General features: G+C 45.1%; 3 protein-coding genes across 5 annotated transcripts; 1 reads left to right on the top strand and 2 right to left on the bottom strand.

The window, feature by feature from the left end:
• Positions 1 to 569: 569 nt before the first annotated feature.
• hoga1 (4-hydroxy-2-oxoglutarate aldolase 1) lies at positions 570 to 10,785 on the bottom strand. Its single transcript, XM_041839021.2, has 7 exons — positions 10,070 to 10,785; positions 9,138 to 9,266; positions 8,171 to 8,298; positions 4,116 to 4,250; positions 3,221 to 3,317; positions 2,069 to 2,202; positions 570 to 1,558 (listed from the first exon to the last, which is right to left on the bottom strand). Exons 1-7 carry the CDS (start codon positions 10,302 to 10,304, stop codon positions 1,409 to 1,411), a joined length of 1,008 nt encoding a protein of 335 aa, XP_041694955.1. The 5' UTR covers positions 10,305 to 10,785; the 3' UTR covers positions 570 to 1,408.
• Positions 10,786 to 12,711: 1,926 nt separating this feature from the next.
• On the top strand, positions 12,712 to 34,409 carry LOC121533210 (metal transporter CNNM1). Of its 2 annotated transcripts, none has more exons than XM_041839024.2 (10): positions 12,712 to 14,864; positions 20,003 to 20,146; positions 23,273 to 23,413; positions 23,726 to 23,895; positions 24,727 to 24,817; positions 25,077 to 25,222; positions 25,662 to 25,902; positions 26,237 to 26,341; positions 26,853 to 26,960; positions 33,108 to 34,409. In XM_041839024.2, the coding sequence occupies exons 1-10, from the start codon at positions 13,445 to 13,447 to the stop codon at positions 33,185 to 33,187; spliced, it is 2,646 nt and encodes an 881-aa protein (XP_041694958.2). In that variant the 5' UTR covers positions 12,712 to 13,444; the 3' UTR covers positions 33,188 to 34,409. The 2 variants fall into 2 exon arrangements, with proteins under 2 accessions (XP_041694958.2, XP_041694957.2); XM_041839023.2 differs by having other exon boundaries at positions 12,712 to 14,888.
• Positions 34,410 to 35,490: 1,081 nt separating this feature from the next.
• On the bottom strand, positions 35,491 to 44,332 carry LOC121533211 (aspartate aminotransferase, cytoplasmic). Of its 2 annotated transcripts, XM_041839025.2 has the most exons (9): positions 44,096 to 44,330; positions 41,684 to 41,865; positions 40,813 to 40,936; positions 40,400 to 40,512; positions 39,842 to 39,946; positions 38,962 to 39,112; positions 37,901 to 38,066; positions 37,228 to 37,370; positions 35,491 to 36,541 (listed from the first exon to the last, which is right to left on the bottom strand). In XM_041839025.2, the coding sequence occupies exons 1-9, from the start codon at positions 44,202 to 44,204 to the stop codon at positions 36,402 to 36,404; spliced, it is 1,233 nt and encodes a 410-aa protein (XP_041694959.1). In that variant the 5' UTR covers positions 44,205 to 44,330; the 3' UTR covers positions 35,491 to 36,401. The 2 variants fall into 2 exon arrangements, with proteins under 2 accessions (XP_041694959.1, XP_041694960.2); XM_041839026.2 differs by lacking the exon at positions 35,491 to 36,541 and having other exon boundaries at positions 37,327 to 37,496; positions 44,096 to 44,332.
• Between the last annotated feature and the right edge of the window lie 16,616 nt (positions 44,333 to 60,948).

The following is a 60,948-nucleotide window of genomic DNA, read 5'->3' as shown; positions in this document are numbered from 1 at the left end:
TGCACCTACATCAATGTGACATGAGAACTTAATGACAGAGTCTGCATCCCAAATGGCACCCTGTGCCCTGGTCAAAAGTAGCACACTACAGGGAATAGGGTGACATTTGGGACCCAGACAGGGTGATTTGGAATAACGTCCCAGTCGCCCTCCCTCTGTTTTTTGTTGCTAGGAGACAGGAAGGTCGATCTAGGCTAGTCCAGGACAGTGGTGTTACACCTGGCTCTGTGGAATGTTACCTATAGATCTAGGCTAGTCCAGGACAGTGGTATTACACCTGGCTCTGTGGAATGTTACCTATAGATCTAGGCTAGTCCAGGACAGTGGTATTACACCTGGCTCTGTGGAATGTTACCTATAGATCTAGGCTAGTCCAGGACAGTGGTATTACACCTGGCTCTGTGGAATGTTACCTATAGAATGGAACGGCCTCATCTTGTTTAAACAGAAATAGCAGGACAGAGGTAAGTGACTGTTGCTGGGCAGGTTATCTTTCTCTTTATTTCTCCGTCTCTATCTGTAAGAAACAGATTGAAACACGTCCTTAGAGTAGAGAAACAAAAACAATCTTATTCTTCACATTCATTTTTTATTTCCCGCTGTATTTAATTCATATCAAAGGTGTAGCAAAGAGTACATCCCAAATTGCACCCTATTCCCTATAATGGGCCCTGGTCAAAAGTAGTGCACTATGTAGGGAATAGGGTGTCATTTAGGATGCAATAAAAACCCCTATGGCCATTACAGGTGGGAGGCCTTGTGGTAGTCCTATAGTGTTGACATGTCTCTAACACACAATCCCCTCAGAAAGGCCTCCTCACATAGCTAGAGCAACCCACCTTAGACACGTCTTTAGACACACAGGAACAGAGCAACAGAGAAGGTCTCATCACATGGAGCCACAGTATTTTCCCTTCTTTACAACAATCAGTTTAGTTTTATTTATTTATTTCTGTATTTTATTTGTACAGGTGATCCAATTGAGATGAAAGGTTTGTTGAGGAGAGATCTGTCCCAAGAATATAGCAAGGCAGCATGACGACTGATAGGTGAAAGGACTGGATAGGTTATTGCTTTCAACTATCAAGTCCTCTTAGGTTTAAGGCCAGGAAGGAAAGGAAGTTATGTATGTATGAAACAGCCACAGTAAGTTGATGTTGCCCCTAACAACTGATACAGGGTCACATCTTTTCTCAACTCCCTAATTGTTAAGGTTAGGATTGGGTGTAGAGTAACCTGATCCTAGATCTGTGGTTAGAGCCAACCATATAATTAGAATGTGTAGAAAGGAAATCCACAATCAAGTCAATGATGCCATAATGTTCTACGCATTCTATTCTAGATGCCAACTTCTACCTGGAGCAGGCCCAGTCCCTTGTCTTCTACTCAGTTCTGCCCCGTGTCCCCTTCAGAGCCAGCCATTGGTGGAGAAGTCCAGTCTGAGCTGCTGTGATTCGGCCTCTGAGAGCGGTTGAAGAGGAGAGCGACAGGCGCCGCCGTGGTAACCAAACCACTCCATCGCCTGCTTGAGGGCGGGAACGCCAAACTTTCTGGTCACCTAGCAACAACAGAGAGAGGAGGGGATGTTATGCCAAGAACTTAACCCTGTTCCTATGTCACATTTACTGTTCGTAGGGCAGTGTAGCTTTCTGTTCAGACACTACCGGACCTGTCAAGTTCACTATTGTAGGGTAATGTCGCTTGACTCACAGCTCTGTGACAACATTATGCAGGGTTATTTAGGGCTATGTAGGTTCACTCAAAGCTGTGCTGGTCTCTATGTCACACCTATGTAGGGGTATGTAGGGTTATGTCACTGATATGTAGGGTTATGTCACTTTTATGTAGGATTATGTAGCGCTATGCAGCTTGATTTACGGCAGTGTTTGGCTCTGTCACTGTTACATAGAGCTATGTAGGGTTATGAAGCTTCACTCACATTAGTGTTGAGCTCTATGTCTTTGCCTTCTCTATGTCACTCTTGTGCTACTTAGGGCTATGTAGTGGTCATGAAGTCACTATTCCAACTCTTATGTAGGGTTACATGGGGTTATGTAGCTTGACTTACAGCAGTGTTGGGCTCTATGAGGCGCTGCTGCAGAGCTCTGGCTTCTTCCCAACGTCCCGACACACACAGCTGCTCCAGCTCACACACCTCACGACCCAGCACGTTGGCCAGCGCACACACACCGCCCACACAACCTGCAACACACACACACACACACACACACACAGTATTAGCTGGGTCCTTTTAAAGGGACTACTTGACAGTATTATTGATCTGAAACATAGCTTTAACACTCACACGTGACATGCTCCTTCATATTCCTACAATGTGTGTGTGTGTGGTGTGTGTGACTGACAGCCCATATGATTTCCTCAAATATGCATTTTGATTGACAGCCATAAGGCACGCCCCCTCCCTCAGGGAGATGGAGCTCTGGAGCTCAACATCGCAGGCACACACAAGCACACACACGCACAGACACACACCAGATAACACATGCATGCACAAAACGTACACACACACACACACACACACACACACAGTACAGACACACCCACCAGATCCCAGTCACATTATATTAGTCATCCTGTACTTGAACTCCTCCTCTCTGCAGATCATCTATATTACTGCTGCAGCTGCAGCACACACACCATCAGACTATTATGATCATATTTCACCTATGTACATGTGAGACGAGTCCTGTCAGAGCAGAGAGAGAGAAAGAGAGAGAGGAGAGAGAACGAGAGAGATGAGAGAGAGAGAACGAGAGAGAGAAAAAAGAGAGAGGAGAGAGAGAGAGAGAGAGAGAGAGAGAGAGAGAGAGAGAGAGAGAGAAAAAAAGAGCGAAAGAGAGAGAGAAGAGAGAGGGAAGAGAGAGAGAAGAGAGCTCTTTAGGACAGAGACAGTATAATCTGACAGAGAGAACGACTCATTAGTCTGAGCTTCATACTCTATATATCTCTATCCCCTAAGGTTTTCACATATTCATACAATACAAAGTTGGTTGGTACTAGCTAGCATAGGAGAGAAGTGATGTTTTTGTACCCTACACCCTGTGATATACAGCTAAGTGATTACCAGAGAGGGAATTGAGATGGTCAATGTCAGTTGTCAATTCTAGGTTCTGGGTTCTAAGTTTGTAATTCTACATTCTATGTTATAGGTTCCAGATGCTAATCTATAGGGTCTGTGTGCTAGGTTCTAAGTTCTTACCCACGGAATACGCCGCCATAAGGAACCCAGCGGAACCCGCCAGAACCTGGAAATCCTGCGGCTTCGTTTTGTGAACGATCAGAGCGATCCTTGTGATCTGAGGAACGACAGGAGAAAATCACAAACAGAGAAGTAAAAGGAGAGAAACAAAGTGGCATGCGTCCCTTTGGGCTCTGGTCTAAAGTAGTGCACTATATAGGGAATAGGGTGGCATTTGGGATGCCGACAGCGTGTTCTCCCCTTCACTCCTTCCTGCTGTCAGGATGAGGACTGTTGTCAGGAGGAGCTGTCACAGCCAGCAGTAGACCAGCAGTACCAAACAACTCATCACTAACTAACTACTGAAAAATAGACTGAGAGAGAGAGAGAGAGAGAGAGAGAGAGAGAGAGAGAGAGAGAGAGAGAGAGAGAGAGAGAGAGAGAGAGAGAGAGAGAGAGAGAGAGAGAGACACAGAGAGAGAGACACAGAGAGAGAGAGAGAGAGAGAGAGAGAGAGAGAGAGAGAGAGACAGAGAGAGACAGAGAGAGAAAGAGAGGTGGAACAAGAGTTTTGACAGGTGAGAAGAAGAGATACTCCAGAAGAGGAGATGAAGGGAGTTTCCTGCAACATTCATCCCTCTCTATTTAGTCCTCTTTTTGATTCTCTTGTCAGTCAAGACATGAACAACCGTTTCCAAATCAACTTGAAATGCTGCAATGTTCAAAGGATACAAGAAACACACACAGCGGGAAAACCCACAGGGAAAACCTGGAAACGTACATTTTTGGCAACCATCAGTCAGTCAGTCAAGTCACTTGCAACTTGAAACAAGACAGCACGGTCAGTAATTGATCCATCATTCAATCAAATAAATAGATAACGTGTGTGTGTGTGTGTAAGTGTGTGAGGACTCACGTCTCCTCCGCTGTCCTTGAGCCCCAATATGTTAGGGTGTTGGGCCAGTCTCACCACAGCATCAACAGGAAGGTCCAGACCTGTGTTAGCCGGGACACTGTATAGAACTACTGGTACTGGACTACTGTCTGCCACCTGCAGGGGGAGACAGAGAGACAACACCGGGACCACACCCACCCCCGGGTCCAGGCCATAGAATTAGAATAATTATGTTTCTATTGCATTCTATTTCTATGGTCCAGACAGGGTTCAGAACAGAACAGAATAGAACTATGACATATGGTATATATTATGACATATGGTATATACTATGACATATGGTATATATTATGACATATGGTATATATTATGACATATGGTATATATTATGACATATGGTATATACTATGACATAAAGTATATATTATGACATATGGTATATATTATGACATATGGTATATACTATGACATATGGTATATACTATGACATATGGTATATATTATGACATATGGTATATACTATGACATATTGTATATAATATGACATATGGTATATATTATGACATATGGTATATATTATGACATATGGTATATACTATGACATATGGTATATAATATGACATATGGTATATATTATGACATATGGTATATATTATGACATATGGTACATATTATGACATATGGTATATATTATGACATATGGTATATATTATGACATATGGTACATATTATGACATATGGTACATATTATGACATATGGTATATATTATGACATATGGTATATAATATGACATATGGTATATATTATGACATATGGTATATATTATGACATATGGTATATATTATGACATATGGTATATACTATGACATATGGTATATATTATGACATATGGTATATATTATGACATATGGTATACATTATGACATATGGTATATACTATGACATATGGTATATATTATGACATACAGTGGGGGAAAAAAGTATTTAGTCAGCCACCAATTGTGCAAGTTCTCCCACTTAAAAAGATGAGAGAGGCCTGTAATTTTCATCATAGGTACACGTCAACTATGACAGACAAATTGAGGAAAAAAAATCAAGAAAATCACATTGTATGATTTTTAATGAATTTATTTGCAAATTATGGTGGAAAATAAGTATTTGGTCACCTACAAACAAGCAAGATTTCTGGCTCTCACAGACCTGTAACTTCTTCTTTAAGAGGCTCCTCTGTCCTCCACTCGTTACCTGTATTAATGGCACCTGTTTGAACTTGTTATCAGTATAAAAAGACACCTGTCCACAACCTCAAACAGTCACACTCCAAACTCCACTATGGCCAAGACCAAAGAGCTGTCAAAGGACACCAGAAACAAAATTGTAGACCTGCACCAGGCTGGGAAGACTGAATCTGCAATAGGTAAGCAGCTTGGTTTGAAGAAATCAACCGTGGGAGCAATTATTAGGAAATGGAAGACATACAAGACCACTGATAATCTCCCTCGATCTGGGGCTCCACGCAAGATCTCACCCCGTGGGGTCAAAATGATCACAAGAACGGTGAGCAAAAATCCCAGAACCACACGGGGGGACCTAGTGAATGACCTGCAGAGAGCTGGGACCAAAGTAACAAAGCCTACCATCAGTAACACACTACGCCGCCAGGGACTCAAATCCTGCAGTGCCAGACGTTTCCCCCCTGCTTAAGCCAGTACATGTCCAGGCCCGTCTGAAGTTTGCTAGAGTGCATTTGGATGATCCAGAAGAGGATTGGGAGAATGTCATATGGTCAGATGAAACCAAAATATAACTTTTTTGGTAAAAACTCAACTCGTCGTGTTTGGAGGACAAAGAATGCTGAGTTGCATCCAAAGAACACCATACCTACTGTGAAGCATGGGGGTGGAAACATCATGCTTTGGGGCTGTTTTTCTGCAAAGGGACCAGGACGACTGATCCGTGTAAAGGAAAGAATGAATGGGGCCATGTATCGTGAGATTTTGAGTGAAAACCTCCTTCCATCAGCAAGGGCATTGAAGATGAAACGTGGCTGAGTCTTTCAGCATGACAATGATCCCAAACACACCGCCCGGGCAACGAAGGAGTGGCTTCGTAAGAAGCATTTCAAGGTCCTGGAGTGGCCTAGCCAGTCTCCAGATCTCAACCCCATAGAAAATCTTTGGAGGGAGTTGAAAGTCTGTGTTGCCCAGTGTCACGGTTTCGGCCGAAGCTGCTCCTCCTCCTGGTTCGGGCAGGCTTCGGCGGTCGTCGTCCCCGGAGTACTAGCTGCCACCGATCTATGTTTCATGTTCGTTTGGTTTTGTCTTGATGTTGTACACCTGTGTCTTGTTAGTCCTCGCTAGTGTCCTATTTAGTTCTCGTTGTGTGTGTTTGTCTTTGTGTGTGATTGCTCTTCTGTTTTGTGTTGGAGCTACGTACTTCCCTCCAGTGTTTTGGAGAGGTTTTTCGCACATGTTAGTGCTCCGTTTGATTGACGCCTGTGTGCGCCGTTATTTCGCCTTCGGGCTTATTGTGCTTATTTTCTACGTGAATATTGCACTAAAGTCTTTTGGACTGAGCTTCTGCGTCCTGCGCTTGATTCATGCACCACACCCACCTTCAGCACCCCTTGACACCCAGCAACAGCCCCAAAACATCACTGCTCTAGAGGAGATCTGCATGGAGGAATGGGCCAAAATACCAGCAACAGTGTGTGAAAACCTTGTGAAGACTTACAGAAAACGTTTGACCTGTGTCATTGCCAACAAAGGGTATATAACAAAGTATTGAGAAACTTTTGTTATTGACCAAATACTTATTTTCCACCATAATTTGCAAATAAATTCATTAAAAATCCTACAATGTGATTTTCTGGATTTCTTTTTCTCATTTTGTCTGTCATAGTTGACGTGTACCTATGATGAAAATTACAGGCCTCTCTCATCTTTTTAAGTGGGAGAACTTGCACAATTGGTGGCTGACTAAATACTTTTTTCCCCCACTGTATGGTATATATTATGACATATGGTATATCTTATGACATATGGTATATACTATGACATATGGTATATATATTTTTTACATTTTAGTCATTTAGCAGACGCTCTTATCCAGAGCGACTTACAGTTAGGGAGTGCATATATTTTCATACTGGCCCCCCGTGGGAAACGAACCCACAACCCTGGCGTTGCAAGCGCCATGCTCTACCAACTGAGCTACAGGGGACGATATACCACTATGACATATGGTATATAATATGACATATGGTATATACTATGACATATGGTATATATTATGACATATGGTATATACTATGACATATGGTATATATTATGACATATGGTATATATTATGACATATGGTATATAATATGACATATGGTATATATTATGACATATGGTATATACTATGACATATGGTATATAATATGACATATGGTATATATTATGACATATGGTATATACTATGACATATGGTATATATTATGACATATGGTATATATTATGACATATGGTATATATTATGACATATGGTATATACTATGACATATGGTATATATTATGACATATGGTATATATTATGACATATGCAAATGGTTTATATTATATATTATTATATTAACTAATCATGTCGAGTACCAGGAGGCAGACACCCAAACCAGACTGTTCTGTGATTCTGGTCAATCAATCATGAAATCTGTCAATGTTAAAATAATAATAATAAATTGTTGTAATAAAACAATAATTTAGTGTAATAATGATAAAGTCTCTGTAAAGCCTCTCTAGGTCAGTGATTGTCATAGAGAGGATAGCTGTTCTGTGTGAAGACAAGAAGAAGAAGAAGTAGAAGAAGTAGTAGAAGAAGAAGAAGTACTAGAAGAAGGAGTAGAAGAAGAAGAAGTAGTAGTAGAAGATGTAGTAGAAGAAGTAGAAGAAGTAGCAGAAGTAGTAGAAGAAGGAGTAGAAGAAGAAGAAGTAGTAGTAGAAGATGTAGTAGAAGAAGTAGAAGAAGTAGCAGAAGTAGTAGAAGAAGAAGGAGTAGAAGAAGAAGAAGAAGTAGTAGTAGAAGATGAACTGACCTGTGTGAAGTGGTGAACCAGTGCTCTGCTGTCCATCTTGCCCTTGTAGAAGCATGGCGTTACCACGAGAACCAGGTCTGCCCCTGCCCCCGACATCCTCTCTGTCATCACTACTGTAGCTTTGGTAGCTGAGGGGGGAGAGATGGGGAGAGGGGAGAGAGGGAGGAAGAGATAGGATCAGAAGGAGTGAGGGACAGAAGGAGAAAAAGAGAGGTGGGAGAGAAAGGAAGGGAGAGATGGATTTATTTAAATCCATGTTTACAACACTATTCAATTCAATTCAAAGGGCTTTACTGGCATGGGAAACATATTTACCAAAGGAAATGAAATAGATAATAAACAAGGGAAACATTACGCTCACAAAAGTTTAAAAAGAATATAGACATATTATTGGCTATGTACAGTGTTGTAACATCTCTAGGTAGGCTAAGTGCACCATGTTAATGTAATGTTGTAACCTATCAAATATAGGAAAGTAGCCATCCTTATTCAGTAGTTAACACTGGGGCATTACAGGGGCATGATGTGGTAGGAATTACTATACAGCCCAATAAAAGATTGTGTTATTGAGTCCTCTGTAGCTCAGCTGGTAGAGCACGGCGCTTGTAACGCCAAGGTAGTGGGTTCGATCCCCGGGACCACCCATACACAAAAAAAAATGTATGCACGCATGACTGTAAGTCGCTTTGGATAAAAGTGTCTGCTAAATGGCATATTATTATTATTTATTAGACAACCATTATCAGCCAATAAAACCGCATGATATTAAAACTCTATAGCTGGGCTGAGATGTAAAGTGTCTCCTGAAATAGTAAAAATTACAGTATTCACACTTGGCACATTAACAGATTTTTGCTGTAAAATACGGTAGCCATTTTTCTAATGGTTTCTTTATGTGGTCATCGGTCAGTTACATTAATGAGAGTCAAATGGTCTCTGTCACACTGATACACACACAGGGCCTTACATTCACATCCGGACCCTGCCATGACCAGTTTGTCTGTGGGCAGGGCCAGTCTGACCCTCCTCACCACCTCTACCCGCTCCTCATCCGTCAGGTACGGGTACTCTCCATTAGAGCCCTGCACCACCAGACCTGGAACACAGAACAACATCTTCATCATCATCATCATCATCACTGTCAGGTACGGGTAGTCTCCATTAGAGCCCTGCACCACCAGACCTGGAACACAGAAAAACATCTTCATCATCATCATCACTGTCAGGTACGGGTACTCTCCATTAAAGCCTTGCACCACCAGACCTGGAACACAGAGCAACATCTTCATTATCATCATCATCATCATCACTGTCAGGTACGGGTACTCTCCATTAAAGCCCTGCACCACCAGACCTGGAACACAGAACATCATCTTCATCATCATCATTATGTTTGCACCAATCAAGTCGGGAAAGAACAGCACCTCGCCCTGAAACGTCAGTATCCAGGAAAACGCGACAGATGACCGTGGGAATCCGCCAGAGGTCGCCAAACACCGTCCACTGGGGACTATATCAATCTACTGTACATTGCCTGCAAACGTGCACCGCTGCGCTTGAGACAGACCTTGCCCCTGGGCCTGGCCCCAAACCAAATGAACTGGCTGACAAGTCTATATGACAAACACGAGGCCACCGACACTACCTCCTCAACACAATATATAGGTTTAACTGTCACAATTAGGCTACAGGCTACTGTTAGGACACTTTCATTGGCAATTGCAAGATCTTTAGGCTACATGGTCTACTATGCATACAAAATAATTAAATGTATGATCTTCTGATCATGTTGTCTTAATTTGCATAATTCATTTCCATTTGCAAAGAAGACAGTCCAAAAACTTGAACCAGGATCAACCAGTCTGTCATTGCAGAAAATACTTTGTCAATTGTCATTACCTTTGAAAGGAATCTTTGCATACTTCTGCAAGTTTTCATCCAGTTTCTGATAGTCCACGTCCTCTTTCTGAGTGAACGGCGTTGCTATGGGCGGGTAGATCCCCCCGATGTCCACTTTCTGTCCGGCCGCCGCGCTTTGTGTTCTGCTCTGGTTCTTAGTTGGCTTCCACAGCAGAGCGGCACCACGTCTACACACTGCTGAACCTACAGTTCGGAGAGTTCTGACACCGAACATTGTGTCAAATTGAACGGCTGTATTTTGGCTGCAGACGCGGGTGGCTTGACAAAGTACGGTGGTCAAATGGTAGGTTAGCCGACACCAACAGATGTTGCACAGACTTTGCCAGCCCAGTTAATATGTAACGACGCTCTCTAAATATTGACTAAAAGTTAAGGGGGTTTGACATTTTCCCAAATTTGGAACTCAGGTGGCCTTCCTCAGCGAGTCTAATAATACACTACGTTACCCATGTTTACGCTGTGCGCAACAGGTCGAGTTGTGCGCTCTCAATAATATAGGCCTAAACTCTCCAAAGTTGCCTATCTCTATACACTTTCAGTTCAATATCACTATTCGTACATTCTCATTTGCACATTGAATTAAGACATACCGGTGCATAAAATATTTGCATTTCAGTTGTGTAGGACAGGCTACGTTCAAACTGGTTAGGCTGCAGCGCAGGCTTGGTTCCGTTTCCGCAGAGAGGAAGAAAGAGGCCAAACTCGGCGGAAAATCGGTCTCCCTCCAGCAGGTGGCGTTCTTTCGCCCACCAAGCAAGGAGTTTTTGTATGGAGGTTAAAGAGTGTCGAATTTGGTCAACAAAAAAATAATGGCTTATTTGCTACGTGAGGTTTATTTGATTGAATAGACATTTTGGAATGCTTAGGTTATTAGAGTGTACTGATATAAGTAGGACACGTGACATCCCCGCAACTTAGAGAAAAAACACTTTATATCGGAGTTGTCTCGAGATGGCTATGCATGTTCATGTTATAAGGCTAGTATCATAGCATCTCTCCATTGAATACAGGCTGTTGACGTCAACAACCCTCATCGAATATTCAAAATAGTATTAAAATAATGACATGTATCCATCCACTAATCTAAAGAAAGGCGGGAGCTAGACAGACCGCTGTGCCGCTTTGTGGACTGTTCAGAGGAGACTGCGTGAATCAGGCCTTCATGATCGAATTGCTGCAAAGGAACCACTACTAAAGGACACCAATAAGAAGAAGAGACTTGCTTGGGCCAAGAAACACAAGCAATGGACATTAGACCGGTGGAAATTTGTCCTTTGGTCTGGAGTCCAAATTTGAGATTTGTGGTTCCAACCGCCGTGTCTTTGTGAGACGCGGTGTGGGTGAACGGATGATCTCTGCATGTGTATTTCCCACCGTAAAGCATGGAGGAGAAGGTGTTATGGTGTGGGGGTGCTTTGCTGGTGACACTGTCTGTGATTTATTTAGAATTCAAGGCACACTTAACCAGCATGGCTACCACAGCATTCTGCAGCGATACGCCATCCCATCTGGTTTGCGCTTAGTGGGACTATCATTTGTTTTTCAACAGGACAATGACCCAACACACATCCAGGCTGTGTAAGGGCTACTTGACCAAGAAGGAGAGTGATGGAGTGCTGCATCAGATGACCTGGCCTCCACAATCACCCGACCTCAATCCAATTGAGATGGTTTGGGATGAGTTGGACCGCAGAGTGAAGGAAAAGCAGCCAACAAGTGCTCAGCATATTTGGGAACTCCTTCAAAACTGTTGGAAAAAGCATTCCTCCTGAAGCTGGTTGAGAGAATGCCAAGAGTGTGCAAAGCTGTCATCAAGGCAAAGGGTGGCTACTTTGAAGTTTAACACTGTTTTGCTTACTACATGATTCCATATGTGTTATTTCATAGTTTTGATGTCTTCACTATTATTCTACAATGTAGAAAATTTTACAAAATAAAGAAAACCTTTGAATGAGTAGGTGTGTCCAAACTTTTGACTGGTACTGTGTATTATCATATATTGTACAATACTGCCGTCTTCTGGAGAATATTGCCGATATATTACAATCATGATATTATGTCTATACACAACAAACTCACAAGTGCTCCAGGTTGAAATCCCAATAGTCCTAATTCACAAAATGATATTGCTTTACATCAGATTACTTTGCATAATGTAGTTTATTTTGTATTTTTTTATTATTAAGACACTTCAAATATTATCCTCAAACTAAACTAGGCAATGGTGCTAGTTATGCTCTTAGGGGAAAAAATTGTTATTTGGGGTTCTATATAGAACTTTTAGGGGTTCCATACATGAAGCAAGCGATATAACCCTTTTTGGTTCTATATAGAACCTTTGTGTCGTGTGGAGGCATAATCACCATTCCCAGCATGGTCTGTGTGTCTGACAGACAGGTGAAAGAAAGAGTCCCGGCCTTGGCACTTATCAGGGAGAGCTGTGCCTCGGCCAGCTCTACACAACAATATACTGCTCCTCAGCTTTCTGTTCGTTCATGTATGAGAGAGAGAGCGAGAGAGAGAGAGAGAGAGAGAGAGAGAGGGGGGGGGAGGAAGGGAGAGAGATAGGTCGGAGAAAGAGAGAATTGGGAGAGAAACAGGCAGTGTGCGAGAAAGAGATGCAGAGTGGGAGAGCGAGAGAGAGAGAGAAGGGGGTGGGGGAGAGAGATAGTAGTTTCATAAAAGCCACATCCGATCCACGACATTCTTTTAGCAGTTATTTTTGTTTCCATTTCGTCTGCCCGCAATGTGTTGTTATGGGAATATAACAGAGAGACAGACAGACATTCGTTTACGTAACTATAAACCCACTGAACCAAAACATAGACATCTTTCAAGGAATGTTTTTAGTAGTTGCGGGGCAGGCAATAGCATAGGCTGCTATTTGTCCACGCGCAAAAACAGATTCAGATTGGATAAGGAATCGGATAATTAAGTGTTATTACATTTCCCACATTCCCTACTCGACAATTACGGGGGCTGGGAAGCAATCTGGAATGGAAACTTCCTGTGTTCTATTTTGGTGTGTCTCAGTACGTGTGCCTTTTGGCATTCGTAGTCTGCATCTTCTTGCAAAATTGCATTACGTCACTGCACGGTGAATTCTCTCTCCCAACAATAAAATGACTTGACTACAGGCAGCCAGCCAGCCAGCCACCGGTCCCGTTAGCTACATGGTATAGTAGAGTAGAGAAGCATCATCAGCATCAACAAGAACACCGGGAAGTGCAGCTGCTGTAACGGCACTGGTCCCCCACCCACCACAGGCAGATGGAGCGTGAGGCTGAGCCCGCCACCGCCACGTGACTCGGTCGCTTCGCATTCGTAGTGTGACCGAGCATCTCACTCTGCATCATGGCTGCGGAAGATGCAGCTGCCCGGTCCCTAACCGCCCCTCTCTTCTCCCCAGCCCGGCTGCTGCTCCTCTCTCTCCTCTCCCTCTGCCTCATCCCCTCCCCGTCCCTCGCCCTGCTCGGCTTCCGTCCGGAGGAGACCGGGGGAGAGCTGTCCGTGGATGACGGGGTGCTGAAAGCCACCGAGGGAACCCGCTTCATGCTGCGGGTCTACTACGCCTCATCCCCGCAGAGGCTCAACCGGACCGCCGGGGCCAGAGCCAACGCAGCTCCCTGGATAGCCTTCATCGAGGAGCCGAGGCCGGGGAGAGAGGGGCAGGTCCACCCGAAGCAGAATATGTGCATGGATAAAAACGCCAGGAGCTCGGATATCGAGATCTTGGGCTCTTTCAAGTCCGCTTCGAGTCAGAACTCCGTGTTGGTGGAAGTATTGGCTAAGGACCTGCGCAGGGGAGAGAAGATTAAGTACTATTCGATGTGCGCCTTCGACGGGTCCAAATGGGAACACTACCGGACCCGGGATTTCTGGGTCGCAGTTGTGGAGCGCGGGGCCGAACCGGACCTCTGGCTTCAGGTGTTAGTATCGGTTCTGTTGCTCGCCCTCTCGGCGCTCTTCAGCGGGCTGAACCTCAGTCTGCTCGCGTTGGACCCGGTGGAGCTCCAGGTTCTGCAGAACAGCGGCACAGACAAGGAGCAGAAATACGCGCGGAAAATCGAGTCAGTGCGGCGGCACGGTAACTATGTCCTGTGCACTTTGCTGCTGGGCAACGCGCTGATCAACGCGGCGCTCGCGGTGTGGATGTGTCAGATCCTGGGGATGACCTGGCTGTCGACCGTTATCTGCGCGTTTGGGATCTTTTTCATTGGGGAGATCCTGCCGCACTCTGTTGCGTCGCGGCACGGCCTGGCCATCGCGTCCAAAACCATCTGGGTAACCCGTCTTCTTATGGTTCTCTCCTTCCCCGTCTCCTACCCCATCAGTAAACTCCTAGACTTCATCCTCCACCAGGAGATCAGTAACTTTTATACGCGGGAAAAACTCCTCGAGATGCTGCGCGTGACCGACCCGTACCACGACCTGGTCAAAGAGGAGCTCAACATCATACAGGGCGCGCTCGAGCTCCGGACCAAGACCGTAGAAGATGTTCTGACTCCGCTAACCGACTGCTTCATGCTCACCTCGGAAGCGGTGCTGGACTTCAACACCATGTCGGAGATAATGCAGAGTGGCTATACGCGCATCCCGGTGTTCGAAAACGTGCGGTCGAACATTGTGGATATTCTGTTCGTGAAGGACTTGGCGTTCGTTGACCCGGATGACTGTACCCATCTGAAGACTATAACACAGTTCTATAAACACCCCATGCACTGTGTGTTCAACGATACCAAACTGGATGCCATGCTGGAGGAGTTCAAGAAGGGTAAGGAGGGGGAATGTGAAAAAAGTAAGATCACACAAGAAACTCTAGAAAAGTTAGTATGATTGTGTGTGTATGTGTGTGTGTGTGTGTGTGTGTGTGTGTGTGTGTGGTCCCCTCTCTTTCTCTCTCCCCCTATTGCCCTCTCTCACTCCCCCCCTCTCCCATCTTGGCCAAGTCACTGGTTCAAGCTCCTATTGTTCATCTAATTTCCATAAACTACAACAGTTTACATGTAGGGCCTACCAGTGTCAATGTAATCATATAAAGTAACTTCACTGAGATTCTCTCTCTGGAAACAACCATTGTCTGCTTATAAGAGGTGCTGTGCTGTAGTGTGACTAACAGGGATATCCCATCCTAGTGATAGCCTACTACAAAGGGAATAGGGTGTCATTTGGAACACAAACTAGGATATAGCCTACAGCAAGGTCATCTGGTCCTAGATCTGAGCCTATGCCCTACGGGTAATTTCGCCCTCTCGGCGCTCTTCAGCGGGCTGAACCTCAGTCTGCTCGCGTTGGACCCGGTGGAGCTCCAGGTGATATGGGCACAGGATGAGTCCCCTGTAGCTCAGTTGGTAGATCATGGTGCTTGCAATGCCAGGGTTGTGGGTTCGATTCCCACGGGGGACCAGTATGAAAAAAAATGTATGCACTCACTAACTGTAAGTCGCTCTGGATAAGAGCGTCTGCTAAATGACAAAAATGTAAATGGGCAGGTAAGGTGGGTGTTTCTCCTGTTGACCAATAGCAGGTAGCCATGTTGTCTGTTTTTGGGGGAAGAAGGCAGTGTTAGCATTTCTCATGTTGTTGCATGCAGAGGCTGTGCTAGAGAATTACATGAAGGACACCTTCAATAGATGTATGTGTTTACACTGTCTCCACCCGTATTCATAAAGCATCTCAGAGAAGTAGTGCTGATCTTGGATTAGTTTAGCCTTTTAGATCACATAATGAATTAGATTATATGGACAAGAGGGACCTGATCCTAGATCAGCACTCAGTACAATCCACACAGACTAATAGATAAACAAAACAGTGTGTGTGTGTGTGTGTGTGTGTGTGTGTGTGTGTGTGTGTGTGTGTGTGTGTGTGTAAGAGCGAGAGATTTGAATTAAATTGAGAGTGCTAGCGTGATAGAGAGATAGAGGGATGAGAATGTCATGGTGACACAGAGACAGACAGAGAGAGAGAGAGAGACATAACAAGGCTGTTACCTTTAGAATGTCCTTTCCTGTCATGACACCCCCTCCCCCTCTCTCTCTCTCTCTCTCTCTCTCTCCACCCCTCCATTGCTCCACCCCCCAGAGAGAAGACATTAAATATTCGGAGAACACTTTCTCTCCCTTCCCTCTCTCTCTCTCTCTCTCTCTCTCTCTCTCTCTCTCTCTCTCTCTCTCTCTCTCTCTCTCTCTCTCTCTCTCTCTCTCTCTCTCCATCTGTCCTCTGTGGTGCTGCCACAGTGTTTATGAGAGAGAGGACTGTGTGTATTTTCCGTATATGAGAAAGAGAGCGAGAGAGAGAGAGAGCGAGAGAGAGAGAAAGAGAGAGAGAGAGAGCATGACTGTGTGTGGCGATGCTGCAACCCCATTTAGTCAAACCAAAGCATAAATAATCAAAGCACTAGTACAACAGACCCCTCCCTCCCTCCCTACCACAGTGACTGTAGCCTTTATGAGCAAGTGCACAAGACTGTATTACAACACTGAGCTAAAGCCTAGGCACTAGGTGTGGGAGCTTAGTCTTCAGGTTTGAAAAAAGTGCACCCTATTCTATATATACACTGAGTGTACAAAATATTAAGAACAGCTTCCTAATATTGAGTTGCATCTTGGGACACAGGCCTAGTATCCCTGAACTCAGCTCCCTAAAAGCCTCTGAGAGATGAAATGGTGGTCAGCATTCTATCAGATTTATGGGTTAAGGAAGACATGTGTTCACAAAGGAGTTTGTGTGTGTGTGTGTGTCTGTGTGTTTGTGTGTTTGTGTGTGTGTGTGTGTGTGTGTGTGTTAGGGCTGGTCGATATGGACAAAATATTGTTGACGGTATAATGGTATTCTATGGTATTTAATGTTTTTGAATAACAGTTCTAAATATGCTTTATGATTACATTATAAATCATTTCAATGAGTCTTTATCCATTTATACTGTTCAATCCAACTCCAAACAAAAGTCGATTCATTTTTATTATCATTTCCACACTGTGCCACGCAGCATGATATGGGCGACACATATAGCCTAGTTAATTGGTGAACTGTTGGAATCATGGAAATATAATGATTATTCTAATTCTATAGTTGGAATATAGTGGGCAGCACCTTGAATACATTGTTGTTTGACATGACAAGGAATGAAAAAACCAGGGAGGAATTATTGACAGGGTAGGAACCAAAGTGTTGGTCAGTGTTTCCAGGTGACCCTAACTAGATGTTACATGACATGTTTTCTTACTTCATGTAGCTTTCTAACATATTCATGCTTTGCCTATTCCTCTCTGATAAGATACCGTTGCACAAACATGCTAATCTAGGCCTACACCAGCACTGGTACCAGGCAGTATAAGCTAGCTCGCTACATTTGCTCTGACTCTTAGTGCATTTAGCAAGCTAAGCTAGCTAGCCAGCTAACTAGCGATTAGCATCACCACATTGTTGCATCCATCTGACCATGCAGAGTGAAAGGCAAGGAAGTGCTCGTGACGCCGTGGTTGAGCAACTGCTCTCTCCTTGAGTGACAGGCGGCACGACTTGGTGTGTTTAGCGGCGTGCAGCAGCAGGAGAGGGAGAGAGACGACTCAAGTAGCAAACGGAGTGAACTACAAAAACGGACATTATACGTGCCGGAGTTGCGTATCACATTTAACAAACCAAACATTGAAATAGCGTTATCTGTGTAACTGTAAGAGCTGTTAATGTGCTGCTAGGTCTGACCCATATAGAGAAACATGGATCTGACAGAAACTCTCTCTCCCTCTCACCCCCTGTTTCCCCACCCCCAGTCAGACTGAGACACAGTCAGAGTGAGACACAGTCAGACTGAGACACAGTCAGAGTGAGAGACAGTCAGAGTGAGAGACAGTCAGAGTGAGACACAGTCAGAGTGAGAGAGTCAGAGTGAGACACAGTCAGAGTGAGAGACAGTTAGAGTGAGACACAGTCAGAGTGAGAGAGTCAGAGTGAGACACAGTCAGAGTGAGATACAGTCAGAGTGAGAGACAGTCAGAGTGAGAGACAGTTAGAGTGAGAGACAGTTAGAGTGAGAGACAGTTAGAGTGAGACACAGTCAGAGTGAGACACAGTCAAAGTGAGACACAGTAAGAGTGAGACACAGTCAGAGTGAGACACAGTCAGAGTGAGAGACAGTTAGAGTGAGACAGGCAGAGTGAGACACAGTTAGAGTGAGAGACAGTTAGAGTGAGACACAGTCAGAGTGAGACACAGTTAGAGTGAGACACAGTCAGAGTGAGATATTTTGTGGATGCTGTTGGGGGGGGGGTAAGGGGGGGCTGCTATAAGGTCTGTACATGTGTGGGAGGTGGAAAACTGCAGCTGTGAGAGAGAGAGAGAGGGAGAGAGGGAGAGAGAGAGAGAGAGAGAGAGAGAGGAGAGAGAGAGAGGGGAGAGAGAGGAGAGGGAGAGAGAGAGAGAGAGAGAGAGAGAGAGAGAGAGAGAGGGAGACAGAGAGAGGGAGAGAGAGAGAGAGAGAGAGAGAGAGAGAGAGAGGGAGAGAGAGAGAGAGAGAGAGAGAGGGAGAGAGAGAGAGAGAGAGAGAGAGAGAGGGAGAGAGAGAGAGAGAGAGAGAGAGAGAGAGAGAGAGAGAGAGAGAGAGAGAGAGAGAGAGATGGAGAGAGAGAGAGGGTAGCTGCAGCTGTGTGCAAGGAAGTGTGTAAGTGTTGACTGTGTTACATAATGGCTGATGATGTAATCTTCAGCTGCTGGTGTCTGCAGTGCAGTCTCTCTCTCTCTTTTGCTCTCGCTCTTCCTCTCCCCCCCACCATCTCTCCAGGGGGGAGCCCTGAGCAGTCTCTGTACAACCCAATCACCCTTCATGCCCCCTCCCACCCCTACCCCCCCATTCTCCTCTTCCCCCTTACCCTCCTGTCCCCTACGCACTCATTCACAAACAAACACAATGAACCAACCTCCCATTCCTTCCATTGCTTCCATCTAAATCACGATCTCACAGAAACTTTAACATCAACAAACAGTAGCAAAAATAGACATATCTAACTAACAAATCAACTAGACTGCTTATCTTAAACGATTCCCCATTTAGCTCCAGTAATACCCCACGTTTACCATGGAGATGACCACCCTGGGGCTGCATCCCAAATGGCACCCAATTTCTATATAGTGCACTACTTTTGACCAATTATTGTTTCTCTCTCTCTTTCTCTGTGGGCCCTGGTGCACTAAATATGGAATAGGGTGCCACTTGGGACTCAGATGTACATCATCCCCCTGCTGGGAAGATTAACATCCCTGGGGTATATTCCCTAGAAACCAAACGGAAGCAAACTGAACAAAACAGGGAGGGATCTTTTTTTCCGTTTCGAAATGTTGTGCACTAATGAATACACCCCTGATGTGTTTCTACTAGAACACTTCCTGATTCTATTCCTGTGGCCTCATGGGTGATGTAGTCTGTGTGTTTGTTTTTACAGCGTCTCTACTGTAAATTATGCTATCCTGCTCATTTGACATTCTAGTCATTTAGCACACGCTCTTATCCAGAGCGACTTACAATTATTTAGTTCATCTTAAGATAGCAAGGTGAGACAACAACACACCACAGTCGTATCTAGTACATTTTCCCTCAACAAAGTATTTATCAGCAAAGCCAGCGCTAGTAGAAAAAGATAAGTGCCTTTCTTTGTTAGTTTTTATCTCCTCAGGAACAACATGTCAAGGGAGATCTGTTGACTGCATTCGTTGCTTTTCCTCTCTTGCTTCTCCTATTCCCCTTACCTCAGACCCCTTCACATAGTAAGATCCCTTTACACAGCCAAAATAAATGCATGTAAATACATTGTTTTATGTAGGAGTTTCACCTCTCTCATAGTCTACCCCCTCCATGTTTGTTAGGTAAGTCCCACAGGTTAGGATTATATTATGATGTCATATTCTGTCTCTCTCCAGGAAAGTCCCACCTGGCCATCGTCCAGCGGGTCAACAACGAGGGTGAGGGTGATCCCTTCTATGAGGTCATGGGCATCGTGACCCTGGAGGACGTTATAGAGGAGATCATCAAGTCAGAGATACTGGACGAGACTGACCTCTACAGTACGTACATACTCGCAAGAACTGACGCACATGCAAGAACATACACACATACACGCGCACAGTACTTCTAGAGTAAGTGTTGTGTCTCACCCTACATCTGATAACCTCCCTAAGTGTCTCCTCTATAGCTGATAACCTCTCTAAGTGTCTCCTCTACAGCTGATAACCTCTCCAAGTGTTGTGTCTCCCTCTACAGCTGATAACCTCTCCAAGTGTCTCCTCTACAGCTGATAACCTCTCCAAGTGTTGTGTCTCCCTCTACAGCTGATAACCTCCCTAAGTGTCTCCTCTATAGCTGATAACCTCTCTAAGTGTTGTGTCTCCCTCTAAAGCTGATAACCTCTCCAAGTGTCTCCTCTACAGCTGATAACCTCTCCAAGTGTTGTGTCTCCCTCTACAGCTGATAACCTCCCTAAGTGTCTCCTCTATAGCTGATAACCTCTCTAAGTGTTGTGTCTCCCTCTACAGCTGATAACCTCTCCAAGTGTTGTGTCTCCCTCTACAGCTGATAACCTCTCTAAGTGTCTCCTCTATAGCTGATAACCTCTCTAAGTGTCGCCTCTACAGCTGATAACCTCTCTAAGTGTCTCCTCTACAGCTGATAACCTCTCTAAGTGTTGTGTCTCCCTCTACAGCTGATAACCTCTCCAAGTGTTGTGTCTCCCTCTACAGCTGATAACCTCTCTAAGTGTCTCCTCTATAGCTGATAACCTCTCTAAGTGTCTCCTCTACAGCTGATAACCTCTCTAAGTGTCTCCTCTACAGCTGATAACCTCTCTAAGTGTTGTGTGTCCCTCTACAGCTGATAACCTCTCCAAGTGTTGTGTCTCCCTCTACAGCTGATAACCTCTCTAAGTGTTGTGTCTCCTCTACAGCTGATAACCTCTCTAAGTGTTGTGTCTCCCTCTACAGCTGATAACCTCTCTAAGTGTTGTGTCTCCCTCTACAGCTGATAACCTCTCCAAGTGTTGTGTCTCCCTCTACAGCTGATAACCTCTCTAAGTGTTGTGTCTCCCTCTACAGCTGATAACCTCTCTAAGTGTTGTGTCTCCCTCTACAGCTGATAACCTCTCTAAGTGTTGTGACTCCCTCTACAGCTGATAACCTCTCTAAGTGTCTCCTCTATAGCTGATAACCTCTCTATGTGTTCTGTCTCCCTCTACAGCTGATAACCTCTCTAAGTGTTGTGTCTCCCTCTACAGCTGATAACCTCTCTAAGTGTCTCCTCTACAGCTGATAACCTCTCTAAGTGTTGTGTCTCCCTCTACAGCTGATAACCTCTCTAAGTGTTGTGTCTCCCTCTACAGCTGATAACCTCTCTAAGTGTCTCCTCTACAGCTGATAACCTCTCTAAGTGTTGTGTCTCCCTCTACAGCTGATAACCTCTCTAAGTGTTGTGTCTCCCTCTACAGCTGATAACCTCTCCAAGTGTTGTGTCTCCCTCTACAGCTGATAACCTCTCTAAGTGTTGTGTCTCCCTCTACAGCTGATAACCTCTCTAAGTGTTGTGTCTCCCTCTACAGCTGATAACCTCTCTAAGTGTCGTGTCTCCTCTACAGCTGATAACCTCTCTAAGTGTCTCCTCTACATCTGATAACCTCTCTAAGTGTCTCCTCTATAGCTGATAACCTCTCTAAGTGTCTCATTTGCAGCTGATAACCTCTCTAAGTGTTGTGTCTACAGCTGATAACCTCTCTGTGTTGTGTCTCCCTCTACAGCTGATAACCTCTCTGTGTTGTGTCTCCCTCTACAGCTGATAACCTCTCTAAGTGTTGTGTCTACATCTGATAACCTCTCTAAGTGTCTCCCTCTACAGCTGATAACCTCTCTAAGTGTTGTGTCTCCTCTATAGCTGATAACCTCTCTAAGTGTCTCCCTCTATAGCTGATAACCTCTCTAAGTGTTGTGTCTCCCTCTACAGCTGATAACCTCTCTAAGTGTTGTGTCTCCCTCTACAGCTGATAACCTCTCTAAGTGTCGTGTCTCCTCTACAGCTGATAACCTCTCTAAGTGTCTCCTCTACATCTGATAACCTCTCTAAGTGTCTCCTCTATAGCTGATAACCTCTCTAAGTGTCTCATTTGCAGCTGATAACCTCTCTAAGTGTTGTGTCTACAGCTGATAACCTCTCTGTGTTGTGTCTCCCTCTACAGCTGATAACCTCTCTGTGTTGTGTCTCCCTCTACAGCTGATAACCTCTCTAAGTGTTGTGTCTACATCTGATAACCTCTCTAAGTGTCTCCCTCTACAGCTGATAACCTCTCTAAGTGTTGTGTCTCCCTCTACAGCTGATAACCTCTATGTGTTGTGTCTCCCTCTACAGCTGATAACCTCTCTAAGTGTTGTGTCTCCCTCTACAGCTGATAACCCCTCTAAGTGTTGTGTCTCCCTCTACAGCTGATAACCGTTCTAAGTGTTGTGTCTCCCTCTACAGCTGATAACCTCTCTAAGTGTTGTGTCTCCCTCTACAGCTGATAACCTCTCTAAGCGTTGTGTCTCCCTCTACAGCTGATAACCTCTCTGTGTTGTGTCTCCCTCTACAGCTGATAACCTCTCTAAGTGTTGTGTCTTCCTCTACAGCTGATAACCTCTCTGTGTTGTGTCTCCCTCTACAGCTGATAACCTCTCTAAGTGTTGTGTCTCCCTCTACAGCTGATAACCTCTCTGTGTTGTGTCTCCCTCTACAGCTGATAACCTCTCTAAGTGTTGTGTCTCCCTCTACAGCTGATAACCTCTCTAAGTGTTGTGTCTCCCTCTACAGCTGATAACCTCTCTAAGTGTTGTGTCTCCCTCTACAGCTGATAACCTCTCTGTGTTGTGTCTCCCTCTACAGCTGATAACCTCTCTAAGTGTTGTGTCTTCCTCTACAGCTGATAACCTCTCTGTGTTGTGTCTCCCTCTACAGCTGATAACCTCTCTAAGTGTTGTGTCTCCCTCTACAGCTGATAACCGTTCTAAGTGTTGTGTCTCCCTCTACAGCTGATAACCTCTCTAAGTGTTGTGTCTCCTCTACAGCTGATAACCTCTCTAAGTGTTGTGTCTCCCTCTACAGCTGATAACCTCTCTAAGTGTTGTGTCTCCCTCTACAGCTGATAACCTCTCTAAGTGTTGTGTCTCCCTCTACAGCTGATAACCGTTCTAAGCGTCGTGTTTCTCACCATGAGAGGAAGCAGCAGGACTTCTCCATCTTTAAGCTGTCGGAGAACGAGATGAAGGTGAAGATTTCTCCTCAGCTCCTCCTCGCCACGCACCGCTTCCTGTCCACAGGTAGGCCCACTGTGATGTCACTTCCTGTCCAATGTGAGGTCACTTCCTGGGTGTTAAATAAGGAAGGAACCATAGAATTACATATACAATCTCTGTGGAAGTAAGTTCTTCTCAATTTGAGGCCTGGTCACAAACCAACCCATTGAATAGTAAAGAATATTGACTAGTTATTGTAAATTACATTTTTCTTATTACTTTGCCACTGCCTCTCTCATTTCTTCCTATCTATCCCTCTTTCATCTCTCCCCTTTTACTACCCTCTCCTCCCACCTCTTCTCTCCTTCCCCTCTCTCCTTCCCCTCTCTCCCGTAGAGGTGGAGCCCTTCAAGCCAGCCCACCTATCAGAGAAGATCTTACTGCGTCTCATTAAACACCCCAGTGTGGTCCAGGAGCTAAGCTACGATGACAAGAACAAACTGGCCCCACAGCACTTCCTGTTTCAGAGAAACAAACCTGTTGACTACTTCATCCTGTTACTACAGGTATAAACGCCTGCAATAATTGTCCCTTAGCGATAAATCAAATTCATTTCATGTATTTTATTGGTAGGATAGGAGAGAACAGATAGGACAGTGAGGAGATAAGTGTGTCAAAGTAGGAAAGGATTTGATCTCACGCAGAGGGAGAGTACACTGAGTGGACAGAACTTTAGGAACACTTTCCTAATATTGAGTTGCACCCCCTTTTGCCCTCAGAACAGCCTCAATTCGTTGAGGCATGTACTACAAGGTGTCGAAAGCATTCCACAGGGATGCTGGCCCATGTTGACTCCAACGCTTCCCACAGTTGTGTCAAGTTGGCTGGATGTCCTTTGGGTGGTGGATAATTGTTGATACACACGGGAAACTGTTGAGCGTGAAAAACCCAGCAGAGTTGCAGTTCTTGACACACTCAAACCGGTGCGCCTGGCACCTATTGGCACCTACTACCCGTTCAAAGGCACTTACATCTTTTGTCCCGCCCATTCACCCTCTGAATGGCACACATACACAATCCATGTCTCAATTGTCTCAAGGCTTAAAAATCCTTCTTTAATTAACCAGTCTCCGCCCCTTCATCTACACTGATTGAAGTGGATTTAACAAGTGACATCAATAAGGGATCATAGCTTTCACCTGGATTCACCTGGTCAGTCTATGTCATGGAAAGAGCAGGTGTTCATAATGTTTTGTACCCTCAGTGTATATCATGTGCTGCAGTTGGAGGTGCTAACCGCTACACCAACCCGGGTTTAATATATAGCTTAGAATATATAGAATATAGCTTAGACACAAATCAGGGAACTTGACCATTTCTCTCTCCTGTGTGTCCAGGGTCGTGTGGAGGTGGAGTTTGGTAAAGAGGCTCTGAGGTTTGAGAACGGAGCGTTCGCCTACTATGGTGTGCCTGCCATCATGCCCACAGGTAACTGGCTCATCACACACACACACACACACACACACACACACGAATGCATGCACACACACATGCACACAAACCTGCACATATAGAGAAACACCCTGTGCACAGTGCACACACAAAGAAAGCAAAACATTGAATGACAAACATAAAATAATACACTTAATTCAAAATACATTATCTGGACTGTCCCATTGCATAGACCAGAGAGTGGTAGAAAACTATGTCATCCCTGTCTGACCCATTACCATCCTGTATGATTCAGTCCACAGATCCCCCTCCCGTAGCAGTGGTCTGGACCGGTCTGACTCTATGCTGTATGGGGGCAGTCTGGGCCAACTCAACGGAGGGGGGAGCGTCTACCTGCCTGACTACTCTGTTAGACAGCTCACACACCTGCAGGTCATTAAGGTAGGCTTACCTAGACTACAGTACAGCCCCGCCCACCTCAAGTTATCTGGATACACCTGCTCCAACACCATTTGTCATTTATTTGAGTTCACTTGCAGCGGTGTCTTGATGGTCTTGATAACTAAATAGTTTATTCAATGCATCATTCATTCATTTGTCATTTTAGACATTTGTCATTTCCTGAAAGTATAAAGAATCTAAATCCCATCTGACTGAGTGAATGTTTTAGTAGTGTGTAATAGGGTCCCAAATAGCACCCTATTCTCTATACAGTATATAGCCCTATGGTCCTTGGTCAAAAGTAATACACTTTATAGGAAAAATGGTGTAATTTGTGATGCAACCCAGTAGCTTAGTCAGAGCTGTGGTACAGTACAGCCTCTAACTTCGACCTATGACAGCTATGACCTTTCTTTGACCTTTGACCTTTAACCCCCAGATCACCCGTAGCCACTACCAGAACGCCCTGACGGCCACCCGGATGGACAGCTCCCCCCAGACGCCCGACACAGACGCCCGGCTCACAGACGGGAACACCCCCGACCCCCCTGTCCCGGAGCAGAGCGGAGACCTCCTCCTTCCCCCCAGAGAGACCCGGCCCAGCTCGGCCAGAACCAGGGGACAGCAGTCCTCCGTCCCACACAGCACCTCTCTGCTCAACGAGAAGAACCGCATCGTCCGTAAGTCAACCATACTGGTAGGAGGGAGGGAGGGAGGGAGAAGAGGGGGGAGAGAGAAGAGGGGAAGAGAGAAGAGGGGGGGGGGGAGAGAGAAGAGGGGGGAGAGGAGGGGGAGAGAGAGGAGGGGGAGAGAGAGAGAGAGGAGGGGGGATAGAGAGGAGAGAGAGAGAGAGAGAGAGAGAGAGAGAGAGAGAGAGAGAGAGAGAGAGGAAGGGGGAGAAAGAAGAGGGGAGAGAGAGGAGAGACTACATCAGTTGGAGGATATAGGAACCACAGTTATTGTTTTATTTTCTCTGCATGACAGAGTGTGTACTGTGTGTGTCTCCCCCTACAGGCAGTAAGTCAGACGGTCAGAAGAGCCCCAGTGACTCAGTGTTCCTCAGGATGGATGAGATCCCTTACATCAGAGAGGACCGCTCAGAGAGGGACGGCACCAACGGTGAGAACATGTCACTGTTTGGTGTCAGGGCATATAGGGAGGAATGAAGGAGTGGGATGGAAGAATGGAGAAGAAGGAGGATGTTGGTGATGAGGGAAGACATTTAACAGTGGTCTAAGGCACTGCATCGCAGTACTAGCTGTGCCACTAGAGATCCTGGTTCGAATCCAGGCTCTGTCGTAGCCGGCCGTGACCGGGAGACCCATGGGGCGGCGCACAATTAGCCCAGCGTCGTCCAGGGTAGGGGAGGGAATGGCCGGCAGGGATGTAGCTCAGTTGGTAGAGCATGGCGTTTGCAACGCCAGGGTTGTGGGTTCGATTCCCACGGGGGGCCAGTATGTATAACTGTAAGTCGCTCTGGATAAGAGCGTCTGCTAAATGACTAAAAATGTAAAATGTAAAAACACAGAAACAACATCTACACAGTGTATTATGAAGATTGAAAATGTCACATTTCATCTCTCTCTCTCTCTTTCTCTCTCTCTCTCTCTCCTCTCCCTCTCTCTCTCAGACACAGCCTCTGTTGCTATAGAAACGGACGCCCCCTCCTCTTTCATCAGTACTCTGTCTCTAAGTGGATCAGAGGACACACTGGGCAAGAAACTACTGCTCAAACTCAGTGAGTCACACACACAACATATACAGTGGGGGAAAAAAGTATTTAGTCAGAAACCAATTGTGCAAGTTCTCCCACTTAAAAAGATGAGAGAGGCCTGTAATTTTCATCATAGGTACATGTCAACTATGACAGACAAATTGAGAAAAAAAATTCCAGAAAATCACATTGTAGGATTTTTAATGAATTTATTTGCAAATTATGGTGGAAAATAAGTATTTGTTCACCGACAAACAAGCAAAATTTCTGGCTCTCACAGACCTGTAACTTCTTCTTTAAGAGGCTCCTCTGTCCTCCACTCGTTACCTGTATTAATGGCACTTGTTTGAACTTGTTATCAGTATAAAAGACACCTGTCCACAACCTCAAACAGTCACACTCCAAACTCCACTATGGCCAAGACCAAAGAGCTGTCAAAGGACACCAGAAACAAAATTGTAGACCTGCACCAGGCTGGGAAGACTGAATCTGCAATAGGTAAGCAGCTTGGTTTGAAGAAATCAACTGTGGGAGCAATTATTAGGAAATGGAAGACATACAAGACCACTGATAATCTCCCCTCGATCTGGGGCTCCACGCAAGATCTCACCCCGTAGGGTCAAATTGATCACAAGAACGGTGAGCAAAAATCCCAGAACCACACGGGGGGACCTAGTGAATGACCTGCAGAGAGCTGGGACCAAAGTAACAAAGCCTACCATCAGTAACACACTACGCCGCCAGGGACTCAAATCCTGCAGTGCAGGACGTGTCCCCCCTGCTTAAGCCAGTACATGTCCAGGCCCATCTGAAGTTTGCTAGAGTGCATTTGGATGATCCAGAAGAGGATTGGGAGAATGTCATATGGTCAGATGAAACCAAAATATAACTTTTGGTAAAAACTCAACTCGTCGTGTTTGGAGGACAAAGAATGCTGAGTTGCATCCAAAGAACACCATACCTACTGTGAAGCATGGGGGTGGAAACATCATGCTTTGGGGCTGTTTTTCTGCAAAGGGACCAGGACGACTGATCCGTGTAAAGGAAAGAATGAATGGGGCCATGTATCGTGATATTTTGAGTGAAAACCTCCTTCCATCAGCAAGGGCATTGAAGATGAAACGTGGCTGGGTCTTTCAGCATGACAATGATCCCAAACACACTCCAAGTGGAGCACCCCGCGCCCACAAAAATGTAGGGAATGGGGAAGGAAGAAAAAAATAAAGTGTAGAACAACAAGCATAAAAAAAATTTATTTAAATACTCTCCAATAAAATAAAATTATTTTTTTTTTTCTTTTTTCTTTTTTTATAATGCAACATAAACTCCTCTCTCCATGTAGTAGGAAAAATCTTTTTTCCCCCCGACTACACACACACAAGCATGCATATACACACACACACCTTTACTCTCTTGCATTCTAACACACCTGTGTGCCCAATGGACAGTCCAAATGCCCACACACACATACAACCATTTAAAAAACATATCCCAACCAAGCCACTGTGACTGCACTAACCCAACAACCCCACTAACAACCCCACGACCTGTGAGTCCCCTCCACCGTTCACTTTGTAATGTTCGGGTACATCCCAAATGGCACCTTATTCCCATGAGCCCTGGTCAAAAGTAGTACACTAAATAGGGAGTAGGGTGCCATTTGGGATGTATCCTTAGTAACAGTCTAAATCCTGAGCCTTTCTCTTTCCCCGCACCTCTGCTCCATGAACAGCTGTGTCCTAGCAACCAGTCATTCACTGGCCCCTGCCTCCTTTCTCTGGAGGCCCCCCAACGGACCCCCTGGCCCCTCACAGTGTGTGTGCACCACTCTGGCCTCCACAAAATCCCTCTCAACATCTCTCTCTCTCTCTCTCTCTCTCTCTCTCTCTCTCTCTCTCTCTCTCTCTCTCTCCCTCTCTCTCTCTCTCTCTCTCTCTCTCTCCCTCTCTCCCCCTCTCTCTCTCTCTCTCGCTCCCTCTCCCTCTCCCTCTCCTTCTCCCTCTCCCTCTCCCTCTCCCTCTCCCTCTCCCTCTCTCCCTCTCTCTCTAACACTCACATGGGAGAGCCAACTAGTGTGTTTCCCTCCCGACTGGCCCACTGCTGAATGAGCTATGGAGAATGAATGTTAATGAGCCTCCCAAGTGGCATTCCATTCCCAAAGCCCTATGGGTCCTGGTCAAAAGTAGTGCACTTAATAGGGAACAGGGTGCCAGTTGGGATGCAGCCTGAGTGTTTCTCTGCTCAGTATTGCAGAGCTACTTTAACTAAATGGCTGCCCAACACACTACACTACACACACACACACACACACCCACACCACGTGGTCCCTCTCTGAGCCAAAGAGCAGCAGAATGGTCTCTCTCATTTCAGTAAAAGGCTGAAACGGGGCCAAAATCACACCACATTAGGAATTAAGCAATACAAGCCTGGTCAGAAGTAGTGAACTACAGTGCATTCGGAAAGTATTCAGGCTTTTTCCACATTTTGTTACGTTACAGCCTTATTCTAAAATTGATTAAATAAATAGAAATCCTCAGCAATCTACACACAATACCCCATAATGACAAAGCAAAAAGAGGTTTTTAGAACTTTTTGCAGATTTATTGAAAATAGAAACAAATACCTTATTTGCTATGAGACTCGAAATTGAGCTCAGGTGCATCCTGTTTCCATTGATCATCCTTGAGATGTTTCTACAACTTCATTGGAGTCCACCTGTGGTAAATTCAATTGATTGGGCGTGATTTGGAAAGGCACACACCTGTCTATATAAGGTCCCACAGTTGACAGTGCATGTCAGAGCAAAACCCAAGCCATGAGGTCGAAGGAATTGTCCGTAGAGCTCCGAGACAGGATTGTGTCAAGGCACAGATCTGGGGAAGGGTACCAAAACATTTCTGAAGCATTGAAGGTCCCCATGGACACAGTTGCCTCTATCATTCTTAAATAGAAGAAGTTTGGAACCACCAAGACTCTTCCTAGACCTACCGCCCTTGGGAGGAGGACCTTGGTCAGGGAGGTGACCAAGAACCCGATGGTCACTCTGACAGAGCTCTAGAGTTCCTCTGTGGTGAAGGACAACCATCTCTGCAGCACTCCACCAATCAATATAGTGGCCAGACGGAAGCCACTCTTCAGTAAAAGGCACATGACAGCCCGCTTGGAGTTTGCCTAAAGGCACCTAAAGACCCTCAGACCATGAGAAACATGGTCTGTAGCTCAGCTGGTAGAGCACTGCGCTTGTAACGCCAAGGTAGTGGGTTCGATCCCCGGGACCACCCATACACAAAAAAAATGTATGCACACATGACTGTAAGTCGCTTTGGATAAAAGCGTCTGCTAAATGGCTTATTATTATTATTATTATTATTATTATTATATTATTATTATTATATTATTATTATTATTAAGATTCTCTGGTCTGATGAAACCAAGATTGAACTCTTTGGCCTGAATGCCAAGCGTCATGTCTGGTGGAAACCTGGTACCATCCCTGCGGTGAAGCATGGTGGTGGCAGCATCATACTGTGGGGATGTTTTTCAGCGGCATGGACTGGGAGACTAGTCAGGATCGAGGGAAAGATGAATGGAGCAAAGTACAGAAAAATCCTTGATGAAAACCTGCTCCAGAGCGCTCAGGACCTCAGACTGGAGCGACGGTTCACCTTTCAACAGGACAATGACCCTAAGCACACAACAAAGACAACACAGGAGTGGCTTCGGGACAAGTCTCTGAATGTCCTTGAGTGGCCCAGCCAAAGCCCGGACATGAACCCGATCGAACATCTCTGGAGAGACCTGAAAATAGCTGTTCAGCAACGCTCCCCATCCAACCTGACAGAGCTTGAGAGCATCTGCAGAGAAGAATGGGAGAAACTCCCCAAATACAGGTGTGCCAAGCTTGTAGCATTATACCCAAGAAGACTCTAGGCTGTAATCGCTGCCAAAGGTGCTATAATAAAAGTAGTGAGTAAAGGATCTGAGTACTTATGTAAATGTCATATTCCAGTTGTTTATTTTTTATAAATTAGCAAACATTTCTAAATATCTGTTTTTGCTTTGTCATTATGGGGTATTGATGAGGGGGAAAAAACAAGTTAATCAATTTTAGAATAAGGCTGTAAGGTAACAAAATGTGGTAAAAGTCAAGGGGTCTGAATACTTTCCGAAGGCACTGTATATGCCATTTGGGACTCAGACAATGTAGTTGTAAATGACGTTGTCATTGTCCAATTCATTGATTCACAATTAATAGTATTAATTAAATGTAGATACTTTTTTTCAATTACATTAATGTATTTTCCAATTATATATATATATATATAATTATATATATTTTTTCAGATGTATATTTATTTCAATTAAATGTCAATATTTTTCAATTAAATTTACATTTGTTTTCATAAAATGTATAATGTTTCAATTAAATTAATTTTTTTGTCATTACATTTATTTATTTTCTCAATTAAATGTATTTTTCTCTTCAATTAAATGTATATATGTTTCAATTAAATGTATTTTTTTGTCATTACATTAATTTTTTCTCAATTAAATGTTTTTTTTCTTCAATTAAATGTTTATATGTTTCAATTAAATGTTGTTGTTTTTTCAATTAAATGAATATACACTACCAGTCAATACGTTTGACACACCTACTCATTCAAGGGTTTTTCTTTATTTTTACAATTTTTGTTAAACAAATCAAAATGTATTTTATATTTGAGATTCTTCAAATAGCCATCCTTTGCCTTGATGACAGCTTTGCACACTTGGCATTCTCTCAACCAGCTTCATGAGGTAGTCACCTGGAATGCATTTCAATTAACAGGTGTGCCTTCTTAAAAGTTAATTTGTGGAATTTCTTTCTTTCTTAATGCGTTTGAGCCAATCAGTTGTGTTGTGACAAGGTAGGGGGGGTATACAGAAGATAGTCCTATTTGGTAAAAGACCAAGTCCATATTATGGCAAGAACAGCTCAAATAAACAAAGAGAAATGACAGTCCATCATTACTTTAAGACATGAAGGTCAGTCAATACGGAACATTTCAAGAACTTTGAAAGTTTCTTCAAGTGCAGTCACAAAAACCATCAAGCGCTATGATGAAACTGGCTCTCATGAGGACCACCACAGGAATGGAAGACCCAGAGTTACCTCTGCTGATAAGTTCATTAGAGTTATCAGCCTCAGACATTGCAGCCAAAATAAATGCTTCACAGAATTCAAGTCACAGACACATCTCAACATCAACTGTTCAGAGGGGACTGTGTGAATCAGGCCTTCATGGTCGATTTGCTGGAAAGAAACCACTACTAAAGGCCACCAATAAGAAGAAGAGACCTGCTTTTGCCAAGAATCACGAGCAATGGACATTAGACCGGTGGAAATGTGTCCTTTTGTCTGGAGTCCAAATTTGAGATTTGTGGTTCCAACCGCCGTGTCTTTGTGAGACGCGGTGTGGGTGAACGGATGATCTCCGCATGTGTATTTCCCACCGTAAAGCATGGAGGAGGAGGTGTTACGGTGTGGGGGTGCTTTGCTGGTGACACTGTCTGTGATTTATTTAGAATTCAAGGCACACTTAACCAGCATGGCTACCACAGCATTCTGCAGCGATACGCCATCCCATCTGGTTTGGGTTTAGTGGGACTATCATTTGTTTTTCAACAGGACAATGACCCAACACACCTCCAGGCTGTGTAAGGGCTATTTGACCAAGAAGGAGAGTGATGGAGTGCTGCATCAGCTGACCTGGCCTCCACAATCCCCCGACCTCTACCAAATTGAGATGGTTTGGGATGAGTCAGACTGCAGAGTTAAGGAAAAGCAGCCAACAAGTGCTCAGCATATGTGGGAACTCCTTCAAGACTGTTGGAAAAGCATTCCATGTGAAGCTGGTTGAGAGAATGCCAAGAGTGTGCAACGCTGTCATAAAGGCAAAGGATGGCTATTTGAAGAATCTCAAATATAAAATATATTTTGATTTGTTTAACACTTTTTTGGTTACTACATGATTCTATATGTGTTATTTCATAGTTTTGATGTCTTCACTATTATTCTACAATGTAGAAAATAGTAAAAATAAAGAAAAACCCTTGAATGAGTAGGTGTGTCCAAACTTTTGACTGGTACTGTATTTTTTTTCAGTTAAATGTATATTTATTTCTCCTCAGGTCACAAGAAGAGGAAAAAGTCTCGGGAAGGAGACCAGACACCTGAGGATCCATCAGAGCAGCCGCTAGTCAAGGCCTAGCAGTGTGTGTGTGTTGTGAATATGAACTAACTGCAGGCCCTCACTCAATCATGAACAGTCTATTTCCTTCCTCTCTTTGATCGTTTAAAAGACGTTTCTGCAACGTTTGTCAGACGTTCCAGTCACTAGTTGACCACTCTCAGATGTCCCAACCAACAAAGACATTCTAAAGGGAAACAGAAGGATATATAATGACACATAGACATCCTCTCCCTAACAACCCCACAGTCTCTGATCTCAGACAGCTCCAAATGGGAACAACTAACTCAACCAGTGGGACAGAATCTACCATATCATCATGAACCTGTTTTCTTTATTATTTTTTGTTATGTTTAATGTCTAAGTGGCTAATGGATTTGAAGACGAAGAATGTCAGGAGAAGAGAGGAGGTTTTTGGTTTAAGCCACTGTCAACATTTAATTCACCCCCTCCTTAGAAAATATTTGAATTGGCCCTGTTGGAGCTGTGACCTAAGGAAACCAAAGACTATTTAGATATCATCCCGAAGTACACAGAAGAATATTCACCATTATAAAGATCCCATCTATTCCTTCTATAGGCATTTTGATGGATGCTGTATCACTTCTGTTATTTGATAGTGAATGTTTCTGACTATTCTCTTCTATTCCCCTCCTATCTACTGTCTAAGGGGTGAGTCCTAACTTTCACTTGAGTGGATATCAATGGGAGACTAAGTGAAAATTCAATTTAGGATTCACTCCAAAGTTCACGTTTCAGCATGGACTCATACTATAGTGGTCTAAGGGGTTAAAAAAAGGACTTGAGATGGTTTGGGGTTTGACTGCCTTACTAAGAGAACATTTCCAATCTGCATGTTTTAGGTACTGCTGAGCACGATGTAGATTTCTACTTTTTCAGCCGAACTGTTATCACAACTTCCTCAAATGGTGAGAATGGTAACTGACCAGTCACAAGAACGGACCAGTCTCTTCCAAATTATGTATATGAGCAATATTGAAACACTGTTACACAGTTGTGAACGGGACATATCCGAAAGACGGTACTAATGTAGGATATGCCATTATGAAACACATCTGTTGTAGAGAATACATTTCTTATTTGATCTGACAAGCTGTACCATAAGACCCATGTTTCTCTCTCTCTGGATTAAGACCACGGGGTGTGTCTCTGCTCTGACTGTTTTTGTGCCACTGCACCACAGTGGGGGGAGAAAGATGAGGGGAGGGGGGAGGAGGGCTAAGGGGAGAGGGATAGAGAGAGGATGGTGTAGAGGAGAGGATGGTGGGCTGGGAGAAAAGAGAAACGTGAGAGATGGAGAGAAAGGGGGAGTGATGCTCTGTGGCTCCTGTCATTGGTCAGTGAGGAGAGGAGAAGAGCATCCCTCTGTGGAAAACAGAAAAAGTGCTGACTCACTATGCTGCATGGGAGTAGAGGCGACAGCCAATCAGAACCCTCATCCTCCTCTCAGACACAATGGCCCTGTTTTTAACTGGAGTAGGATGAGACTGATTTAAGGTCAGTTTTCTTGTTTTGGTTAGGGTTAGGATTTGGGGAGGGGAAGCTTATCCTACATCTGTGCTTGTCGGCAACGTCTATATGGAGATATTTTAACACAATGCATTTTTAAAGTGCTTTTTGTCCAAAAAAAAGCCTATGTTATTCTTCAGAGAACACAATCAATTCTAGCCTTTTAGATCAATTTAAATGTATAAATTGGACAGATAATCTGCATACTTACTGATCTTGTTTTTCACCCCAATGGTTAAGGTTAGGAGAGGGGACACTGATCCTAGATCTGTGCTTGTGTCATAAATTGAAATTGATAAATTGGACAGATCGTCAGAAGGAGAACACTGGTGTACGGGGAGAGAGTGGCACCTATACAGAAAGTAATACAGAGATATCTTTTTATAGAAGAGAAATGCATATATGAGAGATGTATTGTAGATATTAGAGTTTATAATGACTTTATGGGTACAGTATGTTCTAATGACTACTCTGGGCATTTTAACAGGGGAAAACCCCTCAGATTTTTGCATTAAAAAATGAACAGAATTAAAAAGATTCACAAGTTTCAGCTGTGTGACTTTTTAATGTTCAGACTTTGATATGAAATGTTCTTGTTTATTCCAGTTGCTGACAGTTATTACCCAGGGCCCAGAGTTCTGTCTTGTCAGGTAAAACTCTGGGTCATAGTTATTACAGGATGTCAATATAACCATGGCAATCAAATGGCGTGTGGCTGTTTATAGGAAGACCAACCGTATGGGTACAGTGAACAAAACAATGGGTCAAAATAGCACAACACAAACACATAACCATTAAGGGCGGAGATGTACAATAATTTATTATGAATACACTTGTCACACCGAGTATATGCCTAACACGGAACCTGAGCCACAGACATTTTCAAGTGGTTCAACTATTACCACAGTAGTTGTATGTACTTTTCCTATAGGACATATCTGCATATAGCTGCTCAATGTTTATAAACAGGGCATATCACCCAATTAGAGGACATTTCCTGTTAACCTTTGACCTATAGGCATATGCATGAACTTTAAATTACCTTTCAAGCCTGTCACATGACATCACAGAGCATTTGATCTTATCCACAATTTCACACATTCTAGAATGTTGCGATTGTTCTTTGGAACCAGTTCTACATGAAACACCTTCAGAAGCATTGTGGTATGTCGATGTATGTAGAACACAGGATCACACAAATCATTTTACATTTTAGTCATTTAGCAGACGCTCTTATCCAGAGCGACTTTCACTCAACTTCTGGCATTGCTTCACTTTCAAGTGCTCTGAAACATTTTTAAAACCAAAGTGCACACAAAGTCATCTTTTACACATTTTCAAAACCGGAAAACCGGAAATGGCACAATAAAATAAATAAAAAGGCAACATAACGGTCGTCAGGATAGTGAAATACTTCAACTAGAGGTCTGCCTTCATTTTGTTTAAAAGATGGCTCCGTAATCTGAGGAAGAGAGAAGGTGGACACACACCAGTTATACCGTTGATCATATACCATTGATTGTTGTTAACATGTGTCATATCATCACTCTTCTACATTTTACAACCAATAGATGGCTAGAGCACTGCTTATAGAGAAAGGATGTGTGTCACAGACGGGGTGCTTGACGAGAACTCGCGTGACAGTTGACAGTACTTCCTGTTGTGAACAGGAAGCAGGAAGTAACTGCACGTGGAGGGCGGGGCCTTACTGGACCTTGGAGACTGTCTCATGGATGGACTCTGCGACATAGTCGATGTTCTTGGAGGTGAGGCCACACATGTTGATACGACCGCTGGCCATCAGGTACACGTGCTTCTCCTTAATCATGTACTCCACCTGCTTAGCTGGAGGTAGGGAGGGAGGGAGGGAATATGTTATTAAAATGACAGTCAACTGTTGATCATGTAATCTATCTGCTTAACTGTAGAGAGGGAGGGAAAATATGTAAGTTGTAGAATTGTATCCGTGTGTGAGATTCTGTGTGTGCATGTTACCATAACTTACCGGAAAACTTCCATTAAACGCAGTCTCTTATAATGCCCGGGCATCGGTTCATATTTTAGCAAAAAAGCCCCGGTCAAAAAAAGTATAATTACACGTGCACAGATTTTTCCGGTCTGCTCGGGTGTGCCTGCGTACATGTCTGTGTGTCTGGTAAACACTTCCGGTCTGCTCGGGTGTGCCTGCGTACATGTCTGTGTGTATGGTAAACACTTCCGGTCTGCTCCGGTGTGCCTGCGTACATGTCTGTGTGTATGGTAAACACTTCCGGTCTGCTCCGGTGTGCCTGCGTACATGTCTGTGTGTATGGTAAACACTTCCGGTCTGCTCCGGTGTGCCTGCGTACATGTCTGTGTGTCTGGTAAACACTTCTGGTCTGCTCCGGTGTGCCTGCGTAGATGTCGGTGTGTCTGGTAAACACTTACGGTCTGCTCCGGTGTGCCTGCGTACATGTCTGTGTGTATGGTAAACACTTCCGGTCTGCTCCGGTGTGCCTGCGTACATGTCTGTGTGTCTGGTAAACACTTACGGTTGAGTCCGGTGAAGCTGAACATGCCGATCTGCTGTGTGATGTGGTCCCAGGTGCCAGGCGTCCCCAGAGCAATGAGCTTAGCCTTCAACTGGTCTCTCATCAACAATACACGGTCAGCCATGGTCTTTACATTACCCTTCCTACAGGAAGGAAGGAAGGGGGGAGAGCGAGAGAAAACATTTGAGAGAAAGAAAGGGAGAGTTAGTTTAGCCTTCAGCTGGTCTCATCAACAGGCCGTGACAGCCATGGTCTTCACGTTATCCTTCCTACAGAAGAAAGAAAGGAGAGAGAGAGAGGAGGGAAGAGAGAGGAGAGGAGAGGAGAGAGTTAGTTAGTTTAGCCTTCAGCTGGTCTCATCAACAGGACATTACCCTTCCTACAGCCCACAGGGAGAGGGACAGCTTCAACACTGTATATCAATGATTGGAATGGGAACGTCAGTCTTCAAAAAATCTGCCACCAACAGAACGTGGCTTACAACAATCCCCAATAAGTAAGCACAGTTTTTAATGTACAACAATGGAGCAGTTTTCAAAACTTGGAGCGTACCATTCAGTGAATTCCTCAGGGTTAACTTAGAAGGGATTCTAAATAGGAGTGTTGTTGGACTTTACCATTCTGTGAAGAGAACTGGGTTGTTGAGTATAAAGGGTTATATTTTTGACAGTACCATTCTATGAATAGATCGGGGTTGTTGAGTGTGATGGCTACGATGCGCGCCCCCTGAGAGGGAGGGTTGGACCAGGTGGTCCTGACGATCTTCTCCATCTGAGACAGAACACGGGTCAGGTTGTCTTTATCCTGGGCAACTACTGTCAGGTTACCAACACGCTCATCTGGAGGAGGAAGGAACAAAATGGAGGATTAGCGTCACAGAGAGTGTGTTTGAGTGGGTGCGAGTTTATGAGACAGAGTAAAAATGTAAGCAAAAACTCTGAAATGTGGCCATTGGACCACAGCAGTGGACTGTAAAAATACTTGAAAGTACTACTTAAGTAGTTTTGGGGGGTATCTGTACTTTACTATTTATATTTTTGACAACTTTTACTTTTACTTCACTACATTCCTAAAGAAAATCATGTACTTTTTACTCCATACATTTTCCCTGACACCCAAAAGTACTCGTTACATTTTGAGGACAGGAAAATTGTCTAATTCACGCACTTATCAAGAGAGCATCCCTGGTCATCCCTACTGCCTCTGATCTGGCGGACTCACTAAACACAAATGCTTTGTTTGTAAATTATGTCTGAGTGTTGGAGTGTGCCCCTGACTATCTGTAAAATTCAAAAACAAGAAAATTGTGCCGTCTGGTTTGCTTAATATAAGAAATGTGAAATTATTTACTTTTGATACTTAAGTACATTTTAGCAATTACATTTACTTTTGATACTTAAGTATATTTAAAACCCAATACTTTTAGACTTTTACTCAAGTAGTATTTTATTGGGTGACTTTCACTTGAGTCATTTCTTATTAAGGTATCTTTACTTTTACTTAAGTAGGACAATTGGGTACTTTTCCCTCCACTGGTGTGCTACATGTTGGTGTCCATGTCTATATATAATATATGCCATTTAACAGACGCTTTTATCCATTTTACGTATGGGTGGTCCCGGGAATCGAACACACTACCCTGGCGTTACAAGCACCATGCTCTACCAACTGAGCTACAGAGGACAATGATATACGCGTGTGTGTGTGTGTCTATCTGTATGCATATATACTCACTGTAGAGGCCAAAGTTCTTGGAGAAGGACTGGGCACAGAGCAGCTCAAATCCTTCAGAGACAAAGTAGCGTATGGCCCAGGCATCTTTATCCAGACTGCCTGATGCAAAGCCCTGGTAGGCTGAGTCAAAGAACACAAACAGCTTCCTCCTCTGGAGGGAGAAGGGAGGGGAGGGGGGGAGGGAGGAGGGGGAGGGAGAAGGGAGGGGGGGACAAGAGAGGGGGGGAGGGAAAGGGAGAGGGGGGACAGAGAGAGTAGGGGGAGGAAAAGGGAGGGGGGGACAGAGATGAGGGAGAAAGGAGGGGGGGACAGAGAGAGTAGGGGGAGGGAGAAGGGAGGGGGGCAGAGAGAGGGAGAAAAGGGGGGGACAGAGAGAGGAGGGGAGAAGGGAGGGGGAACAGAAGGTGTGACAGAGGGGGAGAAGGGAGGGGGGGACAGAGAGAGGAGGGGGAGGGAGAAAGGAGGGGGGACAGAGAGAGTAGGGGGAGGGAGAAGGGAGGGGTAAAGGAGGGGAGGGGGGGACAAAGAGAGGAGGGGGAGGGGGGCAGAGAGAGGGGATGAGAAGGGAGGGGTGGGACAGAGAGAGAAGGGAGGGGGCAGAGGGAGAATTGAAAGGGAAGAAAGGAAAAACAAAGTTACCCCAAAATATAAATGAGCCAGATGGATAATGGTTGGGATTATGAGACGTCCGTTCCCCTGGGGTGTATTCATTAGTCGCAGACTGTAGCAAAACGTTTTGCAACAGAAACCGTTTACTCCAAACGGAAAACGTTTTGCAATGAAAACTAGAGTTTCTATTGAACACATTCAGGTAGGTCGCTACCCGGTTGGTTCCGTTTGGTTCCTAGTGAATACATCCCTGCCGTCTCCCCTGTCTCACCTTCATGACCTCAGCGATAGTCTTCCATTCGTCAGGTGTTGGGTCGGTCCCTGTGGGGTTGTGTGCGCAGGCATGGAGCACAAAGATAGAGTGTTCTGGAGCGTTCTGAAAAAATAACATACACACATGATTTTGAGTAGTGAAATGTTAGGGTGAAACAGGGCTGAAGGCAAAAAGGTTTGCAGTATGTTATCTGTTGTTCAGATTACTGGTTGTTCTGATATACAACTGAAAACAAAACTGAACATATGTTCACTGTACTTGACATTCTCCCAACAATATGCACATCTTAGAGTCAGACATTTTGTCAGTGCTTAGAAATGTAACCTGCTAAATAGTTGCATTGGTACATTGAGTACTTCTATTCGATTAGTAGTTAAGAAATACAAACCTTGAATCGCGCCCATCTCTAAACAAAACACTAATTCAAGACGTGACGATCATTCACAGCTTGTTGTAGCCTAAATCATGCATGATGTCGCTCTAACTCAAGTCCCTCGCTCTCCCTCCTTCACTACCCATCACTCCCTCCCCTCCATCCATCCATCCTTCTCTCACCTCCAGGTCGTCCATTATACCAGTCACATCCAGGCCTTTCTTTGCTCCGTCCCAGTAGTGGTAGGGGCGGATATCTTTAAACCCAGCATCAGAAAACACTGCATTGTGGTTCTCTATAGGAGAGAGAAGAAGAAGAAGAAGAAGAGTATTTGTTCAGTACGTTGTGCTCTTAGTGGGATCATGACTCAATAGAATTAGAATTGATAGAAGTAGATTATGAGTGTGCTCTGTATGTCTGCTACTGTGTAGACTGTCGGTCATCTAAACAGTTCTGATGTGATGTGTTTGTTTGTATTGATTCTATGGAACCCAAGACTCCCTGGAAAACAGTGGTAAGTGTTACCGAGTGGATTATCCTGGCTAAATAAATGAAATGAAATGCAAATTAGTTGGTTGTAGCTCCGCCCACTAACCCCAGGTTGGCGCGGAGACGTAGACGGGCGTGGCCGTGTTGTTGGTGCCGTTGTACCAGCGCCTCAGAAACTCTGCCCCGATCCTCAACGCACCGGTACCTCCCAACGCCTGGACCGCTCCCACCTAGAAAGAGAGAGAGAATGTCAACATCTTGGCAGGGCAAGGCAGAAGAGTGTGTGTGTGTGTGTGTGTCCCAGTCCTACTACTCATCCCCCAGAATGTGCGTGTGGCTCAATTCAGAATTTTGGAATTGACTCCAACCCCACAGGACGTAGAATTTGAGTTACAGGAAGTAGAATTTAATTCAGTGCAATTCAAAGAAATTCGACTGAGTCGTGGAACATGAGTTATATTGAATCTGACAGGTCACACTTCCAGATATCAAAGAATATATCACTTTTCTCTGGAAACAATGTTCATATAATATTTTAACCTTAGTGCTTACAATTGCCAATTGTATTTCCACCAACCATTTCATTTGTTTGGCTTCTTTTTGAAGGCCTCAGGGTCAACTTGAGGGTTGAACTAATGCTGGGAAATGTTGTATTTCCCCCATATTTAACAAAAGCGATTAATAAAATATAACAATCTAGAACCCTCCCTCCCCTACCCTCCCTCCCTACTACCCACCCTACCCTCCCTCCCTCCTACCTACCCTCCCTCCCTCCCACCCTCCCTCCTACCCTCCCTCCCTCCCACCTACACTCCCTCCTACCCTCCCTCCCTCCCACCTACACTCCCTCCTACCCTCCCTCCCTACTACCCACCCACCCTCCCTCCCTCCCTCCCTCCCTCCCACCTCCCTCCCTCCCTCCCTCCCACCTACCTACCCACCCTCCCTCCCTCCCTCCCTCCCTCCCTCCTACCTACCCTCCCGTCCTTGATGGCGGGGCTGTCATCTCCCAGGGCCACCTTGGAGGCAGCAGAGCGGAGCTCAGGGAGACCCAGGATGGGAAGATACTCGTGGTTCAGACTGTTGTCCTCCACTATCATCTTCTCTACCTTCTTCACTACGGGCAGGACCCATGGTAGACAGTCATCTGTACGGTAGGCTGAGGAGAGAGAAGACATTATATAGTGTATCTAACTGTCTATCTAGGCAGGACCCATGGTAGACAGTCATCTGGCTGAGGAGAGAGAGAGTTTATATACATACTGTACATGTCTGTCTGTCAGCCTGCCTGCCTGTCTCACTGTCTGTTTGACTGCATGCCTGCTGTCTGTCTGTCTGCATGCCTGTCTGGGCAGGACCAATAGCAGGCACCAGGCAGTCATTTCCTGTAGGCTTGGGAGACACAAACAAGTATTACAGAGTGTCCAATAGCCTAGTTATAATAAGCCTACTTAATATGTTGATGGTTGACACCAAAACAACCTTTCATAATGACCACTACCAGGCTGCCACACAGCCATAGTGCAGCAGTATGTTTACTTCATGCAGTGTGTAGAAGACTGTATTTCATGTTACTGCTATCACACCCAGCTCTGCTGGAGGTCACCCTGGCCTAAAGACTAAGTGTGTGTGTGTGTGTGTGTGTGTGTGTGGGCACATGGCTGTGGGTGTGACTTCTGAGGAGCTTCATTTCCCTCTCTAATGAAAGCCTTCCAATTTCTGTTATTTTCCAGTCCAGGCCAGTGCGCTCTACCATTGAGCATCAAATTACAGCCGTTCATTTTCAGTTACCAAAGTTCACAACAAATAGCTAGCCTAGCTGGCCTAGCCTCCACCAGGCCCTGGTCTAATCTAAGGGAAACTACGGACATGTAGGCTAGCTCGTTAGAAGCTACATTTCTTTGTTGTTTTTTCCTTCCTACAGTTCCTTATTATACCAAATATTGATTTACCAAGGTCACACTTGAACAAGCCAAGTCCAAACTTTTTTTTTTTTTTTACAGTTCCTCAACACACCTTATTTCTACTAGCATCAGTCCCTCACTGCCAACAACAACCAGTGGATATTTTCCCAGGAGTCCTGTGTTGTGTTATGAGGCCCTTGGCTCTAGGTGTTGTTGCTACTACCGAGGGAGTACAGCTACGACCGGAAGTGACTTTTCATAGCAGGTTAGGGGAGCATTTTAGCTAACCCTAACCCTTTTCCTAACCTTAACCAAAATAAAATAACCTGTGGGCCAATATCAGCCCGAGGGTTATTTTATTTGGCCCCTTAAGTTTTCTGAGCAAGGGGAGGGGGACTGTAAAAACACCAGTAAATCAGCTCCAAGTGATTTTGATTTTGGAAATCTGTTCCAAAGTATTCCCATGCACAATAGTGAGATATGTGATCATATGCAAATATAATGTGATTATGTTTTAGTCAAATATTATATATGTTTGGCCTTCTTGTGGTCAATTTGCAGTCTACAAATTACGTGTAATTATGTTTCCCTGACCATCGGCTCAAGAAAAATAATCAGCCCGTTGTAGAATCTAAAAGTTGATGATCCCTGCTGTACTCTGTCTAGTCAGAACCATTGTTCACCTGTCTGTGTCTGTCTTTGTGAATTTAACAGAGGCTGGTTTGGGGAACAGGTTGAAACTGTGAGTGAGAAGATATAATCCCGTATTCTCTACAGGCTTGGCATTGGAAGACTCATGAATGAAATGGAAGGGATGACAATATAACCTAGTAGTGAAGGCAGAGTGATCTCTTCCAAACCCAACACCTGCATAACTATCTGTACTGCATCCAGCAATCATTTTATTTCTATCAGCTACAGAGAACACTGGTCATAGAGATCCAATTCCTAATTCTATGGCAATGGTATTCAGACCTCATCTACAATGTTTTGGAATGACCACAGACCTTTTGGAAGGTGTGTCACCCCACGTCAAGCTCGAACTAAAGTCAACAGTCAAAACGCTTCTATTGCTGCCTGCCTGACATGTTCTGTATGGATACCACGGGGTTTTCGTAGAATCAATCATGAGATCACATTGCTTTCCAGTGTCCACCAAATATCAAACTCCAGAATGAGCAGCGTTTTATAAATGCTTTTATGCTGCAAAGCATAACATGTAAATCATGATAGATACTAGCTAGCTGCCCCTGTATTAGCAGAAAAATATGGCTGATATGAGGCAGTCTAGTTGCACTTGCTGTCAAACTTCGACTCCTCTGTTAGCCTGCATGCTAACGACGAAGGTCAAAGCCATTTTAGTTGGCAAGCATTCTAATATCATGCTACTCAAACTAGTGCCAGTGGTCAAACCAGTTTACCCGTCTGTGTTGCAAATGCTAAACGTAAGTTAACATAGCTTGTTGAAGCTTCTCTCTCTCTTACCTCCGACTCCCAAATTCACCTTCTGCGCGTGAGTGTCCTCTCTGAAATCGGCAGTCAGTTTAAAAACGGCCACCGGAGGGGCTTGAGGTACTTCGGCGAATATAGACATGATTTTAAAGGATCCCGGTACAGAGCAGGAGAAGAGGAGCGAGTCGTTCTTCGGTACCTCACCGGTTAGATGCAGTGGAGAGACAGGCGAGTTTCACCTTCAACGCACTACAAGACATCGCTGTTAAGCAGGAAAGAATAACTAAGTACTTCCTGGTCACGGAATTTTGGAATCCTTCAGAATAAAAGTCCCGTCCTGTATATGTTGTAAATTAATTATTACGGCGAAAATGATGGAAAATGTGCACAATTATCGATATATTTTATACTAGTTATCATACAAAGAATCATTTAAAGTATTTATATAAGATATGTAATTTACGTGACTCCTGAGTGGCGCGTGACTCCTGAGTGGCGCAGTGGTCTAAGGCACTGCATCGCAGTGCTAACTGTGCCACTAGAGATCCTGGTTCGAATCCAGGCTCTGTCGCAGCCGGCCGCGACCGGGAGACTCATGGGCGGCGCACAATTGGCCCAGCGTCATCCAGGGTAGGGGAGGGAATGGCCGGCAGGGATGTAGCTCAGTTGATAGAGCATGGCGTTTGCAACGCCAGGGTTGTGGGTTCGATTCCCACGGGGGGCCAGTATAAAAAATTAAATAAAAAAATGTATTCACTAACTGTAAGTCGCTCTGGATAAGAGCGTCTGCTAAATGACTAAAATGGAAAATGTACTTAATTTTCTTTTTTGAAGCCTAAATGGTCAACAATTGTTTTTGTATGTGCACTCCTATAATGTATTGCACTGTACAAAAGTATCTGTAAAAGGGTGGTCCATTTTACTCAGACTTTTCGTTTCCAAATCTACAGAGTTTAGACACAGAGGAGCGTCCAGCTCCTTATAGAGTGGCCCATCAACTTAAATCCAATAGTTTTTTCATACTGGACATACATATTGGGGGGCCATTATTAACAAGTGTTATCAGTTAGGAGTTTAGTACTTAGAGTTTGGAAAATATACCACTTACATCTGAAAAATGGGTCAAATTGAATGAAAAACAACTGTAATAAAAACATTTCACTTTTAACAACTACTTTAAAACTAGAAGTGCTCCTGAGTAGAATGGACCCTTTTACTGCAACACAGTGTACTGATACTTTTATATGGTGCAATATGTATGTCCAATATGAAAAAATAAAACACGATTGCATTTAAGTTGATGGGCCACTCTATAAGGGCCGCCAAATAGGCAGCGATGCTCGTCTGGGCGTAAACTCTGTGGATTTGGAAACTAGCGGTGCTCCTGAGTAGAATGGACCCCCCTTTTACTACAACACAGTGTCCAGGAAATTGTGTTCTACGGTGCAGTTTGTCCAATGCGAAAAACGCACTGTACGTCGTGCAACACGAATGTGCTAATTAACAATGAGATTTTAAAGTGTTTTCTGAAGTTGATTATAATAATAATAATAATAATAATAATTGTTGTTATTATTATTATTAATAGTAGCATTATAAATAATGTTATGTTATTTGTATTACTGTTGTTACCATGATAACTATCTAGTAATAATTACTTCAAAATTCTAAGTCTGCTAATATTTCCTCATAAAATGTTACGAATTTCGACCATTTGTATTATTTTTCACGATCTTCATTTTGGGACATTTATTTTGAAGGAAAATAGCCGAGGTCACGGCCTTATTCTTGCTGGTGGAACGGAGGTGTACAAGGCTAACTGAACCAATGTCTGGAACGGGCGTCAACCCAATGACCAATGAGATAGCATGGAATACTGACCGGGGCTGCGAGACAGCAAATGAGAGCCAAGCATCTGAAAGGTCAAGGGCTAGTGCAGCGGTATGGCTGTGCACATGGAAATTATTAGGTTGTTTGAACATGTGATATCAAAGCAACTGGATATCATTTTACACCCTTTCTGTTGATATTTATTTTAGCAACTGTACTTATCAAACCTATTTTATCTGACATTCTAGGAAAATATCATAATTATGGCTTCAGTCCCGATAGCAAATTAGCCACTGTCTGCAAGTGACTATAAAGGAGATTATGAATAGATTAATAAAGACTCAATTACATCAAAATAACTAGCATGATGAGTAAACATAGTTCAGAATGTTTGATTCAATTCTAGGTCAATATTTTACTGGCATTACGATCCATTAAAAGTATGTAATTCCTCTTTGTGCCACAAGATGTCAGCCTTAGCTAGCAATGGAAGACGTGCTGTCAGATTTACTTTTCTCAACCCTCTCTTTGTAGAGAGAGAGGATTGCCATCAATAAATATGCAGCTCCAAAGGAAATTGGTGACCAAGTATATTAACTGTTTACTTTGCAAGCTCACCAGCAATGGGGCATAAAGCAACAATTACTAGCATATGCCTACTGGTCTTTTGGTATGTACAATTTGCTTGAAATTGATCATTTAATTATGAAGCTTGCATTTGGAATTTGTTGTTTAAATTCATTATTACATAATCAAAATGTGTTGTAGACAAAATAATGAAACGGTCTGTCTGGTAGCCTCAATAAATAGACAAAGATTTGTAGTTGAACAAGTCATTGCATATATATATTTTTTTTTTTACTTGACTTGAGAATTGACTTGAAAAAACTGGACTCGACTTGACTTGCTCTTAGAACGCATGACTTGGCCTTGACTCGAGACTCAGCGCGTTCTACTTTGTGACTCGACTTGAGACTCGGACCTTGTGACTTGAGACTTGCTTGTGACTCGAATAATATTGACTTGGTCCCACCTCTGTGTCTACCTTGTGAGACACCTCTGTAGCGGTGCATCCAGTCTGACGCCAACAGGCTCTTGAACATCTTCTACCCTCAAGCAACACGACTGATAAATAGCTAACAAAATGGCTACACGGACTATCTGAGTTTACCTTGTATCTTTATTGACCTTCTATTTCAATCTTGCACTGTCTCTATGCACACTCACAAGGTCCAACACACACACACACACACACACACACACACACACACACACACACACACACACACACACACACACACACACACACACACACACACACACACACACACTGTTACTCCAACACACACAGAAACAATCACTTCATCATTTGCTCACTCACACATAATATGCACATACATTTATACTGACTCTACACACCCACTCACATACAAGCTGCTGCTACTCTGTTTATCTTATATCCTGTTGCCTAGTCCTCTTACCCCTATACATACATTGCATTTGGAATATATTCAGACCCCTTGACTTTTTTCATGTTTTGTTACGTTACAGCCTTATTCTGAAATTGATTAAATTGTTTTTCGGACCTTCAATGCTTCAGAAATGTTTTGGTACCCTTCCCCAGATAATTGCCTTGACACAATCCTGTCTCGGAGCTCTACGGTCAATTCCTCAGACCTCATGGCTTGGTTTTTGCTCTGACATGCACTGTGAACCGTGGGACCTTATATAGACAGGTGAGTGCCTTTCCAAATAATGTCCAATCAATTGAATTTACCACAGGTGGACTCCAATCCAGTTGTAGAAACATCTCAAGGATGATCCATGGAAACAGGAAGCACCTGAGCTCAATTTTGAGTCTTATAGCAAAGGGTCTGAATACTTATGTAAATAAGGTATTTCTGTTTTTTTATTTTTAATAAAATTGCAAAAAGTTCTAAACAACTGTGTTTGCTTTGTCATTATGGGGTATTGTGTGTAGATTGATGAGGGGGGAAATAATTTAATCCATTTTAGAATAAGGCTGTAACGTAACAAAATGTGGAAAAAGTGAAGGGGTCTGAATACTTTCAGAATTCATTGTATCTACCTCCATCTCTCCAGTATCCCTCTCCCCTTACCCTTATACATATCTACCTCCATCACTCCAGGATCCCTGTCCCCTTACCCCTATACATATCTACCTCCATCACTCCAGTATCCCTGCACATTGTAAATATGGTATTGGATCTGACTTTTTAAAATATTTCCTGTATATACTGTAGTATGCTTACTTACTTACTTTATTGTGTATTTCATATTTATATTCTTATTTCTCATGTGTTTTTTTCTAGTATTACATTGTTATTGATTATTGCATTGTTGGATTTTGAGTTTGCAAGAAAGGCATCTGTCACACCCTGGTTCGGGGACTCATTATGTTGAACCAGGGTGTGTTCATTCTATGTTTTCGGTTTCTCTGGTGGGTGTTCTAGGTGGTTTATTTTCTATGTTTGCCGGTGTGACTCCCAATCAGAGGCAAACGAGTGTCAGCTGTCGGCTGTTTGTCTCTGATTGGGAGCCATATTTAATCTATCTGTTTTCCTTTCGGGTTGTGGGATTTTGTTCGTGTGTGTGCGTGTTGTACACTAGACGTCACGCTTTCGTTGTTTTTGTTGTTGTGAGCATTTAATTAAAATCATCATGTTCACTCCCAACGCTGCGCTTTGGTCCTATTTCATAGACGGGCGTGACAGCATCTCACTGTACTTGTGCATGTGACAGTAAAACTGGAAACTTGTGTAGTGGAATGTCACGATTCAGACAGACGACCAGAGGACCACAATTGCGTCACACCAGAAAGTTTATTAAACTTAAGGGAAAAGGGAAGTAGGGAGTGAATGAAGGCTCCAGGGGTAACAGGGATCCCGTCCAATGCGCTGGGTCTGTGCCCCCCAGTGGCAGCGATGCGTCCTATGAAGCCGGTGGTGGGTGGTCCAGAAGTCCTGGGGGAGACACAGACACAACAGGGCGGAATGAAACCAGGCAGCAGTACAGTTCAAGGGAAATCCAAAATACGTAGTAGCAAGGCAGAAGGCTGGTCAGAGTTACCGGGATGAAGAGTAGTCAGGAGTCGTAATGGCAGAAGCAGGTCTGGATCTCCTGAGGCAGAAGAGTATCCAAAAAACAGGCAGGTCCGGGGTCACAAAACCAGGGTGAGCCAGAAGCGCGAGCAAACAGGTTCCGGGTGTGAGCTTTGCAGACGATCTGACACCGGAGAGCTGAAAGACAGGGCCTTAAATACTGGGAGAGGTTAGTGGGTAATGCAGCGCAGCTGGCAGAGTAATTAGAGCCGAGCAGAGCAGGGACAGGTGGAGCTAGTTAGGCTGAGTAGAGAGAGGGAGGTGAGCAGAGTGGAAGATAGTGGAAACAAATTAAGGTGGTAACCCGGTGGAGTGAGAGGGCTCATGACAGAACCCCCCCAAGGACGGCCCCAGAAGTCCCAAGAGCAACACCACGCCGGGCGGGAGGAGGGGAGCCGGAGGAGGGCTAGAACTCCTCCGAACGGTCCGAGTGAACGTCCTCATCCTCGGAGGAAGCCGGAGGGCCGTGGTCGGGAGATGGGACAGGTCCCGAGACAGGATCAGGCACAGGACAGGAAGCCGAGCGGGCCGGACGGTTAGGGACCCCTCTGGGGCGGCCCCTACGGATTGCAGGTTGATCAGGATGCCGTTGGTGGAAAGCGGTGATGAGAGTCCTATCCACAATCCGACTAGCTGGCACCCAGGTCCTTTCCTCAGGTCCATAGCCCTCCCAGTCAATGAGGTACTGGAGACCCCTACCCCTCCGTCTGGACCGAAGCAGGCGGCGGACGGTGTAAACCAGACCACCATCGACGAGCCGTGGAGGAGGAGGACCAGGCGCAGCAGGGACCAGCGGACTCTCATGGATGGGCTTAATCTTAGACACATGGAAAGTGGGGTGCACCCTCAGGGAATTAGGCAGTTGGAGCCGGACAGCAGTTGGGCTAATCACTCTTATGATAGGGAATGGGCCAATGAACCGAGGTGCCAGCTTCTGCGACTCCACCCTGAGTGGCAGGTTCTTCGATGACAACCACACCCTTTGACCAACATGGTAGGTGGGAGCAGGAATTCTCCGACGGTTGGCCCCGGTAGTGTAGCTGGCAACGGACCTGAGGAGTGTGGCTCGGGCTTGTGACCAGGTGCGGCGACATCGACGGGCAAAAGCAAGTGCAGATGGGCAAGTAACCTCCTCCTCCTGGCTGGCAAATAGAGGAGGCTGGTATCCATAAACACATTGGAAAGGGGACATACCGATGGCAGAGCAGGTCAGAGAATTGTGTGCGTACTCCACCCATGTCAATTGCTGCGACCAGGAGTGGGGGTTGCGTGAAGTCATGCATCGCAGCGCCTTCTCGAGCTCCTGATTAGCCCGCTCTGACTGCCCATTGGATTGGGGATGGAATCCGGAAGTCAGACTGACTGTGGCTCCCAGCAGGTGACAGAACTCCTTCCAAAAAGCGGAGGAGAATTGTGGACCACGGTCAGAAACAACATCCCTTGGCAGTCCGTGGATCCGGAAGACGTGTTCCAGGACCACCTGGGCGGTCTCCTTGGCGGTTGGGAGCTTGGGGAGGGGAATGAAGTGTGCCATCTTGCTGAAACGGTCAACGATGGTGAGAATGACGGTCATGCCACTTGAAGGGGGCAGCCCCGTGACAAAGTCAAGGGCGATGTGAGACCAGGGACGTCTGGGCACAGGCAGGGGCTGCAGCAATCCGGCTGGGGGCTGGCAGGACGACTTGTGTTGGTTGCAGATGGGGCAGGCTTGGACGAATTCCCGTACATCCTTCCTCAGAGAGGGCCACCAGAACCTCTGGGCGAGCAGGTTGTAAGTGCGGGTGGAGCCAGGGTGACAAGCTAGGCGGGAGTCATGTCCCCACTGAATGACCTGGGACCTCAGGTCTTCGGGGGACAAAAAGGCGGTCAGCTGGGCAAGTGCTGGGACCTGGCTGGTTACGGAGAGCCTCCAGCACCTGTTCCTCAACAGCCCAGGTCAGAGCTGCAACGATGCAGGGACTTGGCAGAATCGACACAGGGTCCTTGGAGGGGGTGTCATCCTTCTGGAATTGACGGGAGAGGGCGTCTGGCTTGGTGTTGCGTGATCCAGGCCGGTATGACAGAGTGAAATTAAACCTGGTGAAGAACAGGGCCCAGCGGGACTGCCTGGAGTTCAACCGTTTGGCCGTGCGGATGTACTCCAAGTTCTTATGATCGGTCCAAACGAGAAATGGAATGGTGGACCCCTCCAGCCAGTGACGCCACTCCTCCAAGGCAAGCTTCACAGCCAGCAGCTCACGGTTCCCTATGTCGTAATTGCACTCAGAGGGGGACAACCGACGTGAGAAAAAGGCACAGGGATGGAGCTTCCTATCCTCCGCAGCCCACTGAGAAATCACAGCCCCAACTCCCACATCCGAGGCGTCCACCTCCACAATGAATTGCCGGTCCACATCAGGCATCTGGAGGATGGGAGCGGAGGTGAACCTCACCTTGAGGGTACTGAAGGCTTTGTCGGCTGCTGGGGTCCAGGTGAAGGGTTGCTTGGTGCTGGTTAGAGCAGTGAGAGGGGCAGCAACGGTACTGTAGTTCCGGATAAACTTCCTATAGAAGTTAGCAAACCCCAGAAACTGTTGCAGCTTCTTTCTGTTCTCCGGAACTGGCCATGAAGTGACTGCTGATACTTTGGCAGGATCCATTTGGATACTTCCTTCTGCCACTATGTACCCCAGGAAGGCCACTGTCTTGACGTGAAACTCACATTTCTCTGCCTTGGCGTAGAGGGAATTCTCCAGAAGACGATGAAGGACTTGCTGGACATGGCGGGTGTGTTCAGACAGGTTTCTGGAGTAAATTAAGATGTCATCCAGGTAAACGAAGACAAACTTGTTTAACATGTCCCGCAGTACATCATTCACTAGAGCCTGGAACACAGCAGGAGCATTGGTGAGGCCAAAAGGCATAACCAGATACTCGTAGTGGCCTGTTGGTGTATTGAATGCGGTTTTCCATTCATCTCCCTCCCGGATCCGCACTAGGTGGTAAGCGTTTCTGAGATCCAACTTGGTAAAAACAGTGGCTCCCTGGAGCAACTCAAAAGCAGAGGTGAGCAGAGGCAGAGGGTAACGGTTCTTCACTGTGATGTCGTTGAGTCCCCTGTAGTCGATGCAGGGGCGAAGAGATCCGTCCTTCTTCCCCACAAAGAAGAAGCCAGCACCAGCAGGAGATGAAGATGAACGGATTAATCCTGCGGACAGAGAGCCATTGATGTAGTCCTCCATGGACTTTCTTTCAGGAGCAGACAACGAATAAAGACGACCCCTTGGAGGAGCTGTTCCAGGGAGGAGGTCGATGGCACAGTCGTACGGTCGGTGAGGGGGGCAGAGATGTGGCTCTTGCTTTGTTAAACACCTCTCTGAGACCATGGTAGCATTCTGGGACATTGGAGAGGTCAGGAGCGGAGTTAGTAGGTACTGGCCGAGGGGTAGTGCGGCAGCAAGCAGGCAGGTTCGGTGGCAGTCCTCTCCCCACTCCCTGATCACCCCGGTCACCCAGTCGAGCTGAGGGTTGTGCCGGGCGGAGCCATGGGTAACCCAGGATGAGGGTTGGCCTGGAGAGGGAGCAGGTGAAACTGGATAGTTTCTTGATGGTTTCCGGACAGACCCATCGAGACCGGGCCGTGACATGAGTGACCGATCCGAGTAAGTGTCCGTCCAGTGCCCGGGCAGGAATAGGAGGTGTCAAACGGAGGTTCTCCAGTCCCAGTTGGCGTGCCAGCTTGATGTCCATTATGTTGGCTTCGGCGCCAGAATCCACCAGAGCAGCCAGGGTGTGAGTTGAGTCAGAGAGGCGGAGGTGAACTTGCAGCAGGGGTTTGCGGTCGGAGGACTGGATGGTCATTGAACTCAACCGGACTCCCCCTACGCCCGGTGAGCTTCGGCCCTTTAAAGGGCAGGTTACCACACGATGTCCATCACCTCCACAATAGAGGCAGAGGTTTGAGGTGAGCGGCGCTGGCGCTCTGCAGGAGTGAGGGAGGCTCGCCCAATCTCCATAGGCTCAGACTGATCAAGCTGACCTGGGTGAGTGGCAGTAGATGACAGGAGCCCAGTCGGATCTCTCCGAATGCCGGTAGTAGGTGGACCTTGGCGCCCCCTCTCACGACGACGGGTCTGTATCCTTCTGTCGATCCTGACAGTCAGTGCGATGGCTTCATCAAGAGTGGAAGGCAGTTCATGGGAGACCAACTCGTCCTTGATATAGTCAGCCAAACTATGGAAGAACGCGTCCACCAACGATGGTGTGTTCCAAGAACTTCGTCTAGCCAGGGTTCGGAAGTCGATGGAATGGTCTGCGACTGTGCGTCTGCCTTGTCGAATACTGAACAGTTCACGAGACGCCTCTGCGGTGGGTGAATCCAGGTCAAACACCTTCAGCATCTCCTCAGCAAACAGGTCGAAGGTTGCACATGCGGGGGTTTGACGTTCGAACTCTGCTGTTCCCCAGAGTCGAGCTCGGCCCGTCAGGTGAGTGATGGCATACCCAACTTTAGCCCCCTCCGTGGCGAAGGTCCTTGGCTGCAAGGAGAACTGAAGTCGGCAGCTAGTCAGGAATGGCCGGACCTGGGTTGAATCGCCGTTGAACCGCTCGGGGTTTCCAATCTTGGGTTCCGGAGCAGCGGCTGCAATGACCGGGGCAGGTAACTCGGGGGGCTGGGCTGGTGGGCAGACTGGCTGGGGTAAGGTTGGTGAGGAGTTGAATGATCATGGCGAGTTGTTGTTGCTGCTGCTGGAACTGCTGCTCATGCTCATCGGTTTCCATGTCGGGGAAAGTGTGCGCGCTGAGTCCATAATGGTCAGATCGTACTGTCACGATTCAGACAGACGACCAGAGGACCACAATTGCGTCACACCAGAAAGTTTATTAAACTTAAGGGAAAAGGGAAGTAGGGAGTGAATGAAGGCTCCAGGGGTAACAGGGATCCCGTCCAATGCGCTGGGTCTGTGCCCCCCAGTGGCAGCGATGCGTCCTATGAAGCCGGTGGTGGGTGGTCCAGAAGTCATGGGGGGGGGGGGAGACACAGACACAACAGGGCGGAATGAAACCAGGCAGCAGTACAGTTCAAGGGAAATCCAAAATACGTAGTAGCAAGGCAGAAGGCTGGTCAGAGTTACCGGGATGAAGAGTAGTCAGGAGTCGTAATGGCAGAAGCAGGTCTGGATCTCCTGAGGCAGAAGAGTATCCAAAAAAACAGGCAGGTCCGGGGTCACAAAACCAGGGTGAGCCAGAAGCGCGAGCAAACAGGTTCCGGGTGTGAGCTTTGCAGACGATCTGACACCGGAGAGCTGAAAGACAGGGCCTTAAATACTGGGAGAGGTTAGTGGGTAATGCAGCGCAGCTGGCAGAGTAATTAGAGCCGAGCAGAGCAGGGACAGGTGGAGCTAGTTAGGCTGAGTAGAGAGAGGGAGGTGAGCAGAGTGGAAGATAGTGGAAACAAATTAAGGTCGTAACCCGGTGGAGTGAGAGGGCTCATGACATGGAAATTCTTACACAGGGACACTCAAAGTCAATCTTAAATGAATCATTGTTTATTGTCAGCACGCTGGAGACGTTCCAACCAACTCAATGCACCATATGTACACATGTCGTCCAGGAGCTCTGTCTTACATATGGCTATACACAGACAAGTTATATTTGCATGATTTAGCATAATTCATTCATCATTAGTGTTTTGTTTCATTCATGTGACCGACCAATACTGGTTCATAACATGTGAGAGACCAATACCTCTAAGCTGAGACCTTGGAACTGAGATATCTTCCATTTTCAAAACAAAGGTCTGGGCGTACTGCCAAATTGCAGCTACTGATAATGAGGATTCCTTCAGTCAGTCACTTGCATGAACACAGAAATTGGTTTATAGAAAAGCACAAACATAGAAATGTATAGAATAGAAAAGCACCAACATAAACATTTCCATCACACTTGTTTCCCTCTCTTGGTGGTCTTCATGTCCACATGCAGGTGTGCTGCATCTCTTCCTTTCCCCCTTCACTCTTCCTTTCCCTCTCTTTCTCCCCCTCTCTCTCCTATTTTCTTTACTCTCTCTGTGAAGTGTTTCACTTCTGTGTAGCTCCACTTGTCGGCCCCTGAAGAAAAGACAAGCATGTTTTTGTATCAGTGGAGTGACTTCTTTACCACACACTTACCTCTTCACTCACACACACACACCGTACACACATATACGCACACGTACACGCACACACACACACACACACACACTTACCTCTTCACACTCATCTCCAACTTCCCCTCACACTCTGTCATTCGTCTGATATGGGGCCTCTCTCTGTCCTTTTCTCTTTCTCTCTCTCCCTTTTTCACTCCCTGTAGAAAGCTACCACTGAACTATCAACAGTGTTGTATTTCAAAGGGCAAAAAGCTAATGCCGAGAGGGGACGAAGGTGATTGAGTCAATTTGTCAAACTGATGGATGTCTTGTGTGTGTGTCTTCTCGCTGTGTCTCTAGGACAGATGTCTCACAAGCATTTCTGTGATTTCTGTGAGCGCAAATGACACTCCTGTTAAAAACGAAACAGTGTTATATATATGTTATTAAAGTTCTACTTGCCATGTTGCATTGGTGATTGCAATGCACATCCAGTATATAATAAAGATCACTAAAGAAAGTTTGAAAAATGACAGTTATTTGAGGCATTTGACACAGTAACGGTTCATGTTTAATGGAGGAAAATAACTCACTCCCCAACATAGGCTGCGTCCCAAACGGTACCCTATATTCCCTATGGGCCCTGGTCCAAAGTAGTGCACTATATAGGGAATAGGGTGCTATTGTGGATGACCACAGTTTATGGGCATGCTATTTGTTCTCGATCAGCACCCCCATACCAGGAGAACCTCCCTGGCTAGAGGGGAGATGGGGGAGGAGAGGGGAGGGAAAGAGGGAGAGGTTGCAGACAGGGGGCATTGCACCTACATGGTTACCCCATCATCACACACACCTCACCACCCAACCGGGTCTCCCTTCTACTGTACATGTTTTCATTCCTGACTCACTGGGAGGAATAGAGGGCAAGACAGTGTGTGTGTGTACTGTACATATGAGTGTGTCTATGAATATCTTCATTTAGTTTGTCTATCTATGTGTGTGTATCTATGTGTGTGTGTGTGTGTGTATCTATGTGTGTGTGTGTGTGTGTGTGTGTGTGTGTGTGTGTGTGTGTGTGTGTGTGTGTGTGTGTAGTGGTGATCCAGATAGGTCTAAAGGGGAGATCTGAGGGGCTCTGAGGGCAGATTACGACAGTTCTCTTGTCAGATCAGTAATTATCAGCTTTGTGAGGGGAGCTCCAGGAGCTGGGTGGAGGCAGGGGGCCTCCGGGGCAGCCGCGGCCCAGAGAGGGAGGCCGTCCCTGGGGACAGGTTGACAGGACGGCCCCCTGGGGAGACGATGGCCAGGGCTGACACTGACAGCTGCTTAGTAAAGACATTTTGTACCCCCTCTACTCCCCTACCTCCATGACCCCCTTCTTGTTCCTTACAAGCCTCAACACAAGCTGTCTCGCTCTCTATCTCTCACACAAACTCACACACACTCATACACACACACACACACACACACACTTCACACAGTGCCAACTTCCTGGGAAAATAACCTTCGTCATCATAACCCCCTCCTTTTCCTCCTCCTCCACAGTTAGATGGTCAGCCAGTGGTTCACTAACCTGGATAGTGTTTAGGAGATTGATTACACTGAATCTAAACAGCGGTCACTCTGCCTGTGTTCTATCTAAATACAGTAGTGGTGAAACACTTTTTGGATTGTGGTTAGGTGGTTTTTAATGTTTTAAATAGTTTACTAAATTAAATTGGTTACGGTGAGTAACATTCAAAGATTCTGGCAAAAAAGCATTTCCAAATCTTTGTCTTGCCTAGATTCATGACGTTGAGTTTCTTTCCCTCCACTTTCAACACCTCACAACACATTGTCATCGCAACCATTTCCATACCTAGACGGTGAGTGTGTGTGCGACGGTCTGTGTTGAGTCTAGCCCGGCAAGGAGGATGCCTGTAGGAAGTGACCCGTGTGGGTAGGTACACATCAACAAACAGCGCTGCGTCTGTGTGTGTGTGTTAAGGGTCAGAGGTCAGGGGTCAGGGTTGCTGAGCTGAGTGACGACCTTTAGAAGCAGCATGTCTGCTGTTTGTTTTCAATACGGACCGTGTCATCAATCCTCCACCAGGCTCGACAGGGAATGGCTGAGGTAAGGTGTGGTTTAGGAATGTAGGACAAGAGAGTATACAGTAGTATAGTGTAGGGTGTAGGGAAGGATAGGTTAGTATACACTACCAGATAATATACACCAGTCAAAAGTTTGGACACACCTACTCATTCAAGGGTTTTTCTTTATTTTTACTATTTGGTGTGTACAGAAGATAGCCCTATTTGGTAAAAGACCAAGTACATATTATGGCAAGAACAGCTCAAATAAGCAAAGAGAAATGACAGGCCATCATTAATTTAAGACATGAAGGTCAGTCAACACCGAAAATTTCAAGAACTTTTAAAGTTTCTTCAAGTGCAGTCGCAAAAACCATCGAGCGCTATGATGAAACAGGCTCTCAACCACCACAGGAATAGTTCATTAGAGTTACCAGCCCAAATAAATGCTTCACAGAGTTCAAGTCACAGACACATAAGAAGAATAGACCTGCTTGGGCCAAGAAACACGAGCAATGGACATTAGACCAGTGGATATTTTTGGTTCCAACCACTGTGTCTTTGTGAGACGCGGTGTGGAAGAACGGATGATCTCCGCATGTGTAGTTCCCACCGTAAAGCATGGAGGAGGAGGTGTTATGGTGTGGGGTTGCTTTGCTGCTGACACTGTCTGTGATTTATTTAGAATTCAAGGCACCCTTAACTAGCATGGCTACCACAGCATTCTGCAGCGATACGCCATCCCATCTTGTTTGGGCTTAGTGGGACTGTAATTTGTTTTTCAACAGGACAATGACCCAATACACCTCCAGGCTGTGTAAGGGCTATTTTACCAAGAAGGAGAGTGATGGAGTGCTGCATCAGATGACCTGGCCTCCACAATCCCCCGACCTCAACCCAATTGAGATGGTTTGGGATGAGTCAGACGGCAGAGTGAAGGAAAAGCAGCCAACAAGTGCAAAGCATATGTGGGAACTCCTTCAAGACTGTTGGAAAAGCATTCCAGGTGAAGCTGGTTGAGAGAATGCCAAGAGTGTGCAAAGCTGTCATCAAGGCAAAGGGTGGCTATTTGAAGAATCTCAAATATAAAATACATTTAGATTTGTTTAACACTTTTTTGGTTACTACATGATTCCATATGTGTTATTTCATAGTGTTGATGTCTTCACTATTATTCTACAATGTAGAAAATAGTAAAAATAAAGAAAAACCCTTGAATGAGTAGGTGTGTCCAACCTTTTGACTGGTAGTGTATAAGGTAGGATAGTAGGATATATAATAAGGTAGGATAGTTTACCTTAGGATAGGCTATAAGGTAGGATAGTAGGATATATAATAAGGTAGGATAGTTTACCTTAGGCTAGGCTATAAGGTAGGATAGTAGGATATATAATAAGGTAGGATAGTTTACCTTAGGCTAGGCTATAAGGTAGGATAGTAGGATATATAATAAGGTAGGATAGTTTACCTTAGGATAGGCTATAAGGTAGGATAGTAGGATATATAATAAGGTAGGATAGTTTACCTTAGGCTAGGCTATAAGGTAGGATAGTAGGATATATAATAAGTTAGGATAGTTTATCTTAGGCTAGGCTATAAGGTAGGATAGTAGGATATATAATAAGTTAGGATAGTTTACCTTAGGCTAGGCTATAAGGTAGGATAGTAGGATATATAATAAGTTAGGATAGTTTACCATAGGCTAGGCTATAAGGTAGGATAGTAGGATATATAATAGGTTAGGATAGTTTATCTTAGGCTAGGCTATAAGGTAGGATAGTAGGATATATAATAAGTTAGGATAGTTTACCTTAGGCTAGGCTATAAGGTAGGATAGTTTACCTTAGGCTAGGCTATAAGGTAGGATAGTATGATACCTTATGTCCCTGAGCTGTACCAGCAGGGCTATATCCCATGATGGATTGGTTCATTGTTGTGTTCCGTGCCAGCTGCAGTGAAGGCTAAGATGGCCGCCAACGTGGTTATTTTGATTTCTAGGCCCTGAGGGTCACTTTCTCCTGGGAACCAGCAAGGCTTCCTCCTCCTCCACTACCAGGCAAATGTGTGATAGAGGAGCAGCTCTGTCCAGACCAGAGTAGAGCGGCAGAGCCAATGTTTTTCTCTGCCAGACAGAGAGAGAGAGAGAGAGAGAGAGAGAGAGAGAGAGAGAGAGAGAGAGAGAGAGAGAGGTATATAAGGGGACGTTCTAAGAGCATTTCCTCTGCTAGATGGCAGTACACAGCACTTTTGCATGCTGGTTTGCCCCCCTCCCTCCCAAGGCGAAGGTCAGTAGTTCAGTGGAAACACTGATCGCCCCCTCTCTCTCTCACACACACACACACACACACACACACACACACATATATAGATATGCATACACACACAGTGTACACATACATACACACAAACATTCTCAAGAAATTCTTCCTTGACCGAAACCAAAAACCCCAGCACTGAGCGTGAGTGAGTGAGTCTGTTATTTACAGCGTTGGCGGTTGATGTACGAGATGTCTGGTCTCTTCCGAAAACAAGTAATCATTTTGATTTGGGACGCCACAGAGGGAGAGGAACAGCCTGACTCTCTCCCGCTGAAATGTTTACCCCTACAGAGGTCATGCAGTCAGCATTTAAAATAAGATACACACACATACACAGACACACACACACAGATACACATAGTATATGCACACACACACACACACACACACACACTGTGAACACACACACGCACACACACACACACACACACACCCGAACACAACAGCTAAGCCTGAATGACTGAATTATATGGACAGCACATATACAATAGTCTTAATCGCCATGATACAAAGCTGTGAACTTGCAACAACCTTTCCTTTTGTTACTGGCATGTATTTGTTATTAAACTCAAAACCAAATGATCAGTAAATTAAATAAACACAAAGGGATGTTTTAAGAGAAACACAGAGTGTTTGTAACCATGGTTGATGAGACATCTTGCTCAGCAAAACTTGCTAAACACATCACCACCTGTTGCTCTGTTAGGCCAAAGGCCACCCACCAAAAACATGTTGTCCTCTCCTCAGGTCCACTGAGAACATGAGAGAGGCAGGGTACAGAGTAAGACAGGGAACTATATGAAGGCTAGAGAGATGTATTAAGACAGGGAACTATATGAAGGCTAGAGAGATATATTAAGAAAGGGAACTATATTAAGGCTAGAGAGATATATTAAGACAGGGAACTATATGAAGGCTAGAGAGATATATTAAGACAGGGAACTATATGAAGGCTAGAGAGATATATTAAGACAGGGAACTACAGTGGGGAGAACAAGTACTTGATACACTGCCGATTTTGCAGGTTTTCCTACTTACAAAGCATGTACAGGTCTGTAATTTCTATCATAGGTACACTTCAACTTGAGACGGAATCTAAAACCAAAATCCAAAAATCACATTGTATGATTTTTAAGTAATTAATTTGCATTTTATTGCATGACATAAGTATTTGATACATCAGAAAAGCAGAACTTAATATTTGGTACAGAAACCTTTGTTTGCAATTACAGAGATCATAAGTTTCCTGTAGGTCTTGACCAGGTTTGCACACACTGCAGCAGGGATTTTGGCCCACTCCTCCATACAGACCTTCTCCAGATCCTTCAGGTTTCGGGGGCTGTCGCTGGGCAATACGGACTTTCAGCTCCCTCCAAAGATTTTCTATTGGGTTCAGGTCTGGAGACTGGCTAGGCCACTCCAGGACCTTGAGATGCT

This window comes from Coregonus clupeaformis, chromosome 20, assembly GCF_020615455.1.
Source record: "Coregonus clupeaformis isolate EN_2021a chromosome 20, ASM2061545v1, whole genome shotgun sequence".
Lineage (NCBI taxonomy): Eukaryota > Metazoa > Chordata > Actinopteri > Salmoniformes > Salmonidae > Coregonus > Coregonus clupeaformis.
Note: the sequence above shows the minus strand (reverse complement) of the source record. Positions and strands in the feature narration are given on the sequence as shown.

What these genes read in the sequence shown, in the direction of transcription:
- hoga1 (XM_041839021.2), bottom strand. Translation starts at nt 10,304, where the DNA reads ATGTTCGGTGTCAGAACTCTCCGAACTGTAGGTTCAGCAGTGTGTAGA. An exon ending in TGCAAAGATTCCTTTCAAAG is followed by an intron (nt 9,267 to 10,069) that starts GTAATGACAATT and finishes TCTGTGTTCCAG; the next exon opens with GTCTGGTGGTGCAGGGCTCT. An exon ending in TATGGCGGCGTATTCCGTGG is followed by an intron (nt 2,203 to 3,220) that starts GTAAGAACTTAG and finishes TGTGTGTTGCAG; the next exon opens with GTTGTGTGGGCGGTGTGTGT.
- LOC121533210 (XM_041839023.2), top strand. Translation starts at nt 13,445, where the DNA reads ATGGCTGCGGAAGATGCAGCTGCCCGGTCCCTAACCGCCCCTCTCTTC. An exon ending in GGAGGGGGAATGTGAAAAAA is followed by an intron (nt 14,889 to 20,002) that starts GTAAGATCACAC and finishes GTCTCTCTCCAG; the next exon opens with GAAAGTCCCACCTGGCCATC. An exon ending in CGAGAAGAACCGCATCGTCC is followed by an intron (nt 25,903 to 26,236) that starts GTAAGTCAACCA and finishes CTCCCCCTACAG; the next exon opens with GCAGTAAGTCAGACGGTCAG.
- LOC121533211 (XM_041839025.2), bottom strand. Translation starts at nt 44,204, where the DNA reads ATGTCTATATTCGCCGAAGTACCTCAAGCCCCTCCGGTGGCCGTTTTT. An exon ending in CCGCCATCAAGGACGGGAGG is followed by an intron (nt 40,937 to 41,683) that starts GTAGGTAGGAGG and finishes CTCTCTTTCTAG; the next exon opens with GTGGGAGCGGTCCAGGCGTT. An exon ending in CAGCTTCACCGGACTCAACC is followed by an intron (nt 36,542 to 37,227) that starts GTAAGTGTTTAC and finishes CCCTACCTCCAG; the next exon opens with CTAAGCAGGTGGAGTACATG.